Raw genomic sequence first — 72,089 nt, 5'->3', positions numbered from 1 at the left:
TCAATAAATCTGTACAGAATGAAGGCTACAAGCAGGGGAAAATCCTTTCATTTGTGGCGCTGATGAAATCTACACCAACATCAATATGCCTTCATCTTTGGATTCTAAGCATTATCTTTGACTGTTCCACCATGTTCAGTTCAGTTCTTTGTGATCCTTGTATGTGTTAAGGTTAATAAATGAACTATTGCTAAATGGGTGTGATTATTGGTGCAACCAACCCGGTAATCCTCCTCACTGGTGAACCCGAGTTGTAACATCTTCCGTTTTCGCCATTTTACTGTGTGCGTGACATCCGCGTCGGTTATTTTCTCGTGTATTACATCGATGCAGCATTCGAACAATGACTTCGGCACAGCACCTAACACCAGATTTTGTGATCAACATGCATCATGTTGCGGGCGATGTACACCTGCCAGGACTGCAACACAATGCCTCTCACTTGATGATTCTGCCGGACGTTTTTGAGCCTGCGACAATAAGTGCGGTTAGGAGTGTGCATGACTTCAGCTATCAAATGCCTTTGTTCCTGCCACATGTGCCCTCCCTCATCAACTGTGCAGTTACCTCTTACGGATCTCCATGCAGTGGGGGACCAATGCCGATTTCTGCAAATGCTTCATCAGACAACCTACAACCACCAAGACAACGATTTGCTATGCCACAATCCATGCAGTACCGAACGGATACCTGCCATGTGGCCAGAACTGCTTTGTTCACAGGTCTACCTCCTCAGCATCCGACCACGACCACGCCTGCCTCGGTTCAGCATCAGCACATGCCTTCCTACTTTGATACCTTGGACTGCAACATGAACAATAACTTGTTATCTGTGCCTGACCTCCATCTCCATCCCACTGCTATGCCTCAGTGTTTTGTGCCATGAAATTCACCTTATCCGCACACCGTTTTGAGTGGATTGACTATGAACAGTGAACATTCACACATTCCGTCCTACGTTCGACATCATTTCCCACACTGTGCTTCTGGACAGCCCGCACCTCTGCAGCCTCCCTGCAACTCAGGTGGCCCCAGATCTGATCACACATCGAGCTTTCTGCGGACTAACATGTGTTCTCAAACTTTAAACTTTTTCTCACCTGTCACCCCCACGCCGGCTCCAGTCGAGCTTCCACTACCGTTCTAGGCACATCTCGGTGCCTCATCAGCGTCGGTCTTCTGCGATGCATCAATCTGAACACACCCACATGGCACATGTTTGCAGACTATTGTTGACTAAATGCACGACCAATTATGGACACCTACTCCATACCCAACTGTGCCGACTTTACCAGTTCCATCGCAGGTGCGACCACGTTCTCTGTCACTGATTGCAAATGGGCCTACCACCAGATCCCCATGGCACCTGAAGGCATCAAGAAGACAGCAATCACCACCCACATTGGGTTATTTCAGTTTTGATTCATGCCCTTTGGTCTGAAAAATGCAACTCAGACCTGTCAACGCTTCATCAACGAAGTGCTATTCGACCTAAAACTCTGCTTTGCATATCTTGATGACATTCTTGTGTTCAGCTCCTCCATCGAGGACAACATTTGACAGGTGCAAACTGTTATGAACACTCTCACAGGAGCAAGAATCGAGACCAACCAGGACAAATTGCAGCTACATCAGCCTGCTGTCACTTTTCTTGGTTTTCGGGTCTCTGCCGACAGCATTTAAACCGCCCCCTGAGAAAGTACAAAGAATACTAAACCTACCCAGACCTTCATCATTCAAAGAGCTCCAGTGCTCTCTGGGGACAGTTAATTATTATCACCGACATCTACCTCGGGCTGCGGAGATTCAGGCTCCACTGACTCACGCCTTGGCAGGCACCAAGGCTTCTGAATCTAGGTCCGTTCCATGGACCCCTGCTATGACTGACTCTTTCACTGCCCTCAAAAATCTTCTTGCTGAGGCCTGCACCATTGTGCATCCTCATCCCAATGCGCAGATTTTCATCACCACAGACATGAGTCATACTGCCATCGGCGCTGTCCTTAGCCAGACAATTGTCAGCCAAACTTCGCCTCTGCAGTTCTTCTCGCACAAGCTCACCAATGCACAACGGAAATATTCCATGTTTGACAGGGAGTTGCTCGCGGTCTACAAAGTGATTAAGCATTTTAAGACTGGTGTTGAGGGACGCCATTTCTATGTTTTAATGGACCACAAATCCCTGGCTGCAGCCATTACAAATCCGCCAGCTGACCTGCCTCCTCACCGCTTCAGATACATGGACTTCACATCTCAATTCACCACCGATGTCAGACACATAAAGGGTGCTGACAATATAGTTGCTGATTTCCTTTCATGAGTCGACTCTGTCCATTCACTGTTAGAGCTCTCTGAACTGCCTAACCTCCAACCCTCCGACGACGAAACACAAAACCTGATTTCAGACACTACTTCTTCACTACACTTTGTCTGCACCACCTTCCCTGGCATTTCTGGTGAGATCTGGTGTGACGACAGGAGTCATGGATATCGTGTTTTGGATGTCCAGCTATCATCACGACTAACCTGGGCAGACAATTTGAGTCAGCCCCATTCAACGGGATTTGTAACATTTGCGGCATCCAGCGCATCTGTACCACAGCATATCACCCGCAAAGTAACGGGCTAGTCGAGTGCTGGAACTGCACTTTCAAGGCAGCTCTTCAATGCCATGACTCTCTATGGACAGAGGCCCTTCCCCTTGTGCTACTCGGCATTCGTGCCATCTATAAGGAAGACCTCAAAGGCACAATAGCCGAGTTCATATAGGGCCAGAACACTGTTCTCCCTGGCGTACTTGTGAGCACTCCCTCTTCTCTCCCTCAGTCTGACTTACCTTCCTTCATGGACCGCGTCAGACACCACTTCATCAACCTCCATATCTCTCTGCCCGCCAGCCATTCCCATCCTATGGTTCACGTCCTGAAATCTCTGGACAGTTGCGAGTACGTCATGCTCCGAGATGACACTGTCTGTGCTCCCCTCCAACCTCCATATACTGGTCCGTACCAAGTTCTCCAGCACTCAGCCAACACCTATGACATCCAGATGAAAGATTCAGCTGTTACAGTCTCTCTCAACAGACATAAGCCTGCTCATGTCGAGCCTTCTTCTACCCCCCTCCAGGTCACGACCACATCACTCACTGTTGTGGCTCACAATGCTCTGACCACTCCCTCCAAGTTGGACTTACTCACTCGATCGAGTGACTTCCAGCTCCAATCATCGAGCTCTCCTCCGACCTCGCCCTCTACTCCAGTCTCATGCACTCCATTGAGTGACCACATGCCCTCACCGCCGGGCCCTTCGCCGGTCCCTATGACCTCTCCACCGTCGCCTGCCTCACCCTGTCGAGGTTTTCTCATGCCCCCCCCCCTCTCCTCTTGAACGCGCCCTCGTGCCCTCACTCGAGGTGTTTGTACCTGTCCCTCCAGACATAATCCGTGACATCTCAATAATACTGTGCAATTATACACTGTTCGTTGTGTGTTTCTCATCATCCAGTGCTCATGACACAACCTCCGCCATTTACTGCCACCTGGTGAAATGTGTTCCCCTCCTGCCCGACGTCGACCCGGACATGCTTCGTGTGTTCGCCACACCCATCGGAGACATCGTCATTGTTGCTCCGTTCCACCCACAAACCGCCGGCCTGCCTGTTGCCGCATGACCAACACACCCAGTACGATGCCCGACTCGCTTCTACGACTTCCAGGTCCAGTGGCTGAACCTTCCTTCATGACATCTACATCCCCCCCCCCCCCCACCCCGACGCTGTTGAGCTGACCGTGGTCCAGCTCCCACGGACCACCCCTGACAAAGCCATAGTCACCCCCCCTCCCTCCCTGACCTCTCAAGAGTACTCTGTACTGCGGAGGGGGGAGGGGGGGGGGATCGCTATGTGGCGCCGATCAAATCAACACCAACATCGATATGCATTCATCTTTGTTCAGTTCAGTTCTTTGTGATCTTTGTATGTGTTAAGGTTAATAAATGAACTATTGCTAAATGGGTGTGATTATTGGTGCAACCAACCTGGTAATCCTACTCACATTAATTGCTTTGGAAAATTTGTTACATGTTAAGAATGTCTGACTCACCACCCAGGTGCACATTCCATGGAAGGTAGCACATATACAGAGGATGCATGAGCAATGGTTATGAGCCAGACAGTATGGAGTGCACACATTTGTTATTGCACCAAATGAAGATTTGATTAAAGCTATGTACACACTAGTCTTTGTTGTTTACTGATTCCTGTCTGATGTATTATTTTATTTATATCATGCCAGAATTTTTGCTATTAGTACTGAATAATCTCATTGAAAAGCCTGTTAGCAATTGTATACTGTGAAGTGCAGTGATCATAAATATTTTTGCAGAATATACAAAGAATATTTATGCTCAGCAGTTCGCATACTTCGTTTACACAGTGACAGAATAACCAAGACAACATGATGCTTATTTTTAATTGATTGCAGTGCATCTTTCCCTTTTTTACTTATTAATTGTTGCATGTAGTGGGAAGAATTGTTCACTCTTAGGACTGATGCAAACATGGAATTGTTTATCATCTCTCATAGAAATTTGGACCAGGATAACTTTTGTACTGATATAGTTTTAATATCATGGGATTCTTGTTTATTATAGTGTATGCACTGTAAGGCTACCAGGAAATCCAGGAAAGATGCAGAAATTTTTTCATCCACAGAAAATCCAGGAAAAGCATGGCACATTTTTAGAAGTCTAAGAATTTTTCATTGTTTAAATTTCTGTAATTTTGACTGATAAGAACTGGTATTTTAACAAAGAATTTTATACAGTAGCTCTCAACTGCAGAATAATACTGCAGCAAAAAGACATAAATGAAAGAATAACATCAAAATAAAACTTTAGTTGCAAAGAAAATGTGCGATTAGCAACAACAAAACAGAGTGCATACCAAGTGAATGCTGACAAAAAAATGTGCCAAAGCCTTTAGGACAAAAATTGTGCAATACCTCATAACAAAATGCTGCTTTCTATGAGCATAATGTCATAATTGTTTACATCTCTAACATGTTGTGGGAAAATACTGTGAATGTTGGTTTAAGAAGTGTTACTTCTGAGGTAAATTTCCCTTTGCACAAAAAGAATTATGTTAAATGTGAAAAGAGTGATGAATTTCTTAAATCTCATTCAAAACTCGACAGTTTGAGGACCAGCCATTTAGAAAAGTTTCAGGCCAAGAAGACAATCCATTTATGGCATTATTTAAAATTTTACTGCAATGTTCGTGTTTGATATATCTTGAATAGTAACACCCTAGAAAGACCAAGCTTCAAAATTAGTTTCTTATATATTAGTTTAGTTGTTTCTGTGCTGGCATAAGCTGTTGCCAGCATGCTGATCAGCAAAAATGTAGCAAAAAGATTGATAGTATGTGCTGGATCAAGTGTGCCAATCAGGAGGGAGGCCAAAGACAGACTCACAAGCAACACACCGCCAACACCCGCTTAACAGAAAGTATTTATATTGCTGCCATGGACTGGAGGGCTCTGTCTCAGTCTCAGTCACCAGCACAGTCACTCAGTCACTAGCTCAGTCACTGGCACTCTAACTGGCATTCTAGTTTGTCATTTGTCATTCATCACTTAGCAGGACTTGTACATCACCATCAGTGAGGTTAACATGGGCTATTATTGAAGAAATAGTACCACAACACATGGAGTCTTAAAGTTAAGTAGCTTCCTGTTTGTGTAAATAAAGAACACTGTTAATACATGTGTGCAGTTGTGCTATAGAAAGAGGGTACCAGCCACCAATCAACACCCTCTCCCTTCATTCCTATGGTACAAGACTACAGTGGCAATGAGGATACTACAGTGGCAACAAGTATAATTCAGTGCCAATCAAAAATTTTGCTTGCTTCTCTTGTGCTTTAGCTTGCAGGGGAATCGTGTTTCTATTTTGTTGTTGTGTTCTTTCATGTATTACAGGAGGAGAGCCACAGAACTAATCAGATTTCTCCTTTCAGAGGCTTTGCTTGCTTTTTCTGCTATAATGTATTTGTTTAAACCATGGCTACCCTGCCCCCTCCATGCCTTGCCCCCACACCACAGCCACAGACAGCCAATGTGATGGATCTAACATGGGATTTTCAGTTTCATAACCAACAAATTGCTGCTTTGCTGATGACAGTACAACAACTACTGGCTGCACAAGCTGTGTCAGCTGTATAACTGACCAGCCCAACAAGTGCCACTGACCAACATACCACCATTCCATAGTTTAATGACACAGAAGAGGAATGGCTCAAATACCTGGCTCAGTTCCAAGCACATTGTCAAGTTCATCGTGTTGAAAGTACTGTAAAGTTAGAATATTTCCTATTGATTGCAGAGTCCCCAGTGTTCAGGTTAATACAAAAACTATTCCCAACCGTGTCTCCCCAAAAACTCAGCTATGACCAAATAATTGCTGCATTTTCTCAATATTATGACCAGCAAGTCCAAGTAGGAAAGCCAGAACAGATGTACCACCAGTGGTACACAGAATTAATGGGCATGACTAGTAAGTTTAAATTTAAGTGTATTGATGCAATAAAATTCAATGTCTCAGATAGCAAAATATGAGAACAGCTCCTAAAGTACTCTGATACATCACTTCCTCAAGCATTGAAGCATTGCAAAACTTAGAGTAATATGATTCAGATGCCATAGTGGCTGATAAGTACACAGCCATGTGGACAGCCACATAGACAGGTAAACAGAACTATGAACTTAGTGAAGTGTTGCCCTAGATGCTTTGCTTTAAAAGCCAGGATTGCTTATCATGTAAGGCAACATGTTAAATTTGTGAAAAAAGAGCCCATGTCCAAGCGGTTTATTTGCAATGACACAAAAACACCAATTTTTCCTGCTCCCAGAAAAAACAGGCTCATGCGCATGCAGTGGATGCTTTGTTTTCAAAACCTACAACAGGTTCTCACAAAAGTAAGATTAAGGTTGTGCCTCCTTCTCACCCTATTGCTGTGCAACAACTTTCAAACAAATGACTTGCATCATTACAAACTGCTGGACATTGTGTGAACTTTCAGTTTGACACTGGTGCCTCAGTAACTTTGCTTAATCATGCAATGTACAAACAGTTTGGCTCACCATGCCTTTCTAAATCTAGCAAGCACTTCACTGCTTACAATGGACAGGAAATTCTAGTGTTTGGACATTGTAGTTTGCCTGCCACTTACAAATCTCACACTAGGACAGTGAATTTTACTGTGTTGCAATCAAGAGACAGTGAGAACATATTTGCCTTAGATGGCTATGACTTGTTTGGTCTTAGCATCCAAGACAATGTACTTTCTGTATCCAAATTTGCACAAAAAGATAGTGTCATTAGCTTGCTTAAAGAATTTCCTGAACTATTTTCAGAAGGAATGGTAAAAGCTAATAATTTTAGGTGCATGTTTCATTGAAAGACAATGAGCCTAAGTTTTTCCTGGCCCGTCCGATGCCACTTGCTTTAAGGGACAAATTAGTCAGTGAATTCAAAGAATTGCAAAATAATGGTGTATTTGGTCCCATTCATGCTAGTCAATGGGCAACTCCTCTAGTTTTGTTGCCTTATCCTTCTGGTCACATTCACATTTGTCTTGACTTCAAGTCTACAGTAGCCAATGGCCTTGCCGCAGTGGTAACGTCGGTTCCCGTCAGGTCACCGAAGTTAAGAGCTGTCGGGCTGGGCTAGCACTTGGATGGGTGACCATCCAGTCTGCCGAGTGCTGTTGGCATGTGGGGTGCACTCAGCCCTTGTGAGGTAAACTGAGAAGCTACTTGATTGAGAAGTGGTACCTCCAGTCTCGTAAACTGACATACTGCCGGGAGAGCGATGCGCTGAGCACATGCCCCTCCATATCCGCATCCAGTGACTCCTATGGGCTGAGGATGACATGGCAGCTGGTTGGTACCATTGGGGCTTCATGGCCTGTTTGGATGGAGTTTAGTTTTCGTTTAGTTCAAGCCTACAGTCAACCCACATTACCTTGTCCTGAGAAACTCATGGATAGGCTTGGTGCAAGACGGTACTTTTCTAAGTTAGATTTGTGTGATGCCTACATGCAAATTCCATTGGATGAAGAATCACAGAAAGTGTTTGTTGTAAATACACACTTAAGACTTTTCAAGTATTTGCATTTGCCCTTCGATAGTGCTTCTGCACCCGCCATTTTTCAGTGTTACCTGGAACAGCTGGCTACTAAAGTGCCATTTTGTTCAAAGTACCATAATGATATTTTCATCTCATGTTGTACACCACAGGAATCCATTGCCAATTTGTGTGTTGTCAGAAGCAGGGTTCAAGTGTCATCTCGAAAAATGTGACTCTTTGCAAACTGAACTACAGTACTTAGCTCATGTGATAAACAGTCAGGATGTACACACCCTCCAGTCTCATTTGTTTGCAATCTGTGATCTGCCTGTTCCTCCTATCAGTCTCACCCAAGAGATGGACCATGACCGGCAGAACTTCTGTATGGCCACTGCCATCCAGATGCTGCTACACATGATACACCCACCATAGCATCCAGTGCCACCAATGATTTGCTAGTATCACTCTGTGCTACGCAATCTTGTTCTTTTCAGGAATTATGGCAACCATGGGTGCTAGGAAAAGAGGCATGATCCAGTAACATATTGGCTCTTTCATGTACTTGATTGCAGGTTCCGATGGTTTGTAGTGCCACCAACAGAACCAAGTTAGTACGTGTCATTTGCCCCATGATTCTACTGCTTTTCTCCCCTGAATTCACAGCCTCACAGAACCATGCAGCCTTCACAGCCACCTGCGAGGGACCAGGGCACCCTAAGAGGAGTGGATGGATGATGTGCCCTCCCCCCACCATTCCCACTCACCGAACCGATGGATGTGGACCCATCATCTCCATAGCTGTCATCACCCCAGGACATGCCCTAGGCCTGGACATGTGCTGTGGTAGCAATTTTCTGGAGGATGTTCTTATTGCCTCCCAACCCAGATGGTGGGGTATGGTCAGGTGTACGCCATCCTCAACAGTCACTGCTCCCGGCTCATCTCTACATCCAGCATCCTGCCTCCCTCCCCGTTGTCATTCACATCCTCCCTACACAACAATGGTGTAGCATTTGAGGGGGGAAGAATATGCTGGTGTAAGCTGTCGCCAGCACACAGGTTGGCAAAGATGTAGTAGGAAGATTGGTATAGGTGCTGGATCAAGAATGCCTATCAGGAGAGAGGCCAAAAACCGACTCACAAGCAACATGCCACCAATGCCCTCTCAACTGTAAGTATTTAGATTGCTGCTGTGGACTGGAGGGCTCTGTCTCAGTCCCTGTCTCTAGCACAGTCACTCAGTCACTAGCTCAGTCATTGGCACACTAACTGGCATCCTAGTTTGTCATCTGTCATTCATCGCATAGCAGGACTTGTACTTCACCAGCAGTGAGGTTAACGTGGACTATTAGTGAAGATATAGTACCACAACACATGGACTCTTAAAGTTAAGTAGCTTCCTGTTTATGTAAATAAAGAACCCTGTTAATACATGTGTGCAGTTGTGTTATAGAAAGAGGATATCAGCCACCAATCAACATCCTCTCCCTTCATTCCTATGGTACAAGACACTACAGTGGTGACAGGGATACTACAGGTTCACAGAGTACAAATTATGCAGTAACAATGGCATAAACATATAATTTTCCTTTTAAAAAAAATGTGAGATGAGTTCTTGAGGAATTTCACATGTAATTGGTTTTTATATGGAAAAGCCAAAATGCCTTGTGGAATATGTATTAAGCCAGGTAACTCTCTAACTGTTCAGTGCACAGACATGAAATTCATAATCATGTTTGTCAGAAATATTCAGCTGCTGCAATTTAAGCTGTGCTCATAAGATTCTGCCTAACCACACCCCCAGAAGAAAAAAAAAAAAAAAAAAAAAAAAAAAAAAAAAAAAAAAAAAAAAAAAAAAAAAAAAAAAAAAAAAAAAAATTATGGCCAGTATTAGATATGAAAGAATACCTTTTCTTGTATTTATACAGGATCCATATTAATATAAACCACTAAATTCTCATATTTGTTTGTTCACACCACTTAACAGTGATGTTGTTATTGGCTGACTACATCACATGGCATATGCTCTGAATATCTGCTGTCAGTGGCTGGTGAGATCACACGACATGAACTATGATTGGCTGACAAAGGTGCATTACATTCTTGATTTCAGTGCTTCAGAAGGTAGCATACTGTATTTGGTGGAATTAATATTTACACTTTTGTAATACCAAAATATACAGTGTACATGTTGCTGCACATTAAAGATCTTTCCAAAATACATTGTTTGTTGCTGGGTTTCAATTTCTAAAGTGCCAGGAAGTTCTACGGCAGTATATAATGCCTTTAATGTTCAAAAAATTTATATGTTTTACAAGTCTGAGGGAAAGTATATTGTCACTTAACATAGAAGAAATGTAGTTTCATGCAGGCTATAGTGTATTTTCACCTGGAAAAAGTTTAATTTTAACTGGGAAATAGGGAAATATTTGGGATTAGTTTTTGTTCATGTATATGCCCATATTTGGCCCTAATAAACTGGTTTACTTGAAAAAAATTAAAATCTTTAAAAATACATTCAGGAAGTGATGATTAGAACTTTTGCAATCAAACCCAGTGATTCAGTGCAATAGAAAAACAATATCAATGTTCAATGATCAGTGTGCACAGTGAAGAGGTGACCTTTGACTGAGCACATGAAATATTTTACAGCTTTATTCTCAGACAAGAACTCTGTTTAGAAAGGTAGTTTAGAACACTGCTTTTTGTCAGCTTGTTTGAGAAAAAAAGTATGTTTCCCAGGATCTGTTGATGTGTTGATGTAGAACTTCACACACAAAACAGTTTGAAGTAACTGAGAAGTACTGTTCTCAAAGGCTCATGAAACGGTAATGTGTCCCATCATAGAGTATTTTCATGTATTTGGACCAACACAAAATAGGACTAATTGGGGTTATTGAATATACATCCAAAACCAGCACAAATGGTCATAGGTTTGTTTGACTCAAGGCTGAGCATCATGGAAATCAAAAACCTGAATTGACAGATGCTTGAGGATGGATGTCAATTATCCTGTGAAAGCCTACTTACAAATCTTCAAAAACCAGTATTAAGTGAGTCATCCTAGAATGTAATACAGCCCCTATATGATGCTGTTATAGAGACTGCAAAGGCAAAATAAGACTAATCTCAGAATGCAGAGAAACAAATAGTAGCTGTTAGTCCTGTGGACTACATGTGAATGGACAGGAAGAAAAATGTGGTTCAGTGGAAAGAACCATTTGTTATGTGCTTAACAGTGGTTTGCATAGCTTGGGTGTAGATGTAATTGTAGAGAATCTAATACTCATTTTTTTACCACATATATATGTGTGTGTGTTAGTTTTACCTATATATAAGCTCCTTTACTTTGTGCTATGTGTAATAGCAACAGCTTTGCTAATTTTAAATACATTTTAACATTATTGGTGTAACAAATATGTTAATAGAGCTGTAAAACAAATTACATAATTTTAATGTGTTATCATTAGCTAACTTAATTTTGAAACCTTATATACTATTTCCTTCTTTTCCAGGGTAATATTGAAGATTTGTACATTCCATGCTTAAGCAGAAAATCACGTTCACCCATCTATCTGAAAATCATATGTACTGTTGAGAGCCTCCATGTTACTTTTGAGCTTCCTACAGCCTACGATTATGCAAGACAACAGTTTATGGGAAACAGTAAATTCAGCTATATTCCTTGGTTTAGCGGCAGCATTCTTCAACCAAGAGAAACTGAATTTTGCTTTTTAGGCACCACTAAGGATGAAATATTATATGATGGTGACTTAACAGACAAAAATATGTATCACACTTCTAAAAGAAGGATGTCAAGCCAGACACATGATTCTTTTCCTCAACTTCATGAAAAATCAAAACATAGATCAACCTTAACAGAATTTAAAGGGAATGAAACTTCCAAAAAAAGGATATCAGAGTTTAACTATGTTGAAGTCCCTAGAATCTCACAGCCTACTTACTTAAATGAAAATGACTCATATATTATTTTTCCTACCATATTTCCAAGCATAGACTTTGAGCCAAATATTTTTTTACCAGTCTATGAACCAAAAGTAAAACACAGATCATCTTTAAAAACCATTGAAGACAGAAAAATTAAATATAGTGAGCATTCCAGGAGGGGAGAGTTGCAAAGGAAAAAAAGTGTTACACTATCTGAGAAGGAAATTAAGGCCATGTTTGATGGATTTTCAAGAAGTGTCAAGAAAAAGAAGAAATTCCTAAAACGTTCGCAGGAGGAACTAGTTCGTAAAGCAGAACTTGAACAACTGAAATATATATACAGAACTACATCTGATAGTTTCATAGTCATGGTTCCATTACAACATTGCCAAGATGTACACTTGACTTCGGCAAAAATGTTACCAGTCAGTGAAGAAATTATGCCTGTCAGATACAAATCATATTCAAGAACCTACCTGGGTGAAAATATTACATCATCACACTCTGGTGTGCCCTCAAAAGAAACAGAGCATGAATGTACATTTATTAATGCAGATGAAAAAGACCATTCTTCCATTACATTAGATGCTTATTCAAGCATATCATTGATAAGTTCAACCACTAATGAGAGCAGCTCAGTCACTGAAGAAACATCAAGCAGAACTGCCATAGAAGATATTGTTGTTGAGAAGAAATCTATTTTTCCATTTTTACAGAATCTTATATTAGATGCAATACCTTCAAGGAACATTATTGAGCTACAAAATATTCCCTGCTCTCAAGGTAAATGTCAAATAACACATAATTTCTTATTTATTTAGTACTGTCTGAGAAAATAATAATATGTAGAAATAGATCACTTTTGAACAGTGTTATCCACAATACTGGTTATACTTACAACAAAATATAGCTTTACATTCACAGGGTAACCAAAAGGCATGAGTAAGCAACACAGTTTATTTCTCCATAAAAAAAGACAGAAACAGAATATACACAACTTTGGTGGCTGGGTTGAGCACTGCAGTGGGGATAATGGGTAGCAAAGTCCATGGATGAATCCTTAGGTTGTGTTGCCATGTGGTAGAAATCCCAAAAAAGTCCAGTACCAGACAGATTAGAAGTCCAGTCATTGTTGACCCGAATGGTGAGACATCAAGGCAGAAGTGACAGCATAGTTCAGGCCTAGACTACTGGAGCATGGTGCCACATGTGCTTACAGAGTGCCAGTAGTGTAACAGTAGTGTAGACTGTGCCCACTGTCAGTCAGTCTCCTTTGGCACAGCACAGTGCTATTGGAACAATGTTGGTAAGTAGCTATTTTATAAGGCTACACCAGCCAGAGTTGCTATGAGGCAAACTATGTGGAGGATCTGTGACTGGGCTGTACAGCTGAGCAGTGCTGTGCATGAGACAGAAACTGCTGGCCCCAAATACCTCACCATGGTGGTGTACTGTGAAAGTGCCTTGATGGCAATGGAGAGGCCCAGGCCAGAGGAAGGATGATGATGTCAGACCAAGGGCTGGGGACAGACATAGCTGACGTGCATTCCAACATTTGCTGCTCCAGCCCCTGGAAAAACTGGAGGCAGACTGCACCTCCTGGCTTCATGATGTGAGCAATCTCCCAATGGTGTTCGTGAGTCCAGATCCATAGGCATCTCAGGAGACAATGGGAAAGATGATGGTATCTGTGGTTGTGATTGGAGGAAATGTGGCATCTCTGGCATTGTTCACAATGGAGCAGGTGTCCTGCACTGCAACAATGGAGGCTGAAGTGCTGGAGGATGTAGCAGCTCGGGCTGTGGCAGCAGACAGTGCGATGTCTAGGGCCAAGTTGATCCAGAACTGATGACTGCAGCTGTGGTGACTGTGGCCACAGGATGGGAAACCTGCAGGCACTGCTGGGTAGCCGATGCAAAATTCATCTTGGGGGATAGCTGGGAGAAAATGCATCTGCTTGAACATGCCGTGGGAACAAAATGTCTGCAGCAGGATGAGGAATTGTGTGAGACAACTAGTTTTATTGTTAGTGATGATAGTGTTCCAATCTGTCCTGAATAACATATGTTGCTCTGTCCAAAGGTCTGAGTATAATCCTGGATTCTCAAGAGTGACCACTGTTAAACACCCTGAAATACACCCTGGCAGTGGTAAGGAATTCTGAGGGGTACTAAAGAACACTTTAGGATTATGGAGGATGGAGAGGATATAGTATAGTCCTGTGAGGCCTGTAATGCAGAAGCTCAGTTGACAATTTATCTCCCTGAGGTGTATGCGTTATGTTGATGAGGACAGGAGTGGAGCATTTTCTTTGGAGTCTTACTGCTTGGTTTCAATATTTGCACCATGAAGGTATGCATGAAGCATTCTGCTCCACCATTAGATTGTGGTGGGATGGATGTTGATCTGGGTGATACCTTTGTCTTTACAGAAAGAAGCAAATTCTGTTGAAGTCAGTTGTGGAACATTATCTGATATAATGGTAGTTGGTAATCTTTCTTGCAAAAATATAGTTGCTAAGGATAGTATTGTGCTGGCCAGTGTTGTGGAATTCATAGGGGCCACAAAAAGGTATTTGGGAAAAGTTTCTACAACAATAATTAATTTCAAATCCCAAAATAGCCCTGCAAAATCTAGGTGAAAAAATTGTCATCTGTAAAGATACTGGTGGAAATTGGAGATACCATAGATGATTGATTTCTTCTCTAATTTAATGTAATTCCACTGAGATTTGTCAAGCAGTTTCGATGTGAAAGTAGTTAAACAGTCTGTGGGGCTGATTTTGTGGGACAGCACCACCCAAATCCTGTAGGATGTGGCATCCTCTGTGAGGACCACAGGTTTTGCTGGATCAATGTAGATGAGGCATTTGTCACTAAAAAAGATGTTTTTCAATGTCTGGAAAGCCATTTCAAGCTGAGTCAATAAGATGAAAGGATTACTTTTCTGCCTGAGAGCATATAACGGTGCAGCAGTCTAAGCAGCATTAGGTATGAACTGAAGGTAATACAAAATCTCACTGAGGACAGCCTGGAACTTCATGAGGTTTTTTGGGGAAAGATACATATGAATAGCCTCCAATTCTTTGGCAATACCACAAACTGTGTGGAGTGTACAGTGTGACCAAAATGTTCTATTTGGGTACAGAAAAAATTGCATTTCTTCTTATTACATCTCAGTCCTGCATCAGTGAGGGTTTGAAAGAAGCTTTCTATGTTTTTGGAGGTGGTTATCTGGGGTACTGTTGGAGATGATGATGTCATCCAGATAATTGGAGCAGGAAGTGACCTTTGATGTCTGTTGCTCTAAAAACCACTGGAAGATGGCCAGAGAAGAAGTGCTGCTAAAAAGGAGATGCTGGAATAGAGGAGCCCAGTGTCAGTGTTGATGACGAGGAATGAATTGGTCATGTCATCAGTGAGAATAGCAGACAGGCATCCCTGAGATCTTTCTTTGAGAAGAAAACACTCCCTTATGATTTATCCAATTACTATTTGTGGTGAGGAGGTGGGTATGAATTCATGAAAGACTGTGCATTGACTGTGGACTTAAAATCTGTGCAAAGGCAGAGATATCTATTGTGTTTTCTGGCAAGGATGAGGGATGATGCCCATCAGCTGGTGAAGATGGACATGGTAGCACTCAGGTCTTTAATCTGTCCCAGCTCTGCCACAACCTCCACCAAAACTGTATGGGGGATATCTTGTGCTTTGATGAATCATGGCCGTGCAGTTTCCTTCAAAGTAATGTTGGTGGAAAAGTTTCTTGCCTTACCCAGAGAGTCTTCAAGAATCTGACTGTATGTGTCACATAGATTCACAATGTGGACATAGGGGATGTGGGATATAATCATAGACATATTTCCATGCTTTTGAGACCAAAAATATCAAAGATGTTGAGGGCAAAAATGTTAGAACTGTCATAAAAATGAAGCACCATGAATGGAATTGAGTTGATGGCAGATTTGTACTGCATATGGAGAATACATGTGCTGAGGATGGGAATATGACCCCTGCTGTGTGTGGTAAGGTCTTGTGTTGGAGCTTCATGCTGTGGGTAGCCAAGTTTTTTGAATGTGCATCTACTGCTCAATGTAATGGAAGGCCCAGAATCCAGTTGGAATGTGGCATCCAAATTCAGAAAGCACAGATGAATGAAAAGTTTCTCCCACACACGAAGAATGCTAGGGGTGGTGAACAACCTGTGATGTTTTGTTCATAGTGGAAATGCTGTAGGCGGTTTGGAACGGTAAAACATTGTCAGAAATTAAATGGTTCAGGAGCACCACATCATTGACATAAACCTGATGGATGTCTGTTACTTTAGGACAGTGGTTGGCTATGTTAATAGATTGGTCCAGTAATTTCTTTGAACAAACGTTGTCATATGACTAATCTTTTTGCAATACAAACATTTGGTTTGGTGAAAGTGATAAGTGTCTCTGTATTGGGGAATGTAGAATTTAGGAAAAGATTGCAGTTTGCTACCACAGCTCGTGGTCTCACGGTAGCATTCTTCCTTTCTGAGCACAAAGTCCTGGGTTTGATTTCCAGTGGGGCCAGGGATTTTCACCTGCCTCAAGATGACTGGGTGTTGTTGTGTCATCTTCATCATCATCATTCATCCCCATTACAGTCAGAGGAAGGCAATGGCAAACCACCTCCACTAGAACCTTGCCTAGTATGGCTGTGCGGCTCTCCCGCATTGTTCCCCTATGCTCTGTCAAGGAGTATGGGACTTCATACATACATACATGTCATTAGGTGGCTTCCCCAGACATGCCACAGGTTGTTTATGGTGCCTGGAAGAACCATTGACTTCATGTTGCAAAGACTGACAGTGTCAACAGCAGGTACCATAGGTGGTGACATTCCACCTCTATGGTCTCAAACAATTCTTATGCCTCAATTATATGAATGACAGCCTCAAGAGTGGGTCCAACATCTTAAGGACTTCCACCTCAAGTCTGGAATCAGTAACATTTTGAACTATAGTGTCCTACATTATGGCACCAACTTATTAGAGACTGCCGATACATTCAAATTTTCAGGTGTTGGCCATGCTTCATAAATCCATGAGCCATTGCTTATATAACTGTACAGGTTGCCACTTCATCCAGAAGAATTTATACCATTCAGTGGTGATCAACCGCAGGAGTCTAAATGTTTATCTAACACTGCAATGATTCAGACAGAGTATAGGGAAAAAGCTTGACAAAAATGTGTAAGGTATCTGTGTCAACTCAAGAAAGAAAATTATGATTCTTGAACATCACCTACAATGTGGTAGGCTGCAAAGTGTTGAAACTGCTGCAGCTTGTATTTGACCCACTCCTCTGTGGCAGCATTCAATTTGCTGACTGGGACTGATGGGTGTCTGCTGCTCTTGTCATTAGCCTTTGAAATGTGTTGAACTATGGCGTGCTGCAGGAACTCTTGATTCTCCCAGTTCCACTGTGTCCATCAGATGTGTGAATTGCATCACTTAAAACTTAAGAAGATCTTGTAAGGACACAGATCCTCTTGCTGTGTGGTAGACATGGTGCCATGTAGCAAAACAGATCGCCCTTGCTGGGTGGCAGAAATGACAAAAAAAGAATAAGCAAGAAGTTCTGTATAGATGCATGGAAGAAAAACAACCAAAATGGAACTCCCCTAAAATTCAGATGCCATCCACTCTTGAAACCAAAAAGGGCACAAAACATCCTCCACCAGAGGTGACAGAGGATTGCTACTGCTGCACCAGCTATATAGTTGTGGAGATAGTTCTGCTACAGCTAACTGAAACTAAAACAGGAAGGCTCTGTCACCACTAATTTGTTGTATCCATGAGTGGAGGTACAATAAATAAGTGCTTGAGTAAACAACACTGTTTTATTCTCTACAAATGAAGACAGAAACATACATAATCTCATTGGCTGGGCTGAGTGATGCAGTGGGGATAGCAAGTAGCATGAAGTCCATGGATGAATCCATAGATTGGGTTTCTGTGTAGTAAAAATCCCTAGGAAGCCCAGTACCAGGCAGAGTAGAGGTCCAGACAAGGTTAATCCAGGTGGTGAGACATTGAGGCAGCTGCAACAGCATAATCCAGGCCAAGATTGCTTGAGTGTGGTGTGATGTGCACTAATAGAGCCCCAATGGCATATGATTATGCTTATTGTCAGTGAGTCTGCTTTGGCGTGGCACAATGCAATTGGAGCAGCGTCAGTGTGCTATTTTGTGAAGGTACACCAGATAGTGTTGTTATGATACCACACAGATGAAATATGTGCAGAGACTGCACCTGTACTGTCTAGCTGAGCAGCTCTGTGTGTGAGCTAGAAACTATTGACCATGGACTGTGTGACATGTGACCTGCAGCTGTGTGGCAGCAGGCACATAGTGCAGACATTGACGATACCACAATATTGTTATGATTTAGCTATTGTAGTGTTACATATCACTCCTGAAGTGGAATGTGTAATTTTATGTCTGCCCTTCTGATGAATGATACACATGAACAGTATAACAAAGTATTATATCCGAGAGCATGACTATTGTAAGATTTTATTATTTATTTTCATGTGGTGAGTCTTGTTGAGGAATGACACATATCTTCAAGATGGGATGGTGGTAACAGTAGCTTAGTGAGAGGAAGTAACTATGTGGGCATTATATGTACACTGCATGTATTTTTGGTCCACACTGGAGTAGTGTACTAGTCCAAGATAAATGTCAAAATGAACAATGACTGCATCTACTTTGGAAGGCACAAAAATATTGTATTGTACACACATTCCTATTTCTGATTTTTAATCATGATGTTGTTGTATTGTGCTCAGTACTATTATGTAGCAGAAAGTACATGTAATTGGAAAATTCCTGTATTGACTTAGAAGAATGCATTGCAATATACATATGAGAACCACTGTTTTCTTAATTTAAAGAAAAAAGGGTGGTATGATCAATCATTGTCTTCCAACATAAACTGCAGACTCAGAAGAAGATGTCTAAGCTTCTTAATATCCACAACCTGTCAAGAAATTAATGACTAGCAGAATAATATTTTTAGTTATCAGTGCTTGAGAAAATTCTAAACTTCAAGAATGAGCAATAAGATCTTTATATTCTGGAGCTGGAAAGAAAGCCAGTGTGCACTCAATATGTCTGCTAGGGGGTCTCATCTGGGATGTCGAGGCAACCTTACAAGCAGCTACTGAATGTGTGGTGTGCATGGGTTTTGAGGCAGTCCTCAGTTCATACAGGAGGCTGATGGAAGTGTTGAAGACTGTTGGCCTTACTTCTGGGGTGCAAGCATAGCTCACAATTTTCAGTGTTGTTTTCAGCATTCATCAGGGTTCTTTGATTTGGAACTGAGTGGAGGGTTTCTGACAAATGATTAATTGACTCTGTGATGGTCTTAGCAGCAGATTTCTAGACCTGCATTATCAGTTGTGGATTTGTGGGACTCCCCTTGATAGGTCAGAGGAGTACTACACAAAGGAAGCAGAGTACTTATGGAGTGCACATGAGGGTTTTTTTTTTTTTTTTTTTATGAACACTTGGTAGTCAATACACAGCAAGAGAAGAGAGACTGCATTTAGAGTACAGACACTTTGACTGTCAAAAGTTTATCAGTAAATTGTCAGAGTATTCATAACAGTGCTGAATTTACTGCCCTCGAAAAATGGAGCTCATGCTCAAATTGTTCTTGGTATTGAGAGCAGCTGAAACTCGAGATGGAAAGCTCTGAGATATTTGGTAAGTCATGGAACATAAATTGAAAGGAAAGATTAGAGGCCATAGGAGGGGGAGTATTCATTGCAGTTGACAAAAACATTGTCTCTATTGAGGTCAGAGTTGAGTGTGACAGTGAAGTTATCTGGTCAGGTGCAACAGGTGTAGGTAAAGCCAAGTTAATTGTTGGATATTTTAACTGGCCATTCTGTTCTGCTGCGACAGTTCTAGAGTCATTCAAAGAATGTCTATAGCCAGTAGAGCATGAATACCCAGGTCATGCATTGTTAGTTGGAAGTGACTTTAACATAAAAAGGATAGGCTGAAATGTCTATGGATTCATTGCAGGCGATACAGACAGACAGTCATGCAGAGTACTTTTGAACAAATTTTCTGAAAAATGTCTTGAGCCACTAGTCTGTCAGCCCACACACAACAGAAATATCTTAGACTTCGTAGCTACATATAGGCTAGACTTTATCAATTACGTCAATATATAAATGAGGATTAGTGACCATGAAGTCATTATAGCAAATATGGTTACGAAAGTTAATAATTCAGTCAAGAAGGTTAGGAGAGTATTTTTACTAGAAAGAGCAGATAAGCAGTTGTTAGCATCTTGCTTAGACAGTGAATTGAATTGACATCACTTAGTTCCAGTTAGATGGACATAGAGATATTTTGAGCAAAGTTTAAGGAGATTGTAAATCATGGTCTAAAGAATTTATGTGCCTAGTAAGTGGATTAAGGATGGAAAAGACCCACAATGATTTAGTAATGAGATACAGAAACTGCAGAGGAAGCAGAGGTTATTTCACTCTCAGTTCAAAAGAGAACACACAAATGACAACAAGCAAAAGTTATTAGAGATTTGAAGCATACAACTACTACCAGCGCCATACCTTTGCAAAAGATGTGGAGAGAACCTGAGAAAATTCTGGTCCTATGTAAAACACTGTAACAAGGCGTCTCAGACCACACAGATACCCCCGCAGCAACTGGTCTGGTGTGACAGTTGAAGACTGCAAAACAAAAGCCAAAGTATTAAATTTCATGTTCAAGAAATGGGTCACACAGGAGAATCGTGCAAACATACCATCATTTGACAATTGTACCAACTCCCTTACGGATGACATAGAAATAAGCATCCCTGGCATAGAGAAACAACTGAAGGAGTTGAAAACAAATAAGCCACCATGTCTTTATGGAATCCCAATTCAGTTTTTCAAAGAGTACTCTATGGTATTGGCTCCTTACTTAGCTTGTATTTATCAAGAATCTCTTGCTCAGTGCAAAGCCCCAACCAAATGACTCCTGTGTATAAGAATGGCAAAAGAATGGACCAATAAAATTACAGACCAATATTCTTAAAATTGGTTTGGTGCAGAATGTTTGAATGTATTCTCAGTTTGAATATAATAAATTTTCTTGAGACTGAGAAGCTTATGTCCACAAATCAGCTTGGTTTTAGAGAGCATTGCTTGTGCAAAACTTAGCTTGCCTTTTCTCACATCATTTACTGTGAGCTATGGATGAAAGGCAATAGGTAGACTCCATATTTATAGAGTGTCAGAAAGTGTTTGACACAGTACCCCACCATAAGCTGTTAAAGGAGTTACGAACATATGGAATAGGTTCACAGATATGGGAGTGGTTTAAAGACTTCTCAAGTTATAGAACCCAGTATGTTGTCCTTGATGGTGAATGACAAGGATGTATATACATTAATGATTTGATGGATAGGATGGCCAGCAGTCTCTGGTTGTTTGCTGATGATGCTATGGTGTATGGTAAGGAATCATGGTTGAGTGACTGTAGTATGATATGACATTACTTAGACAAAATTTCTAGTTGGTGTGATGAATGGCAGCTAGCTCTGAATGTTGAAAAATGTAAGTTAATATGGACGAATAGGACAAACAAACCTGTAATGGTTGCATACAGCATTAGTAGTGTTCTGCCTGACACAGTCACATTGTTTAAAAATCTGGGTGTAATATTGCAAAGTGATATGAAACGGAATGAGCATGAGAAGATTGTGGTAGGAAGGTGAATGGTCAACTTTGGTTTTTTGGGAGAATTCTAGAAAAGTGTGGTTCATCTGTAAAGGAGACTCCATATAGGATGCTAGTGTGACCTGTTCTTGAGCACTGCTTAAATGTTTGGGATCTGTACAAGGCCAGATTAAAGGAAGACACTGAAGCAATTTAGAGGTGGGCTGCTAGATTTGTTACTGGTACATTCAAACAACATACGAGTGTTAACAGAGATGCTTCATAAACTCAGATGGGAATCCCTGGAGGGATGGTGACTTTCTTTTTGAGGAAAATGTTTTAGAAAATGTTGAGAATTGGGATTTGATGCTGGCTACAGAACGATTCTGTTGCTCCAAGAAATTAGGGCTCATATAGAAGCATATGGACAGTCATTTTTCCATCATTCTATTTGTGAGTGGAACAGGAAAGAAAATGACAAGTAGTGGTATTGGGTGCCCACCACCATTTGCCATAAGATGGATTATGCAGATACAAATAAAAATGTTTTATTCCACCTTTGAGCATATTTACATGCAATTGGTGTCATCAGTGTTAACACAATAATCATAAAAATAATAATAACATAAACTTGAACAAATGTCATTAACTACAATATAATAATTCAAGATGGGTACAATACATATTGATGCAAATGTCAATAAGAGTGATACATTTCCTAACAGATCAATTACAAGATGAATGAACTACAAAGTTGAGTGAATGACAAATAAATAATCAAACAGGTAATTAACAATAAGTACATGAAACAGTAATAAAATAGTTGCACAGTGTGGCATATGTATAGTTTGTAGTTAATTTATTGTTCATTCTCATAAGGAAAGTGAGTCATTTGTCACAAACTCAAGGAACTTTTGAGCAGAGTAAATTATTTTACTTTTCAGCCACCTTGAAAGACTAGTTTTAAATTTATTTACTAGCACTGTGTAGGCATTTTCATGTCATTTGTTCAAGTAGACTGGACCAAGACATTTGTAACTGTTACATGTCTTTGCAAGCCTAGCAAATGGCATATTGATTGCACTTCTTATGTTATGCTCATGAACTGTCCTCCTTAAGTCAAATTTACTGAGATTCTCTTTAACGAAGACAAGGCAGTTGTAAATATGCAGGCCTGGCACTCTCATTATATCTAGTTTCTGAAAATAATATTGATATGATTCATATGGGCTAAGTCCTGCTATGCACTTTATGGCTTTCTTTTGCAATTTAAACACTAATTTTGAGCCTACAGAATTACCCCATAATAGTATCCCATAACCCAGGTGGGACTGGATGAATGCAAAATATGCATATAACAAAAGTTCTTTACTGACACTGCTTCTCAGCTTATACAGCAGATAGATGACACATACGAATTTACCACACAACTTCCCTGTGTGGGTATGACCGCTGAGCTTTTAATCTATATGAAATCCTAATAATTTTACTATTTTCAGGATTGCCACAAGTTTCCCCAAGTGATATTCCTTAATATTTCCCTGATTTTGAGACCATTTTTAGCATTCTTCTCTGAAATTCAAAGGGTAAGTGAAGGCATAAGTAAAACAATGTAAGGACTTATGTATTTCTAAACATCTGAGCAAAAATACTAACATCAACATCTTCTGTAATGAACTGTTTTCAGACTGTGAAAGCAAGCCAAATGGTATATATGTTTCATTAAGACCACTGAAGTTATTTTATTTCCAGAGAGTGAAACACATTTGGTGACAAAATACACATTTTGTTGAAATTGCAAGACATTTAAAATACCTTCATTGCTTTCAGAAATAACCTTAGAAAAAAGTAGGCCTCTTGAAAGAAATGTACAAGGTGGGGAAGAGTTGTGTAACCCACCACTATAGGTGACCATCAATAAAATTTTGGTTCTACTATGTTCATTACTGTTGGTGTCCACAGCTCGTGGTCTTGCGGTAGCGTTCTCGCTTCCCGCGCATGGGGTCCCGGGTTTGATTCCTGCTGGGGTCAGGGATTTTCTCTGCCTTGAGATGACTGGGTGTTGTGTGTCTTTCATCATCATTTCACCCTCATTCACTCGCAAGTCGGTGTTAAAGAACTTGTGGAGCGGCGGCCAAACCGCCCCGTGAGGGGTCTCCCGGCCACCAGTGCCATACGCTCGTTATTATTACTGTTGGTTATTACTCACTGTGTTAAGTCTATTATTCTGCAGGTATTGTGTGATTTTTCTTTCAAGAAATACCTGAGTATATAGAGTACAAACAGCCAGAAACTGCCACAATTTTCTTCTTCTTATCATCCATACTTTCTTATATCCAAACTACTTTTGAAGTGCCAAAATGTATTAGAATAAATAATATGTCTATAAAATGCCACACTGTACAATGTACTTGTGGTGAAACAGTCGCAATTCCTCAAATCCAGTGTCCATGGCCTCTGGCCTGCTGAGGAGCACAGCAGTCCTGGGTCCATGAAAATCCACCGCATTACGCCACCACAGACAGACCCAGCCTGTGGGCAGATCAGTGAGACTAGATCTTACAGGCAGAGCCTGCACATTAGCGGAAAACTATGGGCTTGAGATCGGCAGGCCTAGTCTGTTAGATATACCTGCAGAAATGGCCTATGATTTTGGCCCGTCATGGAAGTCCACTTGCGTGGCCAACTATACACATGTTACAGATGCCGTGTTGATGAAATGTGACCACGGTGATCACCCATGCAACAGATAAGTTGTGCAAATACTCTAAGAATCTCACCATAAAGATGATCGCTGAGCCACAGACAGACATGTAGAAGATCACACTCTCACAACTAAATTTTTGGGCATAGCCTTTGTCAGAAAACAGTAGTGCACACACATTCACACAATCAGTCAGACACAGTTCATGCACACATGACCATTGTGTCAGGCTGCTGCATCAACAATTTCTGAGAATCAGATTCAAACAAACCACTCCTCATGACTCCCTGCCTCTCATTGGCAGTTACTAAGCTAGCAGCAAGTAGTGATGGCAGCACAGACTGGAAGCTGAAGGGAGGGGTGGGAAGGGGAGAAGCAGTAAGAATGAGAGGGTAGGAAAGCGGCACATGTACTCAGTTGCGTTCAGCCAGTGATGATGCATGACATCTCAGTAAACAAACAATTTCATGCTACTGAGACAAAAACGATATTTTTCCATTGCTTTTCAAATTTCCCTGATACATTTGAGATTCTCTGATATTCCCTGATTTACAGAACTCGTGGCAATCCTGTGTTTTGTTGTTATGACTGGGAGCATTCAGACTGAATGCATTAGCTTCAGTTTTCCTATCATTCTTCTGCAGTACATTTGCCACAAAGCAAGTAGTGCATCTCTCCATTGCCACTGCCATGCTGTGTTGTACATTTTGAAGGCTGATATCACAGGTGATGAGTGTTGTGTCATCAGCATATAGCACTGCATCACATGGTACAATTGCAGGTAAATCATTGACATATACACTCCTGGAAATTGAAATAAGAACACCGTGAATTCATTGTCCCAGGAAGTGGAAACTTTATTGACACATTCCTGGGGTCAGATACATCACATGATCACACTGACAGAACCACAGGCACATAGACACATAGACACAGGCAACAGAGCATGCACAATGTCGGCACTAGTACAGTGTATATCCACCTTTCGCAGCAATGCAGGCTGCTATTCTCCCATGGAGACGATCGTAGAGATGCTGGATGTAGTCCTGTGGAACGGCTTGCCATGCCATTTCCACCTGGCGCCTCAGTTGGACCAGCGTTCGTGCTGGACGTGCAGACCGCGTGAGACGACGCTTCATCCAGTCCCAAACATGCTCAATGGGGGACAGATCCGGAGATCTTGCTGGCCAGGGTAGTTGACTTACACCTTCTAGAGCACGTTGGGTGGCACGGGATACATGCAGACGTGCATTGTCCTGTTGGAACAGCAAGTTACCTTGCTGGTCTAGGAATGGTAGAACGATGGGTTCGATGACGGTTTGGATGTACCGTGCACTATTCAGTGTCCCCTCGACGATCACCAGTGGTGTACGGCCAGTGTAGGAGATCGCTCCCCACACCATGATGCCGGGTGTTGGCCCTGTGTGCCTCGGTCGTATGGAGTCCTGATTGTGGCGCTCACCTGCACGGTGCCAAACATGCATACGACCATCATTGGCACCAAGGCAGAAGCGACTCTCATCGTTGAAGACGACACGTCTCCATTCGTCCCTCCATTCACGCCTGTCGCGACACCACTGGAGGCGGGCTGCACGATGTTGGGGCGTGAGCGGAAGATGGCCTAACGGTGTGCGGGACCGTAGCCCAGCTTCATGGAGACGGTTGCGAATGGTCCTCGCCGATACCCCAGGAGTAACAGTGTCCCTAATTTGCTAGGAAGTGGCGGTGCGGTCCCCTACGGCACTGCGTAGGATCCTACGGTCTTGGCGTGCATCCGTGCGTCGCTGCAATCCGGTCCCAGGTCGACGGGCACGTGCACCTTCCGCCGACCACTGGCGACAACATCGATGTACTGTGGAGCCCTCACGCCCCACGTGTTGAGCAATTCGGCGGTACGTCCACCCGGCCTCCCGCATGCCCACTATACGCCCTCGCTCAAAGTCCGTCAACTGCACATACGGTTCACGTCCACGCTGTCGCGGCATGCTACCAGTGTTAAAGACTGCGATGGAGCTCCGTATGCCACGGCAAACTGGCTGACACTGACGGTGGCGGTGCACAAATGCTGCGCAGCTAGCGCCATTCGACGGCCAACACCGCGGTTCCTGGTGTGTCCGCTGTGCCGTGCGTGTGGTCATTGCTTGTACAGCCCTCTCGCAGTGTCCGGAGCAAGTATGGTGGGTCTGACACACCGGTGTCAATGTGTTCTTTTTTCCATTTCCAGGAGTGTATAATGAAAAGGAAAGGTCCAAGAACTGATCCTTGAGGTACACCCTTTAAAACTGCAAGACATTCTGACATTTGATTATTTACCTTAACTAACTGTTTTTGACTGTCCAAGTAAGATTATATTCAGCATAGAGCATTCTCTCACACTCCATAGTGAAGAGCCTTTTTATTGGAGACCATATCAAAAGCTTTCCTGAGGTCCAACAGTATCACACAGATAATATCTTTATTTCCAAAACAATTGTATATTTTTGCTACCATACTGTCAACTGCTTTGACTGTAGAAAGGCTGGACCTGAAACCATAATATGAGGTGTTAAGTATATCATTATGTTCAAAATATTGACTCATCTGTTTATGCATGCAGTATTCTATTATTTCTGATATTAAGGGCATAAGTGATATGGGGCGATAGTTATCTGGAGATGCTCTGTGTCCTTTATTATGTTCTGATTTAACTACAGATATTTTTAAACATTCTGAATAATTGCCTTCATTTAAAATTTTGTTGATTTTAGTCAGTGGTGTTATAATTTAATTTCTGATATATCTAATAACTTAATTTGAGAGACCATAGCAATCCTCTGCTCTAGAATTACTGAGCTTAGCCACTGATTCATTGACCATCTCCTCAGTTACATGAATCCAGTGAAAGCCGCCTATCTGCTTACTGTTCATTTCTGGCAACAGTGTCTCTGCCTTACTCACATTCTCCATTATTCTGTTATCTGACTGAGGACTGACAAAATGTGCATTTAGAATATCTGGTTGAATTGGTGTCCGGTATATTTTATCATCACAGTTTATTTCTGTTTTAATAATTTCTCATACAGTTTTGCATTTATTCACTGAGTTCTGTGTATATGTATCATTTGCTTTGCACTTAGCTGCCTTGATTTCAGACCTGTAAATCTTTTTCACTTCCATATACATTTCCTTGTTAGCATTATTGTGCTTAGACCTGTCATGCTAGAGTAGCATTATGATTATTATTCTACTAAGATGTAGGGTATGTCAGTTTTTTAGATTTTGTGGTTTGGTGTAATGATTTTGCTTCGATATTTTCTTGTAGTGTTTAGGACAACATGCTTCAAAATTTTCACTTAACAGTTCTAAAAATTTGTTGGTAGATTCATTTGCACCTGCAGTGGTTATTATTTTATCCCATTTTATTAAATTCAATTTATTTATCAACTTGTTTAGTTTTGATTCATTAATTGGTCTTATAATTTATCTACAGTCTGCAGAAGTTTCAGTTGCTTTACTGTTAAGAGTTTGTCTGAGCCATAGTCCCTCATGATCTGAAATTGCTAGTTCAGTTGTTGGAGTCTCTTTTGTTTAGATGAAAATTAAACATTATGTTATCTAGACGTACTTACTGTCTTGTGGGTTTGTCATTTACACAACTGTAGTTAAGGGGTCTTAATGTATTCAGCAAGTGACCAACATTTCTATTCTTAAACCTAATGTCTACATTGATATCACCAAATATTAGTATTCTGTAATCTTTGTATTTGAGTAGCAAGAATATCAGTTTCTCCAGAGGCTCCACAAACAGGTCTTCATTGTGTTTCGGGAGGTGGCATACTGAAGCTGTTATAATTTCCTGTTTTGGCAACATTATGTCTGCAGCTTCAAATTTTGCTTCTATACATAGTCCACTTGTATTTATAATTTCATAGATTAGGTTCACACTATTTTTAACATACACAGATACACAAAGATGTTTAATACTTTTTCTACAGTTGCTGGTTGCCAATTCATATCCAAATGGTACACTTAATTTTAGTTCCTCATTGCTAAGCTAGTGTTAATTTATTGAAATTACAGTGCAGTTTAAGTTTACCAGCCAATACTGAAGTTTGTTCTTAAGAGACTGCACATTAACATGTTAGAACATTACACCTGTATTTATGCTACTGTGTTTTTCCTGTAGCCCTTCAGCAAGAAATCATAGAATTGTATGGAATTGCTGCTTAATTCTTCCTCAGTGTATGACCATTTGATTAGTTTGCCAGTGTTGACTGCTCCTTCAGATGGCATGGTGGTGAAATTCTTGTCTTGTTAAGGGGATGAGTGACTCTTATTACTTCTGCCAGTATTGAAGTCACATTTTCTGTTATTAGTGTTGAATCTTCTCTTGTTGCCTGCATTTCTAATTGTAATGACTCTAGTGCTGCTGCTGCCAATGGTGACTGTGGCTCTGCTGCTGTTGCCAATGGTGGTTGTGGCTCTGCTGTTAACTGAGATGATGATGATGTTGCTTCTTTGGTTGTTGCTGCTGCTTCCGATAATAGTTTTGTTTTGTTAATGCTGATTTAGCTGCTGCTGGTGTTGGTTCTACTGAAGTAGCAGTAACTGCTGCAGTTGGTGATGGCTGCTGTGCTATTGTTTGTTGTTGGCATCCTACAGTTGATTCTGCTATTTTATATACATCATTTATTATTTTGCTGGCTGTGGTCAGCATTTCCAGAGTTTTATAGCTGGGAAGTCTCTTACCCTTTCCATTTATGTGCATTCTGTGCTATGTGAAACTTTCTGTGTGCAGGTAGTCAACACGTAGAACTGAGTGTTTTGATACCTTTTGTAGATCTCCTCAAACAGTCTGTTGGCCCTAATTTCTCTATTTACACACAAGTCTTTCATAAGGTCATATCTATGTGGTATTCCAATGATGATCATATTTTTGCTCTTATCACAGTCCAATACTACCTTCAGATTTTGGACAGCACTAGGCAAATCATTCCTATAAACATCGTTGGCACCTCATTTGCATTTGGTGAAGTTCCAGCTGTTATGGTATGTTTTTTTGTGATTTCTAATGTAGGTGTTCCTTGTTTCACATAAATGCAAGAGTTTGTACTATGTTCTTCATGTAAAATTTTTGCTAGTCCATGACCATGACTGTCAGTGTGTATGGTATCTTTCTAGTTCATATTTGTATATTTAGCACTACTTGTGTTTGTAATTTCATTTGCATACATTTCTTCTGCTCTTGTTTTTGTCTCTAGGACACTAAAACTGTTTTTCAGTGGCATTTTCAACACATTTTTGCTGCGTTTTCTGCAGGTGAACATTTGAGGCCTAATAAACTCACCATAACTTCTGTTTGGCATAATTTGCGATGTACTTGCACTCTTACATCACTGTAGATGGTTTCAAATCCTTTTGAAGCTGGATTATATCGCAGATGTTTCAAATCATTTTGAATCTTGATTATATCATCACATAGTATGTTAACCACTTTTTTTTGTTGCTATTTCACAAAGTATTTCATTTTTATTTTGGGAGCTGAGCACTGTCACTTGTACTGACATGTGGATCTACTTGCACTTTTCTTCTGATGCTTTTTATTAAAATATGACATGGCATGCACATATTATCATATGCCGCAATGCATTTCTTGCATAAAGAACGCACATACACACATTTTCTTTCATTATATGCGGAGCTCATGACTTATGTATCTTCAATGGCCACATTATTTCACGTCAATAATGAAGTAGATGCAGATTTAGATTTAGCCTCAGAGACAAGACCAAAAGTTATTTATTGCTGGAAGAGAATTAAAGAAATGGGACACAGAGAAGAACAATAAGTAAATAAAATTATTTAACAAGACTTACGCATTTTGATTGAAAATTTATTGAAAAAGATATGGCTGTCCTTGATAATCCAGGAAGTAACAAACTGTCAAGAAAAATTTGCAAAGCTAAATACACCCACTCACAGTCAATTTTTTAGAATGAATATCTTGCCAATAAAACATAATTAAAGTTACCATCATATGGAGTGAATGAAGATGGTTTTGAGATGCTTTTCACTAAACGTTGCATAGGTTTTGTTAGATTGCATTGTTTCTTGAGAAGTGATGGGCTATATGTCTAACAAATAAAATATTCTAAAAACAGAAAGTCTATGTTTACTTATATATGCCTAAGAGAAAGTGTCTGAAATCACCCCATCGATAAGGGTGTATTTTAAATCTTTTTCAATGTTACAAAGTATATGAGGGGAACTCAGAAATAAATTGACCTTTTTTTTAAAAAAAAAATGTACACTCTTCACATTTAATTTTAGCGACTTTTAACACTTGTTAAGTATATCCATCACTACAAATAAGTGAGAAGTATTGAGGTAATGAATTGTGACAGCCCGCCGTGCAGCCATGCAAATGCTAGAACTACTATCGCGGCTGACACAGCATTCTTAGCACACATATGCAGATTTACCGTTAGCTGAAAGCCCAGCAATGGTGCGGTGTGCACCAGATGTGTGAAGGCAAAGCAAGAACCAGTGCGAACCAGTCATCAGAACGAACCAGACTCATTACATGAAGAGCTGTCCTGCCTAGCTGTGAAGCACATGGGTCTATCAACCAACACTGTCCTCATATAAGCGGCTGAACGACGGACTAATCCACCATATTTCATCATTGCAGGAACAACGGGTACATCAGCTGTTGCAACATCAAGAATGTGGCAACAGGACGCCCTCACTGTTCCTGCATCATCTCTGGGTACTGGCGCATCCTGATATGGTCCCGGATTCACTATTATACGCCATCTGGGTGCGCAGTCTGCCAACGCAAGTACGAGCAGTGCGTCCCAGCCCTTGGTGGAGTTGGATGGCGTAGTGGACCTGGCCGACAGAGTCCTCAATGCATTCACAATGGCACCAAACACCACCGCCTCTGCAGCATGTGCCACTGTAGAACCAGCACCAACACTTGGCTCACATCGAAACGCTGTCCCTGGCCATGCAGCAGTGGATGCCAAGCTCCACACAGAAGTATGCGACTTGACTGCCCAGGTGGTATCACTAACCATGTAGGTTGAACACTTGGTGCATTCACTGCCAGAGTGCAGCAGGAATGGCAGCAACAGCTGTTCCAGCTTTGGATGACACGACCTGAACCACAGTAGCTGGCCTGGTGGTACATCACTGACATTCGAGCTGATGCCCGACTTCTAGTGCTGGTACCACGCCCGCTTTGGCAATGATGTGACAAACTGCCAGCTGCCGTGCTTGCACCCAAATGCCAACCACAGCTGGAATTAGACACACCCAGCTGCAGTGCCATATCAAGTTGTCTCTACATAGCAGAGCAGGATGACAGTGTCAGGTACTTAGTAGACATGGGCTCTGCCCTGTCTATATACCTGTGATCTCTTCTCAGGGACAAAAGATCGGTTGAGGAACTGTCACTGACTGCACCTAACAATTCTGCAATAAAAATGTGCGCCATATACTTGCATGGATATTTACTGTTGCAGATGTCAATGAGTCAATCCTGAGCATGCGCTTTCTGGTGCACTTCAATTTTCTAGCCAACATAGCAAACGCCCAGCTGATCGACTCTATAACCTGGTTGAAGATAGTGGGACAGTGGCGACATGCTGCCATCTTCAACATAAAACCAGTGCAGGCTCTGGTCCCTATGCCTAGATACTAGACCAATTTCTGGAATTGATTCAACTGCCTGGCGCACTGAAAGAGGTCAAACATTCCATGGTACACCACATATTAACCACAATCGGTCCACCCACCTCAAGCCAATCATTTTGCATTGCCCCCGATTGGCTCGCCATAGCTAAGGCTGAATTCAAGGCTATGATGTGACAATGCATCATCTGCCCATCAAGCAGTCCCTGGTCTTGCTCGAAGAAAGGACAATAAGTGGCGTCCATGCAGCAACTACCATTTGCTAAACATGTGAATGGTGCCAGACCACTACCTGTTACCACACTTGCAGGACATCAGCCACACTCTGGCGGGGTCAGTGCTGTACAGCAAGATTGACTGTGTGAAAGAGTTCACACAGATCCTCGTGGCACCTGAGAACACTCCATAAACGCCAATAGCGACACTCTTCGCATCGTTTGAGAGCTTCTTTATGACTTTCGAACTCCAAAATTCACTCCAGACTTGGCAGCATTTGATGGACAGTGAGCTATGAGGCCTACCATGGTGCTTTGTGTACCTTGACGACATCCTGGTGTTATCAAGGTCACCTGATCTCTTCCGCCAACACCCGGCAACAATTTCACAGCGTCTCAGCGAAGCCGGAATCGTCATCAAACTGGAAAAATGCATGTTTGGAGTCACTGAGATAGAATTCCTTGGACACCTCGTTAACCTCAGTGGCTGAAAACCACTTCCCAAAAAGGTACGAGCAATTGTGGAAAAGTCTTGCACACATACGTACAAGGAATTACGTCGTTACCTGGGGGTGCTGTATTTTTTCTGATGTCACATATTAAACGCCGCTGCCAACCATGAACCTCTGACTGCAGTCCTACAAGGCTCAACAGCCAAAGGGAAGACTCCTGTTCCCTGGATGGATGCACTGGAAAAACGTTTCAACGATTCATAATGTGCCCTTACAGAAGCGACGCTACTCGTGCACCTAGTGCACGACGTGGAGATAGCCATCATAGTAGACACCGGTCAGACAGCTATTGGAACGGCGTTACAACATGTTGGCTTCCTCTCAAGGAAGCTCTCAGAATTGCAGTGCCTTTGGAACGCTTATGACCATGAGCTACTAGTGATATTTGAGGCTGTGAAACACTTCCACCCATCTGTTGAAGCTTGTTCTTTTATTATATTCATGGACCATAAACCGATCACACACATGTTCCCTGAACAATCACCATAAATGTTCACCACACCAGTTTTGGCAGCTGGAGTACATCTCGCAGCTCTCTACAGACATCCGCCACATCTCTCGCATTGACAACATTGTGACCAACTGCCTATCTTGTGTGTGTGCTGTCATCTCTCCCCCTGTGAACTTTGAGGATGTACAGATGTACAGGAGAGAGATGATGAACAAAATAGCCTCTGCCACGATGCCTCCAGCAGCCTACAACTCGAACTGGTTCCTGTCCCTAGCTCAGATTGCAAGATCTGGTGCAACACTTCGACAGGCACACAGCAGCCATTTGACTGTATGCATGGACTCTCACACCTCGGTGTCAACAGCACTATGTCTCTCATGGCCACACGTTTAGTCTGATCAGGGATGCAGGATGACTGCTGTCAGTGGGCATGCACCTGCATTGCATGCCAGCATACCAATGTTGGCAGAAACACCCATGCACCCATCGGCACATTCCCCCATGCGACATGATGCTTCGCACACACTCACGTGGACATCATGGGTCCTCTTCCCACATCCCATGGCAAGCACTACCTGCTGACCTTGGTAGACTGTTTTACAAGCTGGCCAGAAGCGACGCTGATTGCAGACATCACTGCCGAGACAGTCGCCACCACCTTTGTCGAAACGTGGGTGGCCCGCTTCAGCTTCCCCAGTCATATGACCAATGACCACAGCCACCAGTTCAACTGTGCGCTGTTCACACACATCGCCCAACTGTGTGGAGTGCAGCTGCAAAAATCGACAAGCTACCATCCGGTGTCCAATGGCATGATAGAGAGGCTCCACAGGATGCTAAGAGCTGCCTTAACTTGCTGTGACACAACTTGGACAGAGGCACTTCCCCTGGTACTGCTCAGCCTATGAGGTACTCCCAAGGAGAAAATTGGCACTTCATCTGCTGACCTCATACACTGGCAGTCACTGGCTATTCCAGGAGTCTTCATGGAGGAAGCACCACTGCCACATGATCATACCACCCTACAACTGGCAGAACGTTTATGCGCACACATGGCTAGCCTCCAACCGAGCGCACCAATGTGGCACGGTACAGGCAAAGTGTTTGTGCATGCCAGCCTGCAATGCTGCAGCCACATCATGTTGTGCACTGATGCCGCACAGCCACCACTTTGGTCTGGGACCTCGGAACCGGACTGTGTCATAGCCTGCGGTGACAGAATGCTGGAGCTCAAGTTCAATGGCAAGCCGATGAAGGTCACCATCGATCACGTCAAAGCAGCTTATGTTTTGCCCACTCCAAATGCTGCACACTTCTGCGACCCCGGGGAAGGTATAACTGCCAATGAAGCTTCCTGTGCCACCAGCACGGCAGCACCCATACCCGTCACCTACAACAACACACAGGCACTGCTAGCTGTCGTCTTGCTGCCAGCTGTCACCATGCTGCCGCATGCGCCTCACCCCACCCTGCATGGCCAGCTGGTGCAGCAGCCTGAAGTGCCCCCACCACAGCCACCAACAGACTATGTCCTATGCTCTGGCCGGTGCGTCTGTTTCAAACACACATGCTGCTTGACAATTGCATCACGCCACCAGACACTGAATGGGCGATAAACCCAGCATGCCAGCAGCTGCCTGCCGTAGAGACCCTGTCTCCAGTGCACCACCTGAGCTGTTACCAGTTGAGCCCCAGACTCCGCAGCCCATATCACCAGATGTGTATCCACTGGTGTTCCGTGGATGACCATGCAGCTTTACTAGAAATGAAATGATACCATGTAAGCAGGAGATCCCAGGTTCGAGTCCCGGTCAGGGCACACATTTTCAACATGTCCCCAATGAAGTACATCAATGCCTGTCTGCAGCTAGGGTGTCCATTTAATTATCATTTCATTTCTAGTAAAGCTGCATGGTCATCCATGGTAACTGTTCTTTCGTGAACAGATACTACTGTCATATATAGTTAAAATATGGTTTCCTGGCCATTGACCTTCTTGTGCGAACGCACACGCTATAGCCCGAACTCTTACGGCACTTGGTAGATTAATCTGCCACGAGTAATGAGTATGATGGGCAAACATCTATTAGGCGCACTACGAATGTAGTGGTGTGGACATGTTGGGAATGTGGATCTCACTGGGAGCGTGCAAGAGATATGTCCCTGCAGACGCACTATCCTCTGTGCCCACGGTGGCTCAGGTGGATAGAGCGTCTGCCATGTAAGCAGGAGATCCCGGGTTCGAGGCCCGGTCGGGGCACACATTTTCAACATGTCCCCAATGAAGTACATCAATGACTGTTTGCAGCTAGGGTGTCCATTTAATTATCGTTTCATTTCTAGTAAAGCTGCATGGTCATCCACGGTAACTGTTCTTTTGGGGACAGATACTACCGTCATATATAGTTAAAATATGGCTTCCTGGCCATTGACCTTCTTGTGCGAACGCACACGCTATGCCCGAACTCATACGGGACTTGGTAGATTAATCTGCCACGAGTAATGAGTATGATGGGCAAACATCTATTAGGCGCATTACGAATGTAGTGGTGTGGACATGTTGGGAATGTGGATCTCACTGGGAGCGTGCAAGGGATAAGTCCCTGCAGACACACTATCCTCTGTGCCCGTGGTGGCTCAGATGGATAGAGCGTCTGCCATGTAAGCAGGAGATCCCGGGTTCGAGTCCCGGTCGGGGCACACATTTTCAACATGTCCCCAATGAAGTACATCAACGCCTGTTTGCAGCTAGGGTGTCCATTTAATTATCATTTCATTTCTAGTAAAGCTGCATGGTCATCCACAGTAACTGTTCTTTCGGGAACAGATACTACCGTCATATATTCTTAAACACGAGTTACACTCTTGAGAGTTTGGAAGGTAGGAGACGAGATACTGGCAGAAGTAAAGCTCTGAGGACGGGGTGTGAGTCGTGCTTGGGTAGCTCACATAGTAGAGCACTTGCCCATGTAAGGCAAAGGTCCCGAGTTCGAGTCTCGGTATGGCACACAGTTTTAATCTGCCAGGAAGTTTCATATCAGTGTACACTCCACTGCAGATTGAAAATCTCATTCTGGAAACATGCCCCAGTCTGTGGCTAAGCCATGTCCCCGCTGTATCCTTTCTTCCAGGAGTGTTAGTTCTGCAAGGTTCGCAGAAGAACTTCTGTGAAGTTTGGAAGGTAGGAGATGAGATACTGGCAGAAGTAAAGCTGTGAGGATGGGGCATGAGCCATGCTTGAGTAGCTCAGATAGTAGAGCACTTGCCCGCCCAGGGGAAAGGTCCTGAGTTTGAGTCTTGGTCCAGCACACAGTTTTAATCTTCCAGGAAGTTTCATATCAGCACACACTCTGCTGCAGAGTGAAAATCTCATTCTGGAACTTTACGTTTTTCCTCCACAAATTGCTCCACCAAACACTGAGCGTAAATATTTTAACTATCAAATGTTTTGTACTGTGATGAGCAAAATACTCTTGAAAATCATAGTTGAACAAGCACAGCAACAACTTGCAATGTGTGAGGACCTAAGAAGTACGAGAACAATGTCCAACATTGGTTTTCATACTGGGAGGTTATAACTAAACTGCAGCTACTCACAGAGGTCCATTGTGGGCTGTAATTATTATATGTCAGGGAAACTTGATGGATATTCTGATGTGTTAATAGGGAACTGATTTATGCTGGGAAAAAATTAGTTCCAATTTTGGCTACCAGGTGCAAACCTGGCACTGTGAATGCCAAAAAGACATATAAATGTTTCCATACATAATGGATTAGAATGGGATGTGTGCAGAAAAGTTTAAACAAGTAAACGGCATAATGTTGATGTTATTATTAACTGTTGATTACAAAATTTATTAAATATGAGCACTGGAGATGTCAGTGAGATATTGTATCCATAAAAGGACATGATCAACTATTGTTTGCAGCAGTTCCAGTGGAATGTGAACAACCTGTTCCTGTACTCTGGCCGTCAGTTCAGGTAGAAACCAAACATTTCCCTGGTAAACAAGTTCTTTTAGATATCCCCAAAGCCAAAAGTCACATGGATTCAGAAATTAGCCAGGATTGGGAGTTCATTAAGAGAAATATTTGCCTAGTAATACAGTATTAAAGCACACTACACCACAGTTTTTTTCCAATATTAAAAGAGCAATTAATATAATTTTGTTTGAGGATGTTAGCAATGTCACGTGGATGAGGGGAAGACTGGGCAAGCCACTTGACTGAGGACATACACTCCTGGAAATGGAAAAAAGAACACATTGACACCGGTGTGTCAGACCCACCATACTTGCTCCGGACACTGCGAGAGGGCTGTACAAGCAATGATCACACGCACGGCACAGCGGACACACCAGGAACCGCGGTGTTGGCCGTCGAATGGCGCTAGCTGCGCAGCATTTGTGCACCGCCGCCGTCAGTGTCAGCCAGTTTGCCGTGGCATACGGAGCTCCATCGCAGTCTTTAACACTGGTAGCATGCCACGACAGCGTGGACGTGAACCGTATGTGCAGTTGACGGACTTTGAGCGAGGGCGTATAGTGGGCATGTGGGAAGCCGGGTGGACGTAGCGCCGAATTGCTCAACACGTGGGGTGTGAGGTCTCCACAGTACATCGATGTTGTCGCCAGTGGTCGGCGGAAGGTGCACGTGCCCGTCGACCTGGGACCGGACCGAAGCGACGCACGGATGCACGCCAAGACCGTAGGATCCTACGCAGTGCCGTAGGGGACCGCACCGCCACTTCCCAGCAAATTAGGGACACTGTTGCTCCTGGGGTATCGGCGAGGACCATTCGCAACCGTCTCCATGAAGCTGGGCTACGGTCCCGCACACCGTTAGGCCGTCTTCCGCTCACGCCCCAACATCGTGCAGCCCGCCTCCAGTGGTGTCGCGACAGGCGTGAATGGAGGGACGAATGGAGACGTGTCGTCTTCAGCGATGAGAGTCGCTTCTGCCTTGGTGCCAATGATGGTCGTATGCGTGTTTGGCGCCGTGCAGGTGAGTGCCACAATCAGGACTGCATACAACCGAGGCACACAGGGCCAACACCCGGCATCATGGTGTGGGGAGCGATCTCCTACACTAGCCGTACACCACTGGTGATCGTCGAGGGGACACTGAATAGTGCACGGTACATCCAAACCGTCATCGAACCCATCGTTCTACCATTCCTAGACCGGCAGGGGAACTTGCTGTTCCAACAGGACAATGCACGTCCGCATGTATCCTGTGCCACCCAACGTGCTCTAGAAGGTGTAAGTCAACTACCCTGGCCAGCAAGATCTCCGGATCTGTCCCCCATTGAGCTTGTTTGGGACTGGATGAAGCGTTGTCTCACGCGGTCTGCACGTCCAGCACGAACGCTGGTCCAACTGAGGCGCCAGGTGGAAATGGCATGGCAAGCCGTTCCACAGGACTACATCCAGCATCTCTACGATTGTCTCCATGGGAGAATAGCAGCCTGCATTGCTGCGAAAGGTGGATATACACTCTACTAGTGCCGACATTGTGCATGCTCTGTTGCCTATGTCTATGTGCCTGTGGTTCTGTCAGTGTGATCATGTGATGTATCTGACCCCAGGAGTGTGTCAATAAAGTTTCCCCTTCCTGGGACAATGAATTCACAGAGTTCTTATTTCAATTTCCAGGAGTGTATTTAATGATTTGCTAACACAATATTATATTAAAGGTAATTATCTGCCTTAATAGCAGTGAAATAACATCATTGTGGAGTAATAATATAATTTTTATAATTAGTAAGTAAGTTGTAAGGAATGCTAACTAAGATAATATACTTATAAATCAGCTACAATCATTGCTGACTGAAGTGATGTAAAGGCATAGCATACTCAGATGATAGATATAAGCTGAACGTATGCATCTGGTTTAAAAGGAAAAATGTGACTATAATAAATATATGGGAGAGAGGAGGGGTGCAAGTTTTAAACATAATGTTGCACCCAAATATATGTTGTATAGAAGGAAATAGGATAGGTGTACCAAATAAGTAGGACCTCCATCTGTGTTGAGAACAGAAGGAAATTATGTGCATAGAAATACAATCTCTGTGAAAAATGTATGATTATATAGCACTTGTCTTTCTATGAAAGTATTTCTGCAAAAGTAGAATTTTGAGACTTACTCCAGTGTTGTACAAAATCAACCTGAGTTATAGTAGATTGCTGAGTATAATTAAACACATTATTATTGAAAATGAGAGAAAATGTGTCAATTTGCATGGCTCAAATGTAGAAGGTTTAGACAAACACTTACCATCTACAAACTGCAAGAAAGCATAAGGTTACTAAGTATTCAGAAGATATTTCCACCTGTATGGTTATTGAGATGAAACTGTAAAATAATTATAGTTTACAGTAACCAGAATCAATTGTGTTTTTATAAAGCTGCATGTTTTTAAAAATTATGTCTTTTAAATATGTCTGGAAAGGAACATTAGTACTAATGTACCGTGTTTGCAGTAAGAGGCAAATATTATGAAAATAAAGTAGTAATAAATGAAAAATACTTGCAAACTAAAAGAACTTCTTGATAGTAAGCATTAATCACTGACATAATCTATCAAACTGGTATTATTCTTACTACAGTAAGTTCTAAGCAGTCATCCAATTTCTCTCATATATCTTTCTGCAGCACTACTCAACAGCTGGTACACAGAGATTAAAATATGCCTTATTTTTGTGTGATCAATAAAATCTGTCCAAGCTTGTGATGTAAACTGAAAATACTTGTCAGATAAAATTGTTTTAAGATTATCCACCTGATGAAAATATGTATTTTCAAACCTAGAAATGATTTGCTCACCGGTGGCTTTTTTAAGAGGAAACAGCTTTATGAACTTCAAAAATACATCAAATACCACAAAACATAACAAATTCCATTTTTAGACTTAGTGAAAGGTCCATAAATGTCCACAGACATGAGGTGTAGGTTACTATTAGGCAGTGTGTTTTGCATTTGATGTCGGCTTGTTTGGTTACTTACCTTCACTCTTTGACATCTGGTACAGCTGGCAATCTTCTTCTTGACTCTCCTTCCTATGTTATAAAAATGGATGTTTTCTTGAATCTTTTGTGTACATTTAGTTGATGCACAATGACCAAAACTCTCACGTGTATAGGTAATTAAAGTATCAGTACATTGTTCCAGCCAACATAGTTTCCAATCATACGAGTCAGTCTTATGCCTTCCAAATTAAATATCCTTGTGTACCTTATAATATTGTTCAGTCTTTTCTCCTCCTTTCTTACCCAGCATTCTCTTAACCAACTTCCAATTTTGATCATGATTTTGATATATGCAGATGTCTTTGCAAATTTTCAAGATGTCTTTTGCCTCTTTCACACCTTTCAAGTAAATAATTTTAAACTCTTTCTTTCCTTCTCCAAAGCTGTTAGATGATTCATTCCCTAAAGGTAACCTAGACAAAGCATCAGGAACTACACTGTCTGTGCCCTTAACATATCTGATTTCATAATTGGACTGCTGTAAAAGTAAGGCCCAACAAGTAATTCTATTATGGTACAGCTTACACATCTGGGGGCAACATAATGCTTTATGATCAGTATAGATGATGAATTTGTGACCTAATAAATAATTTTTAAACTCACTGAATGCCAAATGTGCAACCAAAAGTTCTTTCTCAGTTACAGTGTACGTCTTTTCATGCTTCTGCAATACTCTACTATCAAATGCAAGAGATCTACTTTCAATAACACCTTCAGCTTCAACCTCCTGAAATAAATGAGCACCCAAATCAACATCACTATTGTCTGTTGTAGTACAAAAGGAAAGAGACATGTTCAGTTTGAACAATATCTGACTGTCCTTTGATCTTATCGAAAACATCCCGAAATTCTTGATCCCAATCCCAAACAATATTTTTCTTCAAAAGTTCACACAAATATGAAGCGTTCAAAGCTGGCACTGCAAAATTTTCTATAGAATCCAGTTAACCCAAAAAATGATTTAAGCTTTTTTTTGTTATGAGGAGTAGGAAAATCAGCAGTATCATCAAGCTTCTCTTTATTGGTTTCAATTCATTTCTCAGATAAAACATGTCCTAAAAATTTAACTTCTTCTGCACCAAATTTACAATTACCTATTTTCAAAGTCATACCTCCTGATTCCAATTTTGAGAACACATCTCTTAACAGATCCGAATGTTGTTCGCAAGTCTTTTCAGTGACCAAAATTTCATCAACACACACAATTAATTTTGAACTCACTTCACTTCCCAAGACAGAATCCAGAGATCTTATGAATTCAACTAGAGATACAGTTAACCCAAATGGCACCACACAGCATTAAAAATACTTACCTCCACACAAAAATTTCAAGTGGGATTTCATGAAATCCAGAGGTCAAGTCCAAACTACTCGTGTATTTTACATAATCTAATTTGTGTAACACCATAACACCTTGTCCATGTTCTCAGGATGGTCATTCACTCTGATAAGAAACTTATTTAGATGTCTAGAGTCCAAAACAATTCTCACTCTACCATTTATCTTACTTGCCAAAACCAAAGGATTTTTGTAAACACTCCTGCTTCTCTCAATTACTCCCCATGTTTCCATTTATTGAATTTCTTTTTCAACATCTTTCCTTTGCAAATGGTAAACTATATGGCTTGAGAAAGAAAGATTGATGACCTATAAGGTAAAGCGTTCACTGATAGCCTTTCACTTGCCTTGTTCTTTCAGTGAACATATTTCTAAACTCTAATAACCAATTCCTAAGCTGTTCCTTTTATTGGTCATTAAGAGTTGTAGCGTCACTCACTTTAGAATCTACTACACTTTCAAAATCCTGATCCTCAGTCTCATCAAATTTATATCTTCATAAAAAATCTGGTACTCTCCTTAGTTCACAATCTTTTGCAGATAGTTACATCTTTCCCCACAACTTAAAATACAGAAATTACTTTTCACATGAGCACTACTTTTAGGTTCCAAAATAAACAATTCTTTAGCATTCCATCCAAAACAAGCCTCAACTTTCACTATCCAATCCACATTGAGAATTGTAAGGTCTTGTCTTCTATAACAAAATTTAAAAGTACCTGAGATTTTACCAATTTGCTTTGTTTACCTATAGGTCCCCTTATCTTTACACCTACAATGGGCATTTCCACAAAATTCTTACTATACTTGATTTTGTCCCTAAACTGTTCAGATATGCCACAAAATGGGATACCTGTTTCAAGCAAAGACTTATCTTTCTACTGATCAGACTTAATTTTAATGTAAGGACACCCAAAATCTGATTCATCTTCTTTGTTGTCAGACACTTCATGCAAAAGATCATTTTCAATTTCATCAAATGCTACATCCACACTCTCTTCACAGGGTTTTATGAACTTTACAAGTATCATAGCGTTACTTTGGTTGCTCATCTTCTCAGGTAGAGATTGAACACAATGAATAGATTCCATGGCACAACTAACATCACTTGTTATGGAAGGAACACAAAACATTACTGTAAAAATTACACTTCCTGCTTAGATCCACATTCACATCATTCCACAATTGGGGTACAAATTTTGACTAACCACAGCTAGCTTATTCCAAACATCACTTTTGTCTATGTTATTATCAATCTGGTCCCAAATAAACTTCAAAAAGTTTTCACTTTTATTCTCCATGCTCACAGATACCTTACCTTTACTGTTTGGGTCATTACACTACGTGGAATTAATGGCAAACTGCTTTGACTGGACTGGTATCCCATGACTCTCACTTACAACATCACATACATCACTTACCTTACCTGTACAGTCAGCATCATTTGCAAATAACTCTGAAACTTCATTATTCTTAAACTACACTAATACCTGATACTCATCATCATCATAGTCCTCCAAAATTACTTCATCAGCAACATCAATAACAATACAAGTCTCATTTCATCAAAGTCACTTACCTCAACTACATTCATTTGCAAATAGCCACCTGTCTCAGACTTAGCAACCTCTGTTACTTAACTGCTCTCATCCACATCTACAAAAAAATACGACCTAGTTCAGATCCAATACAGTCATCACCTGATTGACATACGTGAACAACATTGTTTTCTGACAAAGAGAAGAAATCATTACTACATACTACATCACATTCCCACTAATGTCACATTCTGGACTGTGATTAGCACCTACATCACCATAATTAAACATAGTATCCCAAACCTTTTGTCTAATTTCAAGTGTAAATTTGGGGTCCAATGCTTGTTATGTTTCCTCACCCCAAAACTGTGGACTTCCATTGAGGCAAACTGCCATTTCCTGAGTATTACTTCTATGATTGTTCTTCCTATTAAAATACCCATGGCTATTCCCATTAATCGTATCCTGCTGATGTTCATAATTTCTCTCCCTAATGACGCTTTGAACCTGATAGAAGTTACCTTTACCTCGGTTTCTGTAATTACTCCCATTCTGATTTATATCATTCCAATAATTATGGTACATACTTATTTCTACTGCCCTATCCAGCCTGTCAATGTATTATAAAAATTATTCAAGACAATCATCAGGTCAGTGTACTAAATCCCACTGCTATCTTTCTGGTAATCTCCTTTTAAGTACATCAGTCAAGGTCATTTCATCAAATGGTTTGTCAAGGTGTGCTAATTTTTAATTTGGTTCTTACAAAACTCTTTCAAAGTCCTGTCCCTACTCCTATAATTAGGATCATTCAAAAATTCAGTTTTGATTATCACGTGTTCTGTTTCTGACCAAAATTTAGTTAAAAAACTTTTCTCGAAACTCAGATTCCCACTAACTTAAATTTAAATTTACCATGACGGAACTTCGCCTTCAAGACATCTTTTAACAAATTTAATTTTTGATTATCATCGATGCCTGACACAAAACTATCTCTGCAGTGGTGCAGAAAATCCACCTGATGTAAACTGTCTGGTGGAAAACTTCTGATAGGAGTTTTGGACCATGCAATACCATTGTTCTGAACTGCTGAAATTTTTTTTATCTAAAACAGTTACATTAGTTTGCATATTGTTTTCTACATTTAATAGTTTTGGGTTAAACTGGTGATATTTTATTGAATTTTTTCCACTACGTCCATCTGTTCATCTCTGATGTCATCAACATTCTTTCATTGTTTCACTGGCTCAGCTACAAACTCATTTTCCAGAACAATAAATTTATTTTCTGAAACATCAGCTTTTTCATTCATACTTTTAACCCCTCTGATAACCCAGTTTTTAGCTCTGAAACTTGATTACTAAGTTGATCTAGCTGATCTTGTATTCTGTCTGATTGGCTATTGTTATCTGTCTTCATTTCATCTAGTTTTTTTTCCAAGATTAACTGCAAAATATCAGGTTTTGCTGTTACTTTACTGACTATGATTTCACTCAGCTCAAACATATCCTGACTGCATCCTACATCTTTCATTTCTACCTCACTCCTAACCTCATCCCTATTCATTTTGTTAACAAGCACACGATTCCAAAAAACAAATTAGCTTCACAAATAATTTGTAGTTAACTTTCCTTTTTGATGTCCCTGGTTGTAGTTGTAAAGTCCTCTTCACTTTCATTTGATCTGGTCTGACATTATTGGTAGCAAATCGTCTTTGTTGGTATGATTTGCTTTGTTGGGCATCCTTCAGGTTTTTTGCTTCATGTGATCCAAAATTTATTCATACAAAAATTGTAAATGAAATAAAGCACTCTTTTCTGCATTAGACAAAACTTCATTATTAGTCAATTAGTCACAGAGATGCCCACTCTTGTAATCTAACCCTCTCTTCTTGGTTGTTTCTACTGTCCAGTATGGTAAAGTCTTTCCAGAAGATTTGAGAGGAGTAAGATTTACAATAAACTTTTTACTTATTTTTTTGTTGCATGGCGGGCTCCAGTTCTTCATGATAGGGATGTGATTCATGAAGTCGAAATTCTCATATTTTGGTTCTCATGGTTCAACTGATCTAAATAATTTTGAAGAATGTCATTGCAGAATTTTTTCTTATATCACACTGTCTTTTGAATTTTCACTTTAACAAAGCAAATCCAAAATACAAAAATATGTCCAATCACACCACAGGCATCCTTACTACTACCTATATTCCAAAGGGTTTACAATTTTTCTTGACAAGTGACTTTTCTGTTTGTTTAGGTTATTATTTTAGAAATGAATCCAGAAATAAACATAATAAAGAGTAACAGATTGTGTAATTAATAATAGAAATTATAAATGTGCCAAATATTTCATAATTTCAAAAGTTCCTAAGAAAACAATTCTAACTGTGCATTCAGAGCAAGTACATATCAATTGTAACAACAAAAAAAGTAATTCCTTTTCATAAATTTAGCTTGAAATGTAACATATTGTGTATAAATTATATGAAATTTTTCAGAAAAACAGCTGAGATGATACCTGTCCAAAACTTGAAAAATATTATTGGTATCAACTACTACTGTACAGGAAAAGTAATGCTAAAGGAGGATGTCCCTTTACAATCTCTATCTCTGTTGATGATGGGAGGGGATAAGGTAGGTTGATGAGGGTACGTTTTTTTTTATTTTTTTTTTATTTATTTATTTTTTTTTAATTCAGAATATAGGCCACTTTTTTTAAAAAAGGTTATCTGTATTGCCCCCTCCCCTCACAATTGCTCAGCAATTATAGGTTACCTGGTACCACCCATATTTTTGATATGGTGGAGATGCACTGAGTTTCATAATAATAATAATAATAATAATAATAATAACGAGAAAAGAATAGGCCTCCGGTATGTTCTGCCAGTCGTAAAAGGCGACGAAAAGAACAAACCACTAATAGGGCTAACCCCCCTTTTAGTGTGATTAGTTGCTTCAGGACAGAACTAAAGAAGCCTCGGACAAGCGCCGTCATGGTCGGGGACGACGCTTGAACCCTATGCCCGCCCACAATGGTAACGACACTGCTAGCCAACTGGAAAATGATTCAAATCCAAATAGAGGTGTTTTGCAGGATATGCTTCCTGCAACCACCCTAGAAGGAAAACAAAGACAGAGGATGAGATGACCAGATGAAGTTAATCGACACCTCATGTTCTGTTATTACCAAGCAACAAACCTAGGAACCAACACAACTGGATACAGATCACAAGTATACACAACATTTATTACCAGATACCCAGAATTAAAATTTTTAACAGAACAATGACTAGCTGATCAGGTCCATGTAATAATCAAAAATAACAGGATACCTCAGTCAGAATTAGAAAACATCAAACAACAAGTACAACAAATACTGGAACAAAATAATGTGCAATCAGAAGAAGAAGAAAATACAGTAATGGACTCAAACATCCCAGAGCAAACAAACAAGGAACACGCATCAATTAAACAGTCAGAGGAAAACGAAATCTTAAGACAGCCACCAGAACAAGCACAAATAGAACACGAAGTGACACACATGTTAGATATAGAAGAAAAGTTTCAGCTGGCATATATAGAATACAAAGACACAAATACAGACATTAGACCATTCTTGCATAGACCGCCAAATAACCCACAAGTCGAAACAACAATAAAAACTATCAACACAATCATACACAACAAAATAAATGAAAACACAACTATGGAAGAGTTACAACTACTGGTTTATATAGGAGCACTCACTACACTAAATATACACTCTAGGCAGAGATCAGAACCAACCAACACACAGAAGAAACCCACAAAACCAGCATGGCAACACAGGCTACAGATCAGAATAGAAAAACTGAGAAAAGACATCGGACAGCTAACACAATTTATAAGAAATGAAATGTCAGAAAAAAAATGAAAAAGGTTAGGTAAAATCTCACAACAAGAAGTGATAGAGCAATTAGATGAAAAGAAGCAGAAATTACAAGCATTGGCCAAACGACTTAGAAGATATAAAAAAAGTGAAAATAGAAGGAAACAAAACCAAACATTCAACACAAACCAAAAGAAATTTTACCAGACAATAGATAACACACACATTAAAATAGGCAATCCACCAAACATAACAGACATGGAACACTTCTGGAGGAACATATGGTCAAACCCAGTACAACATAACAGACATGCACGGTGGATACAAGCAGAAACAGACACATACAAGATGATACCACAAATGCCTGAAGTGATAATTTTGCAACATGAAGCCACCCAAGCAATTAATTCTACTCACAATTGGAAAGCCCCTGGAAAAGATAAAATAGCAAATTTCTGGCTAAAGAAATTCACCTCAACACATTCACATCTAACTAAATTATTTAACAAATGGTTCAAATGGCTCTGAGCACTATGGGACTCAACTGCTGTGGTCATAAGTCCCTTAGAACTTAGAACTACTTAAACCTAACTAACCTAAGGACAGCACACAACACCCAGCCATCACGAGGCAGAGAAAATTCCTGACCCCGCCGGGAATCGAACCCGGGAACCCGGGCGTGGGAAGCGAGAACGCTACCGCACGACCACGAGATGCGGGCAAATTATTTAACAATATAATGGAAGGAAACATTCCACTGTCTGCTTGTGTCTGTATGCGTGGATGGATATGTGCGTGTGTGCGAGTGTATACCTGTCCTTTTTTCCCCCTAAGGTAAGTCTTTCCGCTCCCGGGATTGGAATGACTCCTTACCCTCTCCCTTAAAACCCACTTCCTTTCGTCTTCCCCTCTCCTTCCCTCTTTCCTGATGAGGCAACAGTTTGTTGCGAAAGCTTGAATTTTGTGTGTATGTTTGTGTTTGTTTGTGTGTCTATCGACCTGCCAGCACTTTTGTTCGGTAAGTCACCTCAAATTATTTAACAGTTACATTGCAGACCCATACACATTCCCTGCTACACTTACACATGGAATAACTTATCTGAAACCTAAAGATCAAGCAGACACAGCAAACCCAGCTAAATATCGCCCCATAACATGCCTACCAACAATATACAAAATATTAACTTCAGTCATTACACAGAAATTAATGACACATACAACACAGAACAAAATTATAAATGAAGAACAAAAAGGCTGTTGCAAAGGAGCACAAGGATGTAAAGAGCAACTGATAATAGATGCAGAGGAGACATATCAAGCTAAAACTAAACATAGGTCACTACACTATGCATACATTGATTACCAAAAAGCTTTTGATAGTGTACCCCACTCATGGTTACTACAAATATTGGAAATATACAAAGTATATCCTAAATTGATACTGTTCCTAAACATAGTAGTGAAAAATTGGAAAACCACACTTAATATCCAAACAAATTCAAATAATGTCACATCACAGCCAATACAGATTAAGTGTGGAATATATCAAGGAGACTCATTAAGTCCTTTCTGGTTCTGCCTTGCTCTGAACCCACTATCCAACATGCTAAATAATACAAATTATGGATACAATATTACTGGAACATACCCACACAAAATCACACATCTGCTATACATGGATGATCTAAAACTACTGGCAGCAACAAATCAACAACTCAACCAATTACTAAAGATAGCAGAAGTATTCAGCAATGATATAAATATGGCTTTTGGAACAGACAAATGTAAGAAAAATAGCATAGTCAAGGGAAAACACACTAAACAAGAAGATTACATATTGGATAACCACAGCAACTGCATAGAAGCGATGGAAAAAACAGATGCCTATAAATATCTAGGATACAGACAAAAAATAGGAATAGATAATACAAATATTAAAGAAGAACTAAAAGAAAAATACAGACTAAGACTAACAAAAATACTGAAAACAGAATTGACAGCAAGAAACAAGACAAAAGCTATAAATACTTATGCTATACCAATATTTACCTATTCATTTGGAGTAGTGAAATGGAGTAACACAGACCTAGAAGCACTCAATACACTTACACGATCACAATGCCACAAATATAGAATACATCACATACATTCAGCAACTGAAAGATTCACATTAAGCAGAAAGGAAGGAGGAAGGGGATTTATCGACATAAAAAACCTACATTATGGACAGGTAGATAATTTAAGAAAATTCTTTATAGAATGAGCAGAAACTAGCAAAATACACAAAGCAATCACTCATATAAATACATCGGCTACACCACTGCAATTTCATAACCACTTCTACAACCCTTTAGATCACATAACATCAACAGATATTAAGAAACTAAATTGGAAAAAGAAAACACTACATCGCAAGCACCTGTATCATCTAACACAGCCACACATCGATCAAGACGCATCCAGCACATGGCTAAGTAAAGGCAATATATACAGTGAGACGGAAGGATTCATGATTGGAATACAGGATCAAACAATAAACACCAGATATTACAGCAAGCATATTATTAAAGATTCCAATACCACAACAGATAAATGCAGACTTTGCAAACAACAAATAGAAACAGTAGATCACATCACAAGTGGGGATGTACAATACTAGCAAATACAGAATACCCCAGAAGACATGACAATGTAGCAAAAATAATACATCAACAGCTTGCCTTACAACATAAATTTATAAAACAACATGTTCCCACATACAAGTATGCACCACAAAATGTACTGGAGAACGATGAATACAAATTATACTGGAACAGAACCATTATAACAGATAAAACAACACCACATAACAAACCTGACATTATACTCACCAATAAAAAGAAGAAATTAACACAACTAATCGAAATATCCATACCCAATACAACAAATGTACAAAAGAAAACAGGAGAAAAAATTGAAAAATACATCCAACTGGCTGAGGAAGTCAAGGACATGTGGCATCAGGATAAAGTTGACATTATACCAATTATACTATCAACTACAGGAGTCATACCACACAATATCCACCAGTACATCAATGCAATACAGCTACATCCAAACTTATACATACAACTACAGAAATCTGTAATTATTGACACTTGTTCAATTACGCGAAAGTTCCTAAATGCAATGTAACATATACTGTACAGTTAAAAGGAAGTCATGCTTGATGAAGGTCTGCGTCACTTTCCATTTTCAACCAGATCTAAGGTCTGAGAAAGGAAAGAACATAATAATAATCATGAAATTTTTTAATGTGTACAATTGGTAGGTCAAGCTCATCATCTCTTCTTATGATTTGAAAATCTGGTAATAATTGCATATCCAGGGGAATATACACAAAAACAAGGCCCATGAGTTGTCCAAAGGTATTAAGAAAATACTTTACAATTGCTCCACTAATTAGTAAAGTGGCAAAAATTTGAAGATCATTGCAAGAGATAGGAAACAGCTCACTGTTAGGCACTTTAGTGACTCCAGGGAGGTGTGCAGTAATTAGAACCAACCTTGAAATGGTGTTTTTATCTAGCAGTTAGCACATTGGATCACATTTTGGTGTATGATGGTCCTGGTCACCCAGATTTAGATTTTCTATAGTTTCCCAAAATCACTTTAGACAAATGCCAGGATGATTCCATTGAAAAGGTGATGGCCAGTTTTTATCCTCATCCTTTTCTAATCTAAGCTTGTGCTCCATCTCTAATGACTTCATTGTCTATGGGATTTTAAACTCAAATTTATCTTCTTTCCTCCTTCCTTCCATATCTCCACCCAAAGTTTGAATTCCCACACAGCAAAGGAGACAGAAGAATCAATTATCTACTTATGTATGTCTCCCAGTTTGTGCACAGCTCTTAAGTTTTTTTGTGTTATGTTGCTTAAATTGAAAATTGGTTACCCCTGGGGAGAAGCTTTTCTTCATATCAGACATGAATTATCTAACTGGGAAATCTTAAAGGCTCTTTAAAAGTGTTCCTTGGTGAAATGATCTCCTTGTTGATTATTTTGCTCTATCTATCAAGAAACAACACCGAGTGATGTAATTTCCATATCCAATTCCTGAGCAAGTTGTGGAGCTTTGAATAACTACTGCCAGGACATAAAATCCACATTTTTCTCTCTCTAGGGCACTTAGGATGTTCATCATTACCTTCATTGAGCTACTGAAGTCTCAAGTCAGTGTTGGAAGGAAATAGTTGATGAGGTAGTTGTTATGAATATGAAAAATCTGAAGAAAATAATAATTTGTATTCTAATAGATAAGAAGATGGAAAAATTAAAAATATTCCACATCATTTATAAAGTTCTGCTGCAAATATTGACCTTGGAAGAAATTAATGGACAATTTTTCATTTAATTATTACTGCAAGTGCAATGTTTTGCATGAAGGGATTACTCAGTATGGTAATGGATGGCTCCCTTTGATTCACACCCCATTCCAGAACTGCTGTTAGCACCAGTTACAACACACATTTTCAGAATGACATTAAATTATATGCATATATGTTCAACAGTATACAGGGTGAGTCACTAACTATTGCCACCAAGAATAACTCTAAAAGTATGATAGGAGCTGAAAAGGTTGTGGGATAAAAGTTACATGGGACTATGGGGGCCATAATATGACACTGGTGTTTTGTTGCTAGGTGGGGTCACTTAGAGATATGAAGGCCAACTTTGTTTTCTAAATGGGATGCTATAGTTTGGTTCTTATTTTCTGAAAGCGGCTATTGAGATGAATCCAATGACCAGTAACAATAAGGTCTTTTAAAGTCAACAAAGGTCACAAAGGCGGCATGAACATCCATTTACAGAAGGTGTTCAAAGTGATGACCATTGCTGTCAATGCAGAGCTGCAATCTTCTTATCATGGATTGAGTGGTATTCCTCATCACTTTGGCACTTATCGAAGCACACTCTCTGACAATTCTCTCTCGCATACCTTCTTTAATGAATCCCCTACAAGAAAAATCCAGAGGCGTCAAGTCTGGTGAAAATGGCCAGCCATGACACATCTCCTCCATGTCCAATACAATGATTTGGGAATTGGCTCTGCAACTCATTTCTAGTCATCAGCAAAAAATTTTCCAGACACCCATTGTGTTGACACCACATTCTGTTCCTTGTTCCTAAAGTTATTTCTTCCAGTAACAGACCTAATGTTTCTTGCAGGAATGTGGTGTACTTCCTACCTTTAAGATTTCCTTCAATGAAATAGGGGCCTATAATTCTGTCCTCCGGAGTCCCACACCATACATTCACCAACCACAGTTTTTGGAGTGCAACATGCAGCAGCCAACATGGATTTTCAGTTGCCCAATTATGCATGTTATGCAAATTAATGTTTCCATTGTTTGTGAATGAAGCCTCATCAGTAAACAAAATCAAATTAATAAATGTGTCATCCCTCTGAATCTGAAGCTGAACCCATCGGCAGAATTCAGTGTAAGGCATACAATTCGTACCAGTTAATTCTTGGTGGAGATTGATATGGTAAGGATGATATTTATGGTGATGTAGAACATGAACAACACTACTCTGTCTCGTTACAGATCCCCTTGCAACTTGAAGTGAACTAACACAAGGATCTCGAACCACAGTGGCAAGAGTACCAGTTTCCTTTTCCTCATTAGTAACTTTTCTTTGCTGGATATGTTTCTGATGTAATTTATCATACACATATTTAAATGTATGAAGTCTAGGGTGAGTATGTTGAAGATATCTTTCAGCATATAAGTCTCTGGCTCTCACTGAATTTCGTTGGCATTCTCCATAAATGAGAAGCATAACAACTTATTCTTTGAAGGAATATGTTATTTACATTCACTTGATTCAGCAATTCTAGTCTTACCTTTTTTATTAGTGTTGTATTGCAAAACTGTTGAATGGTGTTTACATGTCAATAGCACGTTAGATGGGTACACCATATTTGGCGAATACTTACTATTTGCACTATATACAAGAGAGAACTGTCAGCGCATGTGCTTTGATAAGTGCTGAAGTGATAAGGAATACCATTCAAATCATGATTAGAAGATTGCAGCACTGCATTGATACCAGTAGTCATCACTTCAAACACCTGTAAATGAACGTTCATGCCACCTTTGTGACTTTTTTTTACCTTCAAAGACTTTACTGTTACACATCATTGATTCATCTCAATGGCTGCTATAGGTAAATATATAACAAACTATAGTATCCTATTTAAAAATATAAAGTTTGACCTTCATATATCTGATGTGACCCCACCTAGCAACAAAAAACCAATGTCATATTATGGCCCCCATTGTCCCATGCAACTTTCGTCCCACAAACTTTTCAGCTACTATCATACTTTCAGAGTTATACTAGGTTGCACTAGTTAGTTATTTATTTATTTATTTATCGTATGATGTGTACATTGATTTACATTTATATACAATATTTTCAGGACTAAAATGTACAATCACAAGTTCGTACAATTTTACAGCTCTATGTCTAGTTCTTCAATCCACTTGACTGCTTCATCCGATGTACGATGAATGTCCATTAAAGTTCCTCTGAAAGTACGATGAGGGCAGTCAGCAACAATGTGATGAATCGTCTGTGAGGGGGCACCACAGTCACAATTTGCAGAGCCAACCCATCCCCATTTGTGCAGTAGATAGCCACATCTGCCTTGTCCAGTTCGAATGCGGTTAATGATCCTCCACTGACGCCTTGGAAGATCAAATCCTTGCGTCTGCTTGGAAGGGTCCTCGACTAGATGTTTATTGGCTACTGAAGACTGATCCCACTGGAGTTTCCATGAACTGTTAATGTTGAAAGCAGATCCTTCAAGGTCGAGTGCTGTGCGCCATGGTGGTTTCCTCGATTTCAAGCGTTGGTGTGTTCCTTGTACAATATCTTGATGGATGGGGAGCTGGGGGTTCTGCTGAATGTTTTTCCATGTCTTTAGGAGAGCTTCTGATCTTCTTAGGGCTGGAGGTGGGATATTGCTTAGAACCGGCAGCCACAGCGTGTTTGTGCTCCGAATACATCCTGTGATTAATCGCATTGCCTGATTGAGTTGCACGTCTATCTTCTTAGTGTGAACACTGTTGATCCAGGTTGGGCAGCAATATTCAGCAACAGAATATGACACGTGCGGTCCTATTCAGGACCCACAAGCTCGTAGAATTGGACCATCTCTGCGCATCTGTCAACTGAATATCGAAGGGATAAGTCGAGCAAAATGTGAGTATCTTTCCAGGCTCACACAGAAATATGCAGTTGATATCATCGCACTTCAAGAAACGCACTAGTTAGTGACTCACCCTGTATACTAGGATGACTGCAGTCAGATGACTCTCCACTTTAGCATCTTTTCATAAACATTACAGAATGTAATTAGATCAAAGTAGCAGAAAGAAAGACTGAAGTGCTTAATATTTTGTGTAAGATAATGGAAAAAACTTTGCTTCTCTAAATTATGATAAAATTGTGGCTTGACTTACTTTTTTATGCACACTAATTACTTTAGCTACTGTAGTTTTTCTTTTGTGTTAATCATTGGTAGAAATGATTCCTGAATGATGATGCAAGTTTGAGACACCCAAATAAGCTATGAAGCACAAACAGCTCTGAAAGCATCATCATTTCTAAGCTGAAGATTATTTGTTTCATGATCAAATTGTGTTAGTAGCATGATGGTAAAAATACTTCTTGTCCTTGCAACTGACAGAGAAATGTTTTGATGTTGGCATATGATAATGATGGCAATAATTGGACAAAAACTCATTAACAGAGCAAGGTTTGTGATGATAAATATAAATAATGATGACATTGTTCAACATAGCTGTATTCACACAAACATGGTCCATCACATTCACATATACAAAAGGAACAACAACTCAAAGATATTCCACACTCTATAGACAGCAATGACAAAGATGAAACAAGCACCCAGATTACCAATGTAAGAACACACTATCACTTAATCCAGTAACAATTTCAACTTGTGAATAAGATATGGGCCTATGTGTTGCTCTTTAACAAATGGTTTAGTTAATATATTAGCAGATATTTCCTTTGACTGCAAGTGCTTAACAACAGTGTCACTTCTTTTCACACATTTAGAAAAAACTTGTTTCAGCCTAGAGTGTAAGTCCATAAAGCCTTTCAGCTTAGATGCACTCCTGAAGCTCATTTTATTTTTGACCACAAGCATGACAGCTTTCGTCATTGAAGATTCTGAAAACCTTCCTATTTCCTTATAAGTCTTCTTTCTCCTGGATGTTTTATAACTTAAAGAAAAGTTTGCACACTAAAATCTACGAAATCTCTGTTTCATACAGCAAGCACCCATTGTCAGACACTATGAAGAAGCACTGGGAACAATGAGACATGTCTCACTGTACCCTCATTATTCATAACTCACTGTTCCCAGTTGCAAACATTTTTCAAAATGGCCCCAAACACATTCAGCTTAAAGCAACATTTCAATGAAAGGGATTCATAGGTCTAGTAAAAACCATAGTTTTGAGTGAGTAATGAAATAATTTGAAAATATCAATGGTCTACTCAGAAACCAGCTACGTAAATTTAGTAAAAAGAGACTTTTCTTACCTCTGAGCACAAATATACCAACAATGAAATCACACCAAGAATGTCAAGTATGAAACACAGAAACCCATAGATTAAATAATTATGGTTACCACATTCACAGTAGGTACCAACAACTGAATCCAAAATTCCAGTGATAAAACTGATGTCTCACTGTTCCCACTGTCTCATAGTTTCCACTCTTCCCCTACTGGTAGGCTTTTTGGCCAAATGCACACTTGTTTAGCAGTCTTTTTGTTATGTCTGCCTGTGACTCAACTTTTTGGCACTGAAGTCTCTCTGCAACACTAGTAATGACACCAGAGCACTGATTGCTGCATTCATAACATCACAGCATGCCCAACAAATCCACCAAACAGAAATTATAAAATATGAAGAGAAACATATCCTAGCACATGTTACATAAGTAAACCAGTGACAACAAAACTGAAATCGTGTTTAGAGTTAACTAGATTCAATTCAGAACAACAAAATAATACCTTTATTCATTCATAATCAACACCAAGTGTACAGAAATCTTGAACAGAAAAAATATTCATAAAGATCTCCCAAACTAAATCTTCAGAATTTCTGCCCTCTCTCATGGGAAGGATGCTGAACATCTGAAGCATTTGTGGCATACATATGAGACTTCTAAATACTTAGATTAGATTAGATTAGATTTACTTTCATTCCAATTGATCCGTAGTGAGGAGGTCCTCCAGGATGTGGAACATGTCAGAAAAACAACAATACATGACAAATATTTAAACTAAAACAAATAAGCTAATGTACCATTCCACAGGTCCCAAGTGGAATGATCGTCATTTTTTAATGAACACTAAGAGTCATTTTACAAATACTATTGCACTGAATTTAAAATAAAAAAGTTTTATATTTATTTATAAGGTAAGAAACATGTAATACAACTACTGTAATACTTATTTACAATGAACACATTACTGCACTGAAATGGTGCAGAAGTTAGATTATACTTACACACACACACACACACACACACACACAAATTTTCAGTGAACACATTACTGCACTGAAATTGTGCAGAAGTTATGTTGTACTTATATACAAATCAGTTGGTTTTCCTCAGAAATTCATCAATGGAGTAGAAGGAGTTGGCCACCAATAAATCCTTTAGGCTTCTCTTAAACTGAATTTCATTGGTTGTTAAGCTTTTTATGGCTGCTGGCAAGTTATTGAAAATGTGTGTTCCTGAATAATGCACACCTTTTTGTACAAGACTAAGTGACTTTAAATCCTTGTGAAGATTATTCTTATTTCTAGTATTGATTCCATGAATTGAGCTGTTGGTTTGAAAAAGTGATATATTTTTAATGACAAATTTCATTAAGGAATAAATATATTGGGAAGCTGTAGTTAGTATCCCTAGTTCCCTAAACAGGCTTCTGCAGGATGTTCTTGAGTTCACACCACATATAATTCTTACTGCACGTTTTTGTGCCCGGAAAACTTTAGCTTGGCTTGATGAATTACCCCAGAAAATAATCCCATATAACATTATGGAATGAAAGTAAGCATAGTATGCCAGCTTTTTCATTTTTATATCCCCTATGTCTGACAAAATTCGCATTGCAAACAGAGATTTGTTAAGACGCTTCAGCAGTTCTGTGGTGTGCTCCTCCCAGTTGAATTTATTATCAAGCTGTAATCCCAAGAATTTAACACCGTCCACTTCTTCTATCTTCTTGTCATCATATGTTAGACATATACTCTTGGGACACCCCTTACAAGTTCTGAACTGCATGTAGTGTGTTTTTTCAAAGTTTAGTGACAAAGAATTGGCTAGGAACCAGTGATTAATGTCTACAAATATTTTATTGGCTGATCTTTCTAAGACTACACTTGATTTGCTATTTATTGCAATGTTTGTATCATCAGCAAACAAAACAAACTTGGCATCTGGTAATGTTACTGATGAAAGGTCATTGATATACACAAGAAAAAGTAAGGGCCCCAAAATGGAACCTTGTGGGACCCCACATGTAATTAGTTCCCAGTTGGATGATGCCTGATAGCTTGATACATGTTTCTTTCCTAATAACACCCTTTGTTTCCTGCCAGAGATATAAGATTTGAACCATTTTGCAGCATTTCCTGTTACACTATAATATTCTAGTTTACTTAAAAGGATATTGTGATTTACACAGTCAAATGCCTTTGACAGATCACAAAATATACCAGTTGCCTGCAATTTTTTGTCTAATGAATTAAGTACATTTTCACTGTAAGTGTAGATAGCCTTCTCAATATCAGAACCTTTTAGAAATCCAAACTGTGACTTTGACAGTATGTTATTTGAGATAAGATGGTTATAAAGACGACTGTACATTACTTTTTCGAAAATTTTTGAGAATGCTGGCAACAGTGAAATTGGACGGAAATTTGATGCTATTTCTTTATCTCCCTTCTTAAACAGTGGCTTAACTTCAGCATATTTCAGCCATTCGGGAAATATTCCACTGATAAACGACTGGTTACACAGATAGCTTAATATGTTACTTAGCTCAGAATCACATTCTTTAATTAACTTTGTTGATATTTCATCATACCCACTAGATGTTTTTGATTTTAAAGATTTTATGATGGACATTATTTCTGTTGGGGTAGTGAGGGTCAAATTCATATTATGGAAGTTACTTGAAATGTCTGGTCTAAGGTAATCCATAGCAGCATCTACCGAACCTGACAACCCCATCTTTTCAGTAACAGTTATAAAATGTTTGTTAAAAAGTTCTGCAACACTATACACATCTGTCACCAATGCATCATTTACTCTTAATGCTATTTGTTCCTCTTCATGTCTGGTTCTACCGGTCTCCTCCTTCACTATATCCCATATTGTCTTTATTTTGTTATCTGATATGACTATCTTTTCCTTGTAATATATTTGCTTTGACATCCGTATTACAGTCTTTAATATTTTGCAGTATTTCTTATAATGTGCTATAGCATCAACATTGGAAATGTTTCGGATTGACAGATACAGTTTTCTTTTTGTTTTACAAGATACCCCTATTCCTCGAGTAATCCATGGCTTCTTTGTAGACTTTGCTCTAACCTTGGTAAGTTTTGGGGGAAAGCAGTGTTCAAATAAGGTAAGCACTTTATTAGCAAAAATGTTATATTTTTCATTCATGCCATGAGCACTGTAAACATCAGTCCAGTGAATGTCTCTGAGGAGTGTCCTAAAATAATCAATTTTTGGCTTACTGATTACCCTCTTGAGCTCAGATTTAACAGATTTTATATCCTGTTCAGTATTAACATTTAACAGAAGGAACTGCATGTCATGGTCTGAGAGGCCATTGACTATTGGTTTTGTAATATAATTTTGTTCATTTGACTTTTCTATAAAGATATTATCAATGGCTGTTTGTGAGCAAGTGGTTATCCTAGTGGGGAACTTTACTGTGGGAATTAAGTTGAATGATAGTGTTACTAACTCAAATAGGTTCTTATTGGGAGAGTCTTTAAGGAAATCTACTTGATAACAAGCTCTTTAAGTGAGAGAATTTAAAATGTGTAAGAGAAAGACAAATTTACCTTTGCTATGCATGGTGTTTCAGCACAGTGGTCACAAACTTTCAGGAGAGATAGGGTACACCGAGACAATGGAAAATCATGTAGAAGGGAATGGTCAGAAACATTTTCCTGGCGTGATACTGGTGACAGAAAACACAAGAAAGGAGGGACTGGAAGAGGGTGAGAAAACATGTTTATTATACTTGGTACAGCAGAAACTAAGAAATAAGAAAAAACTGAGAATGGTCATCAATAAAGAGGGTGTTCAAAATTATGATCCCAGCCAGTGATGCAAAACCTCATATTTCCAGTGTGTCTTCATTGGTTTCAAGAGCTTCAAGAAGTGTAAGATGTAATTATCTTCATTATCTCATTGTTGTTGTGTCTAGGGGTGTATTCTTGTGTCTAAAATTCTGATTTTGTAGGTTCTTGTTGAACTGATAATTGATGAAATTCTTTCTGTTGCTATCAATATCTTTTTATTTTATCTCATTCTTCTACACCACACTGACTTCACAATCTCCAGTTTCATAAAACCATCAATTACATTGTTGTAGAGAAAATGAAAAAAACCTGTGCACTTCCACCAGAGGCATGCCCACTACTCCTACCCTCTGCAGTACTCACTATATTCCAAAGAGTTTCCAAACTTTCTTGATAAAAGAAAGAATCTTTACCAAGCTACATAATTATTTTAGAAATGAATGCAGAAATAAATTTAATAATTAGTGTTAGATTGTGCAATTAATAATGTTGTTGTTGTTGTGGTGGTCTTCAGTCCTGAGACTGGTTTGAAACAGCTCTCCATGCTACTCTATCCTGTGCAAGCTTCTCCATCTCCCAGTACCTACTGCAGCCTACATCCTTCTGACTATGTTTAGTGTATTCATCTCTTGGTTTCCCTCTACAATTTTTATCCTCCAAACTGCCCTCCAGTACTAAATTGGTGATCCCTTGATGCCTCGGAACATGTGCTACCAACCAACCCCTTCTTCTAGTCAAGTTGTGCCACAGATTTCTCTTCTCCCCAATTCTATTCAATACCTCCTCTTTAGTTATGTGACCTACCCATCTTATCTTCAGCATTCTTCTGTAGCACCACATTTCGAAAGCTTCTATTCTCTTCTTGTCTAAACTATTTATCGTCCATGTTTCACTTCCATACATGGCTACACTCCATACAAATACTTTCAGAAACGACTTCCTGACACTTAAATCAATACTCGATGTTAACAAATTTCTCTTCTTCAGAAATGCTTTCCTTGCCATTGCCAGTCCACATTTTATATCTTCTCTATTTTGACCATCATCAGTTATTTTGCTCCCCAAATAGCAAAACTCCTTTACTACTTTAAGTGTCTCATTTCCTAATCTTATTCCCTCAGCATCACCCGACTTAATTCGTCTACATTCCATTATCCTCATTTTGATTTTGATGATGTTCATCTTATATCCTCCTTTCTGCTGCCTTCACTATTTCATTCCTCAAAGCTACCCATTCTTCTTCTACTGTATTTCTTTCCCCCATTCCTGTCAATTGTTCCCTTATCCTCTCACTGAAACTCTCTACAACCTCTGGTTCTTTCAGTTTATCCAGGTCCCATCTCCTTAAATTCCCACCTTTTTGCAGTTTCTTCAGTTTTAATCTACAGTTCATAACCTATAGATTGTGGTCAGAGTTCACATCTGCCCCTGAAAATGTCTTACAATTTAAAACCTGGTTCCTAAATCTCTGCCTTACCATTACATAATCTGTCTGAAACCTGTCAGTATCTCCAGGCTTCTTCCATGTATACAACCTTCTTTTATGATTCTTGAACCAAGTGTTAGCTATGATTAAGTTATGCTCTGTGCAAAATTCTACCAGGCGGCTTCCTCTTTCATTTCTTAGCCCCAATCCATATTCACCTACTATGTTTCCTTCTCTTCCTTTTCCTACTGTTGAATTCCAGTCACCCATGACTATTAAATTTTCATCTCCTTTCACTACCTGAATAATTTCTTTTACCTCATCATACATTTCATCAATTTCTTCGCCATCTGCAGAGTTAGTTGGCATATAAATTTGTACTACTGTAGTAGTCGTGGGCTTTGTGTCTATCTTGACCACAATAATGTGTTCACTATGCTGTTTGTAGTAGCTTACCCACACTCCTATTTTTTTATTCATTATTAAACCTACTCCTGCATTACCTCTATTTGATTTTGTATTTATAATGCTGTATTCACCTGACCAAAAGTCTTGTTCCTCCTGCCACTGAACTTCACTAATTCTCACTGTATCTAACTTTAGCCTATCCATTGCCCTTTTTAAATTTTATAACCTACCTGCCCGATTAAGGGATCTGACATTCCAAGCTCTGATCCATAGAACACCAATTTTCTTTCTCCTGATATCAATGTCCTCTTGAGTAGCCCTGCCCGGAGATCCGAATGGGGGACTATTTAATAATATGAATTTTAATTATGCCAGGTGTTTTCGCAATTTCACAATATTTTTAGAAGAAGAGTAATTTTTACACTATTTACAGAGCACTAACAAATTAATTTCTTTTTATACATTTTAGTCTAAAATATAATACTTCATATACAAAATTAAATGAAATTCTTTCAGCGAAACAGCTGAGAATGTTCACCTGTACCTGATTTGGCATTAATCCCAGTATTGGCCACTTCTATAAAAAAGAAGATTATGTTAGAAAATGGTGTCCCATTACAACTTCCAACAACATATCACTCCAGAATTGTGATGTGTATCCTTATGTATTTTTACTGATGAATGAAACTCATGACAAAAAAATTTAAAAAAGATATGACATACGGGAGCAAAACCACTGCGCCAATTTATTGTAGTATTTGCATTGGAAAACCAGGCTTAGAGATGCATGTCTTCAAGACAGGACATCAACATCATGACAGAAAGTACTTGTACACACACACAAAATAGTAGATCCTTGAATTGCTGGCCTACAGTGGAGAAACTTGTTGCCCCAGAAATTAATGTATAAAAGAGTGACAATGTTATTCAAACAAATGAATTATGAACTGAACTGTCATTCTGAATTCTGAATCTATAATCCTTAGCTGAAGCATATTTTACTAATACACGTTTGTGAACAGTATGTGGAGTACATATATAAGAGTTGTTTAAGTATTGAAGAAAAGCAGAAGTAGTTATATGACATTTCATTCCAGCAAGAATTGGTCAGTCTAAAGAAGAGGTCTGGTATAACCACATACAAGGAAAGTCAAACAATTAAGGTAAGAAGAAAATCAAACTAATATTAAATCTCCATTGAATCCTGTAAATAAAATTCAACAAGGAAACACTGAAAATCATATATTAACAAAAAATACAGGTTCACATTTAAAAAATTATATGTAGTAGAAGTAAGACAAAATTCAAAGTGGGCACACATTAAATATGCTGTTCCACATGGTGCCGTACTTGGCCCATTATTGTTGTTGACCTACACAAAAGATTTTCCAGAGACATGGAGAATTATCCCAAAACTGTGATGTTCCGACTAAAGAGTTTCAATACATTCACACCATACAAAGACAGAAGATTAATTGAACAGCAAACAACATGTTCACAGTAAACGGGTTAACTCTTAACCCAAAAGAGATTCTTGATGTGCAAGTACAAGTAAATAAAAATGGCTTACAGATATTATAAATGGAGATCAGCTGGTGCTCATTGGGTGAGGCTCTATATGTTTGGATTGCTGATGGATAATAGATAATGTATAATAAACTGAGATAGGACCATCATATGGTACATATGGTACATGCTTACTGTCATATGCTAAGTTAATAAAGAACTCAGTTCTGCTATGCTTCTGCACCTACAAAGCTGTCTCTCTGTGTTATCCTGCAGATGGCATACCTAGTATAATGTAATACTTTAATTAATTTATTTATTTAATTACATACTGTCTTACGGCACAATCTTCTTGGACAAAAGAGCTAATATGAAAAAAGGTACTTATGCTACAGAAGCCTGCATTAGGAATGCCATATAGATTTTATTATTAAAAATCTCAAAGCTCTGTAGAATCTTTTCTTACATGCCAATACATGTACATCATAATGTTATATTCTGATGGAAATATCTTTAATAGGTTGCTGGGAGACATTGAGCAGTAAACTGGAAATCATGAGACATTAAAAAACAAAGTAAAAGCAAATGAGTGCCTCACTAGCCACTCCTTCTATGATGTCTTGGAATATTCAGAAGATGAGTAGTTTGTGAGGATGTCCAGTATTTTTATGTAATTTCTTTTCTCCCAGTATAAATATATACACATAAAATAATCTAGCAGACATTCCAGTCTGGGTATATTAATACTAGTGATAATTTGTTGTAAGTATATTTTACAAAAGTAGCCCACAGTTTCTGCTTCTACTTGCTTCATACCATATCCATGAAGGCTTTTTCATCCTGGGATTTATGGAAGATAATATATTAGTTACCGAGTAATTGAGCTGTTAGTCTGAGCTATTTTTCCTTCACATCTACATTTCTTAAAAGACTTTAAACATTTTGTTTATGAAGATCTGCAGTTTTTTATGTGAGAGCTAGATATTTTCTAAGGCTCAGAGTGCAAAATTTTAGTAAAATTAAGACGCACCACTATGCTTGTTTATGTATTGAACTAAACTGAAAAATCCTTTCAGCTGTTAAAACAACAATAACAATCAGAAATGAAACACTGATTGCTTCTTCAGTCAGATTAAGTATCAAAAATTTTACTGAGGTAGAGAAGAAGCCAAAACAGAATATAATTGCTGAAGCGAAGAAGAAAGTCTATGGTATTGTTGAAGGTAAGTTTACTGACCCACATTACAGCTGCTATAACATTTATGAAAATACATTTCAAATAAAAATTTGCAACTCAAAAATCCTGTCTCAATAAAGCATCTTAATTAATAATGTTCCATTTAAATGAAAACATCCCAGACATTACTGTTCAGAAAGAAATATGAAAGATTGAATGTGAATTGTCTGCTTGTCTCATAGTATTGTTGATACACTCCTAGACTTTACAGTTGCAATACCAGAAGTGACAGAAATTAATAAAACTTTACTCATTTTGTGCACATAGTATAGTAGGAAGACTGCAGCAATAGATTAGCAGATAGTTTTCTGTAAAAAAAACAGACCTGAAGGCAAGAAGGAGCTGTGCCTTTCCCTAGTTTCCTCTGAGTGGAAAAAATATAGTTTAGTCACGTTGTTTTCCATCAAAAAAATTATTTAAATGTTTGTATTATAGACTTTCAAATTACAATTCAGCTTCCAATATATTAAAAATACTCCAAATTGCAGGTCTAGCACTCCTGCCTGCCCTACCACCTTGCAAACACTAAAAACTACCTTACGGGTAATGGATCAAAAAGAAAAAAATTATGAAAATTTGACCAATAGATGGCACTGTAAGTGTCAGAATATGCTCACCAGCAGCAAATGGTTTTTTCTCAGCTAGTGTCTGAGATGGCCAACGTAACTCTCTCCAGGGAGGACTGTGTGCTGCTGGCAAAGCTCTTTTACAAGAATGGTGCTGTGCACCTGTAACCATGTGTAAGAAAAAGGGCGTTCAACTGATGGATGCTAGGAATCTGGAAAAATGATTATAAAGTTCAAAAAGACAGTTTCTTTTGAAGTGCAGTGTGGCAGAGGAAAGAAAGCAGTTGATCCAGCATCTGTTGAAATGATGGATAGCATAATGAACATGTTTTGTGCCAGTCATCACAATTATAAACTGATGTCATTTTGATTTTTAATTGGTTCTGGCTTCAGGACAACTAAAAAACCAATAATGTGACTTTTGGCCTCAGGACAGTTAAAAACCAATTTTTTTTCCGTCTGCTGTATGACCCTGCCATGGCAGATGAGCTTACCTCACTAACAGTGCCACAACTGTTCAAGGTCAAACTTGTGCAGTCATGAATATTGAACAGTTTGGATGATATAATGCGCAATTCAAACCATAGCTGTCATATTGCAATTTGTCTATCATCTGTAGCTGACTTCATTGTTAAGATGCTTACAGCAGCATCTATCGGTAAAATTACTGCTAAATTTGTTTTTGTTCCATAATGTTTGTTGCTGCATTACTGCATCTGTACATATTTTTCTGACAATATTAGGGCCTTAAGGCCTTCTCTCACATCTGACCAGGAACAAAACATACAAAAGATATCACAAAATATTCACAATAATAATTGTGATAATAACTGGCATTTATAATAATAATGTAATAATTGTCAAGAGCATTAAGAGTAGTATATACTAATGTAACATATTTGAAGCCATCTATAGTATTAGAAGCAGAACAGATAAAGAAAAAGGAGAAGATTGGTATGACAATGACAGTATTTGTTAGGACGAAAAAAAAAAAAAAAATGAAAACAGAAAAAAAAATTAAACAGAGAACTCTACTGACACGTGAAGCTGTGGGAAATGACAAGTGTGAGTGGTAAATGGTAGACTTGTATAAGGGAAAGATGGCTGTTATGATAAAAGGAAGGCTATTAGCTGTCTTTTGAAGTTTTAAAGGAATTTAATTTCTCTGATATTTTGAGGAAGATCACACCAAACTTGAGACCTGATATAGAAAATGATTTAGAGAAGGTGACAGCATTATGTTATGGTACAGAGGGTTTCACTTTGTTGTGAATGAGCATTTCTGCTGTGTTGTTCAGATAGCAATGTAAGAGTTGAAAATATGTACCACAAGAGAGACTGTAATGATTGAGAAGACAATAGAGGAAACACATAATATGGTAGTCTTTATGCTTATTGGCACATAGCCACACTAACTGTATGTTGGCAGGAGTGTCGTGGTCAAAATAATGTAAATCACAAATGTATCATACATAAAGATTGATCTCTGTTTCTAGCTGCCATTAAGATTTGTACAAAAGTCACCATCCAAAGAAATTCTGGTCATATGTTAGTGGCAACAATGTTAGTGTCCAGTCCCTAGTGAACGACACAGGAACTGAAATTGAGGGTAGCAAAGCAAAAGCTGAAATGATCAACTCCATTTTCTAATGTTCCTTTATATAGAAAAACCAAGGAGAATTGCCTCAGTTTAATCTGAAGTTGAGAAACAGCTAAAATCATTAAAATTGAACAAAGCACCAGGGCTCGATGGAATCCCTGTCAGATTTTATACTGAATTTGTGCCGAGTTAGTCCCCATTTTAACTATAATAGATCCGTTGAACAATAAACCATGCTCAGTTCTTGGTAAAAAGCACAGATCATACCCATCTACAAGATCTTTGATGCTGAGTTGTTGTAGAGTCTTAGAATGTATTCTGAGACCAAAAATAATGAGGTATCTTGAACAGAATGACCTCCTCAATGCCAACCAACATGGATTAAGGAAACATCAGTCAAGTGAAACCCAACTTGCACTTTTCTCACATGACATATTGAAAGCTTTGGAACAAGGCAATCAGGTTGATGCAGTATTTCTTGATTTCTGAAAAGCATTTGACTCAGTATCACACCTACACTTATTGTCAAAAGTACAATCATATGGGATATCAAGTGAAATTTGTGACTGGATAGAAGATTTTTTGGTAGGGAGGACACAGCATGTTACCTCAGATGGAGAATCATTGTCAGATGTAGAAATAACAGTAACTTTGGGTGTGCCCCAGGGAAGTGTGTTGGGAGCCTTGCTGTTCAGGTAGTGTGTTAATGACTTTGCAGTCAATATAAATAGTAAAATCAGGCTTTTTGCAGATGATGCAGTTATCTGTTATGAAGTATTATCTGAAAGAATCTGCATAAACTGTCAAATCATGATATGATTTCAAAGTGGTGCAAAGACTGGCAAGTTGCACTCAATGTTCAGAAATGAAAAATTTTTCACTTAACAAAACAAAAAAAAACATAGATCAAACACGAAAAATCCAGGCTGGAATGTAACAGTATTATGAGAAATAAAGTTGCTACTCACCATGTAGTGGAGGTACTGAGTCACAGATAGGCACAACAAAAAGTCTTTCACGCTTAAAGATTTCGGCAAATGGACTTAATCAACAATAGACACATACTTAACACATACAAACACTCATGCAAATGCAAGTCAAACACGCAACTGTAGTCTCAGGCAACTGAAACCACACTGTGAGCAGCAGCACCAGTACATGTAAGGGAGTGGTGACTGGGTGGGGGTAAGGAGGACGGTAGGGCGGGGCTGGGGAGGGAGAGTGTGGTGGGGATGGCGGGCAGTGAAGTGCTGCAGGCTAGGCACAGGGCAGCAGAATGGTGAGGAGGGAGGGAGGGGGGGGGGGAGGGAGTAGCAAAAAAGGAGAGAAATAAATTAAAAAATAGTAAATAAATAATAAATAAAAATAAAAAGACTGGGTGTGGTAATGGAAATACGGGTGTGTAGTGATGGAATGGAAGCAGGGAAGGGGCTGGATGTGTGAGGACAGTGACTAGCCTAGGTTGAGGCCAGGAGGATTATTGGAACATAGGATGTATTGCAGGGAAAGTTCCCACCTGCACAATTCAGAAAAGCTGGTGTTGGTGGGAAGCATCCATATGGCACAGGCGGTGAAGCAGTCATTGAAATGTAGGACATCATGTCAGCATGTTCAGCAACAGGTTGCTCCACTTGTGTCTTGGCCACAGTTTGCCAGTGCCCATTCATGTGGACAGACAGCTTGTTGGTTGTGAGGCCCACATAGAATGCAGCACAGCGGAGGCATATACCACATGACTGGTTTCACAGGTAGCCATGCCATTGATGTGATAGGTGATGTTAGTGACCGGACTGGAATAGGTGGTGGTGGGACGATGTTGGGACAGGTCTTGCATCTAGGTCTATTACAGGGGTATGAGCCATGAGGTAAGGGGGTGGGAGCAGGGGGGTTGTGTAAGGATGGATAAGTATAATGTGTAAGCTCAGTAGACAGTGGAATACCACTGTGGGAGGGATGGGAAGGATAGTGGGCAAGACATTTCTCATTTTGGGGCATGGCGAGAGGTAATTGAAACCCTGGTAGAGAATTTAATTCAGTTGCTCCAGGCCTGGGTGGTACTGAGTTACGAGGGGAATGATTAGATTAGATTAATACTAGTTCCATGGATCATGAATACGATATTTCGTAATGATGTGGAACGAGTCGAATTTTTCAATACATGACATAATTAGGTTAATTTAACAACATACTTAAGCTAATATAACAACTTTATTTTTTGTGTTTCTTGTTTTTCTTTATTTTTTATTTTTATTTTTTTATTTTTTAAATATTTTTTTCTTTTTTTTCTTAATTTATATCTAAAAATTCCTCTATAGAGTAGAAGGAGTTGTCATTCAGAAATTCTTTTAATTTCTTCTTAAATACTTGTTGGTTATCTGTCAGACTTTTGATACTATTTGGTAAGTGACCAAAGACTTTAGTGCCAGTATAATTCACCCCTTTCTGTGCCAAAGTTAGATTTAATCTTGAATAGTGAAGATCATCCTTTCTCCTAGTATTGTAGTTATGCACACTGCTATTACTTTTGAATTGGGTTTGGTTGTTAATAACAAATTTCATAAGAGAGTATATATACTGAGAAGCTACTGTGAATATCCCTAGATCCTTAAATAAATGTCTGCAGGATGATCTTGGGTGGACTCCAGCTATTATTCTGATTACACGCTTTTGTGCAATAAATACTTTATTCCTCAGTGATGAATTCCCCCAAAATATGATGCCATATGAAAGCAATGAGTGAAAATAGGCGTAGTAAGCTAATTTACTAAGATGTTTATCACCAAAATTTGCAATGACCCTTATTGCATAAGTAGCTGAACTCAAACGTTTCAGCAGATCATCAATGTGTTTCTTCCAATTTAATCTCTCATCAATGGACACACCTAAAAATTTGGAATATTCTACCTTAGCTATATGCTTCTGATTAAGGTCTATATTTATTAATGGCGTCATACCATTCCCTGTACGGAACAGTATGTACTGTGTCTTATCAAAATTCAGTGAGAGTCCGTTTACAAGGAACCACTTAGTAATTTTCTGAAAGACAGTATTGACAATTTCATCAGTTAATTCTTGTTTGTCAGGTGTGATTACTATACTTGTATCATCAGCAAAGAGAACTAACTTTGCCTCTTCATGAATATAGAATGGCAAGTCATTAATACATAATAAGAACAACAAAGGACCCAAGACTGACCCTTGTGGAACCCCATTCTTGATAGTTCCCCAGTTTGAGGAATGTGCTGATCTTTGCATGTTACGAGAACTACTTATTTCAACTTTCTGCAATCTTCCAGTTAGGTACGAATTAAACCATTTGTGCACTGTCCCACTCATGCCACAATACGTGAGCTTGTCTAGCAGAATTTCATGATTTACACAATCAAAAGCCTTTGAGAGATCACAAAAAATCCCAATGGGTGGTGTTCAGTTATTCAGATCATTCAAAATTTGACTGGTGAAAGCATATATGGCATTTTCTGTTGAAAAACCTTTCTGGAAACCAAACTGACATTTTGTTAGTACTTCATTTTTACAGATATGTGAAGCTACTCTTGAATACATTACTTTCTCAAAAATTTTGGATAAAGTTGTTAGAAGGGAGATTGGACGGTAATTGTTGACATCAGATCTATCCCCCTTTTTATGCAAAGGTATAACAATAGCATATTTCAGTCTATCAGGGAAAATGCCCTGTTCCAGAGAGCTATTACACAGATGGGTGAGAATCTTACTTATCTGTTGAGAACAAGCTTTTAGTATTTTGCTGGAAATGCCATCAATTCCATGTGAGTTTTTGCTTTTAAGCAAGTTTATTATTTTCCTAATTTCAGAGGGAGAAGTGGGTGAGATTTCAATTGTATCAAATTGCATAGGTATGGCCTCTTCCATTAACAGCCTAGCATCTTCTAATGAACACCTGGATCCTACTATATCCACAACATTTAGAAAATGATTATTAAAAATATTTTCAACTTCTGACTTTTTGTTCGTAAAGTTTTCATTCAATTTGATGGTAATGCTGTCTTCCTCTGCTCTTGGTTGACCTGTTTCTCTTTTAATAATATTCCAAATTGTTTTAATTTTATTATCAGAATTGCTGATTTCAGACATGATACACATACTCCTGGATTTTTTAATAACTTTTCTTAATATAACACAGTAGTTTTTATAATTTTTGATAGTTTCTGGGTCACTACTCTTCCTTGCTGTCAGATACATTTCCCTTTTCCGGTTACAAGATATTTTTATACCCTTAGTAAGCCATGGTTTGTTACAAGGTTTCTTACGAGTATATTTAACTATTTTCTTGGGGAAGCAGTTTTCAAATGCATTTACAAAAATGTCATGAAATAAATTATATTTTAAATTGGCATCAGGTTCACGGTACACCTCATCCCAGTCTAACTGCTGTAGGCTTTCCTTGAAATTTGCAATTGTTAAATCGTTGACTGAACGTACTACTTTGGAGGACTGTTTAGTATTGCTGAATGGAGCTATGTCATATATTGTAACTAGTTGTGCACCATGATCAGAAAGACCATTCTCAACAGGCTGAGCATTTATCTGGTTAAACTTATCTTGGTCTATAAAGAAGTTATCTATCAGTGAGCTGCTATCCTTTACCACCCAAGTAGGAAAATCAATAACGGGTGTCAAATTGAAAGAACCGAGTAATACTTCAAGGTCATTTTTCCTATTACCCTCTTTCAGAGAATCTACATTGAAGTCCCCACAAATAATAATTTGCTTGCCCCTGTCTGACAGATAGCACAACAAGGAGTCCAAATTTTTCAGAAATAGATGAAAATTTCCTGATGGGGACCTATATACAGTTACAATTATAAATGTGCCTTTATTTAATTTAAGCTCACAGGCACATGCTTCTATATGTTTCTCTACACAAAACTTTTTTGTTTCTATACTTTTTGCACAATGATAACTTTTGACATATGTGACAACTCCTCCTTTCTCCATATTTTCTCTCATTACATGTGCAGAGAGCTTATATCCACTTACATTTACCTTATCCATATCAGTAACAATGTGATGCTCAGACAGGCATAGTATATCTATTTCATTCTCAGCTTCTAAATCTTCTAAACAAACCAGAAGCTCATCTACTTTATTCTTTAAACTCCCAATATTTTGATGAAATATACTTACATTATTTTTAATTATACACTCCTGGAAATGGAAAAAAGAACACATTGACACCGGTGTGTCAGACCCACCATGCTTGCTCCGGACACTGCGAGAGGGCTGTACAAGCAATGATCACACGCACGGCACAGCGGACACACCAGGAACCGGGGTGTTGGCCGTCGAACGGTGCTAGCTGCGCAGCATTTGTGCACCGCTGCCGTCAGTGTCAGCCAGTTTGCCATGGCATACGGAGCTCCATCACAGTCTTTAACACTGGTAGCATGCCGCGACAGCGTGGACGTGAACCGTATGTGCAGTTGACGGACTTTGAGCGAGGGCGTATAGTGGGCATGCGGGAAGCCGGGTGGACGTACCGCCGAATTGCTCAACACGTGGGGTGTGAGGTCTCCGCAGTACATCGATGTTGTCGCCAGTGGTCGGCGGAAGGTGCACGTGCCCGTCGACCTGGGACCGGACCGCAGCGACACACGGATGCACGCCAAGACCGTAGGATCCTACGCAGTGCCGTAGGGGACCGCACCGCCACTTCCCAGCAAATTAGGGACACTGTTGCTCCTGGGGTATCGGCGAGGACCATTCGCAACCGTCTCCATGAAGCTGGGCTACGGTCCCGCACACCGTTAGGCCGTCTTCCGCT

At 39.7% G+C, this 72,089-nt stretch overlaps 2 non-coding genes across 2 annotated transcripts; both read left to right on the top strand.

The window, feature by feature from the left end:
• The first annotated feature begins 35,528 nt into the window (after nucleotides 1–35,528).
• On the top strand, nucleotides 35,529–35,603 carry Trnat-ugu (transfer RNA threonine (anticodon UGU)). Its single transcript has one exon. It is a non-coding gene; the product is annotated as a tRNA-Thr (tRNA).
• A 365-nt stretch (nucleotides 35,604–35,968) lies between these two features.
• Nucleotides 35,969–36,043, top strand: Trnat-ugu (transfer RNA threonine (anticodon UGU)). The gene has a single exon. It is a non-coding gene; the product is annotated as a tRNA-Thr (tRNA).
• Nucleotides 36,044–72,089: the final 36,046 nt, after the last annotated feature.

The sequence above is a fragment of the Schistocerca serialis genome, chromosome 4 (assembly GCF_023864345.2).
Source record: "Schistocerca serialis cubense isolate TAMUIC-IGC-003099 chromosome 4, iqSchSeri2.2, whole genome shotgun sequence".
NCBI lineage: Eukaryota > Metazoa > Arthropoda > Insecta > Orthoptera > Acrididae > Schistocerca > Schistocerca serialis.
The sequence above is the reverse complement of the archived record's forward strand: the minus strand, read 5'-3'. Positions and strand labels throughout refer to the sequence as shown.